The sequence below is a fragment of the Choloepus didactylus genome, chromosome 4, assembly GCF_015220235.1.
Source record: "Choloepus didactylus isolate mChoDid1 chromosome 4, mChoDid1.pri, whole genome shotgun sequence".
Taxonomy (NCBI): Eukaryota; Metazoa; Chordata; class Mammalia; order Pilosa; family Megalonychidae; genus Choloepus; species Choloepus didactylus.
The window spans coordinates 142,796,729-142,868,817 of NC_051310.1; the positions used below are offsets into that span (position 1 = coordinate 142,796,729).

Genomic DNA, 72,089 nt, shown 5'->3' on the forward strand with positions numbered 1-72,089 from the left:
GAGACCCACTCACAAAAAGGTTACATAGAGGCAGAGCAAGAAACAGAAAAAAAAGGAGGGGAAAAATTCTGATCAACTAAACAGAACCTAAGTTAGAGGTCTAGAATAAGTTGAACTGAATAACAGAGGCCAGAAAACAAAGCCAACCAACAAGAAAACCACTAGGTAAAAGACAGAAAACAAGCTCCAAAATAAACTAATCAAGAAAATCAGATGCCTAGACAACTTAAGATAACAAGCCGTACCAGGAAACACGAAAACATGGACCAGCCAAAGGAACAAACTAATAGCTCAGCTGAGACACAGGAGTGGAGGCAACTAATGCTAAATAAATTTGATGAAATGAAGGAAGACATAGCAAAAGAGCTGAAGGATATAAAGAAGACACTGGCTGACCATAAAGAAGAATTCATAAACTTAAAAAACAAATGGCAGAACTCATGGGAATGAAGACCACAATGGAGGAAATGAAAAACACAATGGAGGGACACAACAGTAGATTTGAACAGGCAGAAGAAAGGATCAGTGAACTGGAAGACAGGTCATTCGAATTCATACACACAAAAGAACAGATGGTGGAAAAAGATGGAAAAATATGAGCAGGGTCTTAGGGAGCTGAGTGACAACATGAAACGCACAAATATACGTTATGGGAATCCCAGAAGGAGAAGAGAGGGGAAAAGGGGCAGAAAGAGTAATAGATGACATATTCACTGAAAATTTCCCAACTCTTATAAAAGACAGAAAATTAGAGATTCAAGAAGTGCAACGTACCCCAAATAGAATAGATCCCAATAGACCTACTCCAAGACAATTACTGGTCAGATTGTCCAATGTCAAAGACAAAGAGAGGATACTGAAAGCAGCAAGAGAAAAGCAATCCATCACATACAAGCGAAAGTCAATAAGACTATGTACAGATTTCTCTGCACAAACCATGGAGGCAAGAAGACAGTGGCGTGATATATTTAAGATACTGAAAGAGAAAAACTGCCAACCAAGAATTCTATATCCAGAAAAACTTTCCTTCAAAAATGAGGGAGAGACTGAAACATTTTCAGACAAACAGACACTGAGAGAGTTTGTGAATAAGAGACCAGCACTACAAGAAATACTAAAGGGAGTGCTACAGGCTGATAGAAAAAGACAGGAGAGAGAGAGTTGGAGAAGAGTGCAGAAATGAAGATTATCAGGAAAGGTAAAAGGAGAGGAAAACATAAGATATGACATATAAATTCCAAAAAACAAAATGGTAGTAGAAAGTACTGCCCTTACAGTAATAACACTAAATGTAAATGGATTAAACTCCCCAATAAAAAGACACAGACTGGCAGAATGGATTAAAAAACAGGACCCATCTATATGCTATCTACAAGAAACTCACTTTAGACACAAGGACAAACATAGACTGAAAGTGAAAGGTTGGAAAAAGATATTTCATGCAAACAACAACCAGAAAAAAGCGGGAGTAGCTATATTAATATCAGACAAGTTAGACTTCAAAAGGAAAACAATTAAAAGAGACAAAGAAGGAAACTATATATTAATAAAAGGGTCAATTCATCAAGAAAACATAACAGTCATAAATATTTCTGCACCAAACCAGAATGCCCCAAAATTCATGAGGCAAACACTGCAATCATTGAAAGGAGAAATAGATACCTCTACAATAATTGTTGGAGACTTCAATACACCACTCTCATCAATGGATAGAACATCTAGACAGAGGATCACTAAAGAAACAGAGATGTTGAATTGTATGATAAATGCACTAGACTTGACAGACATTTATAGAACACTACATCCAACAACAGCAGGATACACTTTTTCCTCAAGTGCTCATGGAACATTCTCTAGGATAAACCACATGTTGGGTCACAAAGCAAGTCTCAATAAATTTAAAAATATTGATATTATACAAAACACTTTCTCAGACCACAATGGAATGAAGTTGGAAATTAATAAAAGGCAGAAGGTCATAAAATTCACAAACATATGGAGGCTAAACAACACCCTCTTAGAAAACCAGTGGGTAAAGGAAGAAATTACAAGAGAAATTAGTAAATACCTCGAGGCAAATGACAATGAAAACACAGCTTATCAAAACTTATGGGATGCAGCAAAGGCGGTGCTGAGAGGGAAATTTATTGCCCTAAATGCCTATATTAAAAGAGAAGAGAGAGCAAAAATTGAAGAGTTAACTGCTCACCTGGAGGAATTAGAGAAAGAACAGCAAACTAACCCCAAAGCAAGCAGAAGGGAAGAAATAACAAAGATTAGAGCAGAAATAAATGCAATTGAGAACAGGAAAACAATAGAGAGAATCAACAAAACCAGAAGTTGGTTCTTTGAGAAAATCAATAAAATCGATGGACCACTGGCTAAGCTAACAAAAAAAAAGAGAGAGAGCAGATGCAAATAAATACAATCAGAAATGGGAAAGGAAATATAACTACCGACCCTGCAGAAATTAAGGAGATAATGAGAAGATACTATGAGCAACTATATGCTAATAAATTAGACAACTTAGATGAAATGGACAACTTCCTAGAAAAGCATAAACAACCAACATTAACTCAAGAAGAAATAGATGACCTCAACAAACCAATCACAAGTAAAGAGATTGAGTCAGTCATCAAAAAGTTCCCAAAAAGGAAAAGCCCAGGACCAGATGGTTTCACATGTGAATTCTACCAAGCATTCAAGAACGAATTAGTACCAATCCTGCTCAATCTCTTCAAAAAAATTGAAGAGAGAAAGCTACCTAACTCTTTCTATGAAGCCATCATCACCCTAATACCAAAACCAGGCAAAGATACTACAAAAAAAGAAAATTATAGACCAATTTCTTTAATGAATATAGACGCAAAAATCCTCAACAAAATACTCGCAAATCGAATCCAGCAGCACATTAAAAGAATTATACACCACGACCAGGTGGGATTTATTCCAGGTATGCAAGGCTGGTTCAACACAAGAAAATCAGTTAATGTAATACACCACATCAATAAATCAAAGCACAAGAACCACATGATCATCTCGATTGATGGAGAAAAGGCATTTGACAAAATTCAACATCCTTTCCTGATGAAAACACTTCAAAGGATAGGAATAGAAGGGAACTTTTTCAATATGATAAAGGCAATATATGAAAAACCCACAGCTAACATCACACTCAATGGGGAGAGACTGAAAGCTTTTCCTCTAAGATCAGGAACAAGACAGGGATGCCCACTATCACCATTGCTATTCAACATTGTGCTGGAAGTTCTAGCTAGAGCAATTAGGCAAGAAAAAGAAATAAAAGGCATCCAAATTGGAGAGGAAGAAGTAAAACTTTCACTATTTGCAGATGACATGATTCTATATGTAGGAAATCCAGAAAAATCTACAGCAAAGCTACTAGAACTAGTCAATGAATACAGCAAAGTAGCAGGCTACAAGATCAACACGCAAAAATCTGTAGTGTTCCTATACACAAGTAATGTGCAACAAGAGGAGGAAATCAAGAAAAAAATCCCATTTACAATAGCAACCAAAAGAATCAAGTATTTAGGAATAAACTTAACCAAGGACACAAAAGACCTTTACATAGAAAACTATAAGAAACTGCTAAAAGAAATTGAACAAGACCTGAAAAAATGGAAGAACATACCATGTTCATGGATTGGAAGACTAAATATAGTTAAGATGGCAATTTTACCTAAACTGATTTACAGATTCAATGCAATACCAATTCAAATCCCAACAACTTACTTTACAGAAATAGAAAAACCGATAACTAAATTTATTTGGAAGGGTAAGATGCCCCGAATAGCCAAAAATGTCTTGAGAAAGAGGAGTGAAGTGGGAGGTCTCACACTACCTGACTTTGAAGCATATTACAAAGCTACAGTGCTCAAAACAGCATGGTACTGGCATGAGGACAGATATACTGATCAATGGAATCGAATTGAGTGTTCAGAAGTAGACCCTCACATCTATGGACAACTGATCTTTGCTAAGGCAGCGAAGCCAAAGCAACTGGGAAAGAGCAGCCTGTTCAATAAATGGTGTTTGGAGAACTGGATATCCATTTCCAAAAGAATGAAAGAGGATGTCCATCTCACACCTTATACCAAAATTAACTCAAAGTGGATCAAAGACCTAAACATTAGCACCAAGACCATAAAACTCTTAGAAGAAAATGTAGGGCAATATCTTAAAGATCTTGTGAAAGGAGGTGGTTTCTTAGACCTCACACCCAAGGCACGAGCAACCAAAGAACAAATAGACAAATGGGATCTCCTCAAAATTAAACACTTTTGTACATCAAAGGACTTTGTCAGAAAAGTAAAAAGGCAACCTACACAATGGGAGATGATATTTGGAAACCACATATCAGATAAGGATTTAATATCCCGAATATATAAAGGAATCCTGCATCTCAATAACAGAAAGACAAACAATCCAATTAAAAAATGGGAAAAAGACATGAACAGACATTTTTCTGAAGAGGAAATACAAATGGCTCAAAAGCATATGAAAAAATGCTCAACTTCACTGGCTATTAAGGAAATGCAAATCAAAACCACAATGAGATATCATCTCACACCTACCAGAATGGCCATTATCCAAAAAACAGAAAATGACAAGTGCTGGAGAGGATGTGGAGAAAGAGGCACACTTATTCATTGTTGGTGGGAATGTAGAATGGTGCAACCACTCTGGAAGACAGTATGGAGGTTCCTCAGGAAGCTAAATATAGATTTGCCATATGACCCAGCTATTCCATTGCTGGGTATATACTCAGAGGAACTGAAACTTAAGACACAAACAGACATTTGTAAACCAATGTTTATTGCAGCATTATTCACAATTGCCAAGAGATGGAAACAGCCCAAATGTCCATCAAAGGACGAGTGGATAAACAAACTGTGGTATATACACATGATGGAATATTATGCAGCTGTAAGACAGAACAAAGACATGGATCATGTAATAATGTGGATGAACCTTGAGGACATTATGTTGAGTGAAGTTAGCCAGAAACAAAAGGACAGATTCTGTATGGTCTCACTAATATGAACAGACATTAATGAACGAACTTTGGGAGTTAAAAGCTGACAACACAGGCGACCAGGAGATAGAAAGAGGGCAGAGATCAGCCATTTGATGCTGAAGGACTACAGAATGTTTAGGATTGATTGCATAGATCCAGAAATAGATAGCATAATACTGTGTGATGGTAGCACGGTATTGTAAGTACACTGAACAAAGATGTCTGTGAGTAAACCTGAAAGAGGTGGGATAGGAGAATGTATGACACCAGAGGTAAAGATAGATGATAAAGACTGGGACTGTATAACGTGGCAAAAACTGGAGTGGCCAATGACTGTTACTAAATATACAAATATAAAAATGTTTTTGCATGTGGGAAAGCAAATGAATGTCAACCATGTAGAAATTTGAAAAAGGGATGGTATTCAGGGAAAAAACATAATCAAAGCAAACTGGAGTCTATGGTCAACAGTAACATTGTAATATACCTCCATTAAATGTAACAAAGGCAATACGCCAATGCTAAATGTATATGAGAAGGGGATATAGGGGAGTAATATGGGATTCTTGGTAGTGGTGTTATTTGCTGTCCTTAGTAGTATATTGTATTGTATGACATGTTATTTTTCTTTATATCATTTTTTCTTATTGCTAAAAAAAAAAAAAACAATTTTTCTTGTAGTAATCAGTATGTTCAAATGCTGATTGTGGTGATAAATGTACAACTTTATGATGATACCATGAACAACTGATTGTACATTGTGGATAAATGTATGGTATGTGAATATAACTCTATAAAATTGTAGGAAAATATATATATAGGAGTAAAAGTGTTGGAGAAAACATGGTGAGAGGGATGATGCCTCACCAATATGGACTAACTACAATGTGTAAACTCAGAGTTGAATCTTAGAACATAGCCTAACGTGGACACAATAATTGTAATAGTCCCTAGATTGTAAGCTCTTACAGCAGTTAACTCTATCCCTGAATTGTAAGGCCTATCTCTAAACTTTGAGATGCTGATCCCCTAGCGTATGTTGTCACAAACATTGGGACTGGCGGTTTGATGTGCTGAGCCCTCGAGCATGGGACTTGCCCTTATGAAGCTCATTACCACAAAGGAGAGTCTAAAGTTGTATGTAATGGTGCCTAAGAGTCTCCCCCTGAGTACCTCTTTGTTGCTCAGATGTGGCCCTCTCTCTCTCTAACTGAGCCATCTCGACAGGTGAACTCGCTGCCCTCCCCCCTACGTGGGACCCGACTCTCAGGGGTGTAAATCTCCCTGGCAACGCAGAGTATGACTCCCAGAGATGAATGTGGACCCGGCATCGTGGGACTGAGAGTATCTTCTTGACCAAAAGGGGGATGCAAAATGAGACGAAATAGTTTCAGTGGCTGAGAGATTCCAAACGGAGTCGAGAGGTCACTCTGGTGGACATTCTTATGCACTATATAGATAACACCTCTTAGGCTTTAATGCATTGGAATAGCTAGAAGTAAATACCTGAAACTACCAAACTCCAACCCAGCAGTCTGGACTCCTGAAGACAATTATATAATAATGTAGATTACAAGGGGTGACAGTGTGATTGTGAAGACCTTGTGGATCACACCCCGTTTATCTAGTGTATGGATGAGTGGAGGAATGGGGATAAAAACTAAAGGACAAATGGGGTGGGATGGGGGGATGATTTGGGTGTTTTTTTTCACTTTTATTTTTTATTCTTGTTCTCGTTCTTTCTGATATAAGGAAAATGTTCAGAGATAGATTGTGGTGATGAACGCGTAACTATGTTATCATACTGTGGACAGTGGATTGTATATCATGGATGATTGTATGGTGTGTGAATGTATTTCAATAAAACTGAATTTAATAAAAAAAAAAAAAAGAAATAATGGTGAAAACGACGTGCAGGATTATTGTCTGGACCTTCAAAACCCTGGAAGTCTGCAGCCACTTAACAAACAGCATCCTGCTTCTCAGGGAGAATAATATCCATTCCCAGCACTGAGGCTAAGCCATGAGTGTGGTTTAATAAGATGCAAACTGGGGAAAGGACAGAAACCACAGGGTGATGAAATGTGATAGCAGCTGGATAGGCAAGCAGGGACCCCGTAGAGGGTGATGACTTCCATCTGAATTGACCATTTCTTCTCAGTCCCCAGAAAAGGGAATAAAAAACACACTGCTGAAGTCTTCAGATGATACCAAAAATCTGTCTCAAACACCAGGGAAGTCTTAAAAGTGCTACCAGTTTAAAAAAAAAAAAAAGACCTTGGATTATTAGAGAAGACCCACAGGAATGTAGAAAACTTTAAAAAAAAAAAAAAAAAGAAGCAGATTCTTTTTGGTATCCAATGATACTGAGTGGTGTTTACAAGCAGCTGGAGAAAATTCCAAGATCTCTCCAAGCCTTGATCTCCTCTTGATCCATAGTAGGCCAGTAAATATTTTTTTTGAGTGGGTAGTCCATGGTGCTTAGGACCACAGCATCTTCCATGCCTGGAGAAACTTTTCCTTACTTTTACCAAGTTGTGTTTATCTTCCAGACCCAGCTCAAACTCCACCTTCTCTCTGGTCACCTCAATTGACAGCATTCTCTTGACAATGAACTCCAATTATGTATATTGTATGAATGGTACTTTTAAACTTAAATAACTAGCAACACTGGAGCACTGTCAGGATGCAATGGTTGCACGGGGAGGGTGGAGGGTGGCAAGGAGACACCCAGAGCACACATAAAACAGATCTCCACTGCAACACATTAGAAATCGTGTTATCCTCTGAGAACTACATGTAAACTGAAGCTCAAAAAAGCCACACAGCTACTCAATAGATCCAAGACGAAAACAATCAAGTTCTCTCCTCTCCTTTATAATACACTATTTCAGTAAGCTATCATTGGTTCTTGCTTATAGTAAAATATTCAACAAAAACTAGTTGAGTCTTTCTCCACAAGAGTTGCTCAGCTCGTTCCTCAGACTTTCACCTTTCTAGGAGCCAAGCCACCAGGTAGTTGTGATGCTGTGCGGAAGCTGGAGCAGACTTCACACACGGCCCCTCTGGCTAGCCGGGTGCCTCAGATGAGAGCTGCCCCCTGCCAGTTCCAGCAGTGCAGCCTCCAGCTGCAGCCCCACCATCTGCAATTGGCTTACCTGCTGCTGCACCCTGGAGCCAGGTCTTATGGCCCAGATGGCAACTGCTGCAGCTTGCGTGGCTGTGGGCCCTGCTGTTGTGGGTCATGCCATCACTGGTGGCTTCACTGAAGGGAGTAATGCTGACGTCACTTACCAGGAGTCTTAGGGAACCCAGCCAGGATACCAGCAGCAGCAGCAGTAGTTTCACTCTTGCCACTATGAGAAGAAACAGTTTTTGGAGTGTACCCAGAACCAGGACGACCTTACGCTTGTGATGGTTTCAGTGAGGTGCTGAAGCAGTGCAGATTTGCAAATGGATTAACCTAATCAAGAAGTTGAAAATGAAGAAATGGAAAATCTGCTCTCATGGACAAGTTAATTAGCATAAAACTATAGTTGATAGTGAAAGTATTAAATGTCAAACCACTGTTTAAACCTCTCCTCTATCATTAATAGCTTCCTTGCTTCAAAATCACAATGGAAGAAGTCCACTGAGATGGTGTAGAGTTTGGGACTGAATGAATGTTTGTGTGACCTGCTTAAATGAGCTGCTGTGATATTATTATCTGTGAACTAATTAGAATAAAGTGATTTCTTGAAAAAAAAAAAAATCAGCCCTAGTTGATAGGAAATTGATTAGTGCCTTCTCTGATCCTATTAATCCTTTCCAAATCAGAGTTTTGGGGATTGTAACAGAAAAATCACAGGAAAATGAAGTCACCACTCAATAACAATGGGGAAATATAATTTGGGGACTGTTACATTAACAATTAGAACGACAACAACAAAACCTGATGGTTATCAAGTGCTTAATATGTACCAGGGACCATTCTAAGGATTTGCATGTGTCAACTCAGCCACTCCTCACAACTCCATGGGTGGGTAATATCATCTCCATTTTATGGGGGTGGAAACTGAGGTTTAGTGAAGTTGTTGTGCCTGAGATCACACAGATAGCCAGTGGCAGGAAGGTTTTTCTGATCCTGAGTGTTCAACAGCGAGCAGGTCTGGGCTCCTGTCCACTTGTTGCATGGCTCCCAGAGGGCAGATTATGATCCCCTTCTGGTCATTTCCTGGGCTGGACATTCCCTTATGGCACTCAAGCCTCCCTTTTCCTCACCTAATTGTCACCACACATACTCCCAGCTTGCCTTCAGGTATGAAAGAAACTGAAAGGAAATCTTTGGGAAAGAGGTTTTGTCAATACGTTAGAGATGCTTCCTATAGCTAGGACTCAACATTCCCAAAACAATTAGGTCTTTATGGTAGATTGAATTATGTACCCCCTCAAAAGAAAAGTTCATTTCATAATCCATGTTCCTGTGAGTGTGAGCCCATTTGGAGATAAGACCCAATGAAGATGTATTATCAGTAAAGACGTGGATTCACTGGTGAATAGGGTCTACTAAGATCCTATTTAGGTGTGGTCACACTGAATCTAGGTGGGCCTTAATCCCTATTACTGGAGACTTCATAAAGAGAAGTCATAGAAAGTCATAGAAAGAATCCAGAAGTCAGCAGGAAACAGAAGCGCAGACAGAAGGAGAGGGAGATCGCCATGTGATGGGAGGCAGAGATGCAAGCCAAGGAACCCCAAGGGTGGCAGTGAGCCAACACCAGAACACTACAGACTTTGGGGAGAAAGCAGGACATCGTCAACACCTTGATTTCAGACTTTAGGCCTCTGAAACCGTGAGCCAATAAATTCTTCCTGAATACGCCAACCCATTGTATTTGTCATGGCAGCCTGGCAAACTAAGATGATCTACTCATTTTTGTTCCTCTGCCTGAGCTGTTCCCTCTGCCTGGAGTGTCCTTCTTGAGTCTCTCTACCTGACAAGACCCCACTCACTTTTAGACACCACTCAAACATCACCTCCTCTCTGTAGCTCTTCTTGACTCACCCAAGAAACAAGCCACCTCCTTCTCTACTGTCACGTGCTGACCATGTGTCTCTATGATGAACATGTCCTCTTATATATCCTGATAAGAGGGTGATAGCCTCCAGAGCAGGGGCCAGCTCTCCTGTTTCTAATTGGTGTTTGTCTCCAGCCCCATCACAGCACCTGGCACATAGGAAGTGCTCAATAAATTCTTGTTGAGTGAGTGGACAAGTGAATGAAAGTTAGAACAATACTAACATTATCCACTTGTTTGATAGGAGGATGCACAACTTGATTGCAGAATGTTTTCCAATTCAGCCTCTTGCTACTTAGAGGCTACACCAATATGGAAATCCTGGGAAGGAAACTGGTGGTCTTTAAGAGGGGGTCAAAAGAAACAGTCCATGTAAGAATCCTCACCATCATCCCTTAGATTGTTATGTCTGGTAAGCCAAAGGAAGAAGGAAGAAAGAATAAATGTAAGTTAAGCCATGTAACTACAAAGACACTAAAATCAAATTATTTTGGTCACTCTCTCTCAGTCTTAACCATAGGAGTCCAGAAAGACAATAACCTGACCTGTGTCAAACAGAAAAATTCTGGTGCGTGTATTTCTCCTTAACTGTCTGCCTGAGTAACTCATTAACCATCTCACATTTAATCGTTGTGTTTTGTTTTGTTTTCCCTGACCTTTCCACTCAAACATCTGGAGTCAGATGCCTCCCATACTTGCACAATGCAATTCTACCTAATCTTTATAGAGCATGCTCAATAATGAGTTTTAACTTTTCATACCCAGAAGAGTATGAACTGTCACCATCTCCAATACACGTCAGAGGCTTATGGGCTTTCCGGGAGATCGAAACAGAAATAACAGAACCATAAATTGCATTCCTAGATGACTCTGGGAAATAATGTCCTAATCCCTCATCCCAATAATGGGAAATCTTACTGGGAAGGTCAGTTGTCTTTCTAGGGCCACACAGCTCATCAGGAGTATTGGTGGCATACCCCTTAGAGAAGTTCATTCTTGTATTTATAACAAGAGTGTCTTTTTGGTAAGAACCATCCAAAACCATTGCATTCATTTGACATGATATCTGCAAAATAACCTCTAAGGTTGCCAGACTTTCTAATATGAGTCAAATTGGAAAGGATGGGGTGACTTTTCATTTATGACACTCTCTGAGATGCCATATTTCTAGCCTCTTAGAGAACCTGAAGAATCAAAGATTTGCTAAAAAACATGAAGTTCAGGAGATATAAGTTGTAGGATCATAAAAGAAGAACAATCAACTTGGAGGGTAAGAAAAGTTCCTGAACAGAGAGACAGAAGTAGGGATAGATTAGAAAGATGAGTCCAGCTACCAAGAGATTGCAGCAAAGTATTACTGTTTACCAGGCTGGCTATTTAAACCTGGGAGAAGAGTACACTTGCACCTTCAGCATTAGGTTTGGCCATGTGACATGCTAAAGCCAAAGGCATATAAGTGGGAGTGATGTGTGTTATCTTCAGGAGGAGCTTTAAGAGCAGGAGTAGTTTACCATTCTCTTTCATTGACTTTGTGACCATGGAAGCCTGTGTTTTGTTTAGTTTCTATCAGCTGGATCCCAAGTGGCTACAATGAGCATTCCTCTTGCCAGTCCATGGTCGTGTACTAGGAGCAAGAAATACAGCTCGCTATTTTAAGCTTCTGAGATTTAGGGGTTGAGATCTGGACTCACCTCGCATATCCAGTCCAAAAGAGAGAGACTAAGGAGTCAGACAAAAGATGAAGCCTGTTAGTCTGTTAGCACTACTTATGGATGAAGTTGGATTCCAATGGGGTTATGTACCTGTAATTTGACTACATGTATACCTCTTATATTCTGAATTTCCTAAGACAATAAAGGATGCTGTAAGGTCAATGCAGTGCCTCAAGTTGAATGATGATGCACAACAGAGAAGAGGGACCAGAAAGGGCAATGGAGTAAAGCTGTGCACCTGTCCAGACAAAGCCCCTTGACTCCAAAAGTAGAGAAGACTAGTGCCAGTGCAAGAGTCCATTCATCCCATTTCTATTTTTCCATTGGTATTCCCATCATGTCTTCAATACCATTTTATATCCCACTGGCCTTCTCACCACATCTCCAGCATGTCTGATGAGCCTGGGCAGGCAAGTCTGCTCATAGGATTGTATATGCATGAGAGTATGTGCAGGCCCTGTGTGTGCACATACACATACTCAAATATACATGAACTACATGCTAGATATGGAGAATAACACTATAAAATCTCTCTATATATAAATGCTCTCTTCTCTCTGAATGATCCAGCTCCTACCTAGTAGCATTATCGTAGATCTAATGCTCAATAGTGGAATCCTGTTAGACTTGAGACCATGGTTACAGATGCTACCAGTGGTCCAAACCAGACTATATCTCACATCAGGTGCCAATGTCATGCAGGAAGAAGGTAGAGGCCTTAACTCATATATCACTTCAGACCACACCTTCCTCCAATTTAGTATACAAGTTAATCAGCCCTGGATATTTCTAAATCAAATGTTTTAAATATGGATAGAAAAGCACTAGCTGATTAATAGAACCCAGAAGCCAAAACTGAAATTCACCTCCTCATGAATTCATTCTATATACTTTTATTCTCATCTTCACTTTCTTGCATATAGGGTTTACCTGGGCATGAGAGTCCCACACAGTTAGTTTTGAAAGGTATATTGGTCCAATCCCCTATTTTTTACTGATGAAGAAGCTGAAGTCCAGGAAGGCTCTTTGATATGCCAATACCTCCAGGTTGCTACATCCACCTGGGTTTGGGAGAAGTCCTGGCACCACTCTAGACACTGGCTGCTTTGCATATAAGGAAACAAACATTTGAAGCTCAATCCTGATTGGGATGAATGTGCTCCTCTCTCTCTGGCCTTTTCATCAGCACAGCCACCATCAGCATTTCATTATGGGCCTGTTTACTGTTTCACTAAATGCTCTTTACAGCACTCAGAAATAGAGCCTATTTTGATGATTTCCTGCACACAGAAAATGTTTTGCTTAGGCACTACTTTGTGTGTACAGGGAGCCTGGGGATGGTTGAATTTTATTAAATTTGGGAGAGAAAAGAGACAACAAGTCAGACAAACAGAAAGAGATAGTTTTAAATCTGTCTTCCAGTCTCCCTTCCCCTCCCCTGACCCTTCCCCCTTCTCTCCCTCTCTCTCTCTCTCTCTCTCTGGGTCCCTCTCCTATCCCCCACTCTTCTACAAGTAGAATTATGTAGAAGCCATTGAAAATAATTCTGGACACAAAATTAGAGAAAGAAGACTGTGAGACTTGGAAGTGAAGCTCACATACTACAGAGTTGCTGTGATATCAGAATTCCATCCATTATTGCAGTCTTAAATCAGAGAGCCCTTGGGAAACATCTCTGTCTACCACAAATTATAAAATAGCTATAAAATCTTTTCTGTAATAAGTAATTTCCATGAGAACAACACTTCTCAGTCTTCTAGGATATAGCTGAAACATGATTTAGAATGCAGTTGTTTTTTTACATGCATTTTTTTTAATGGAAAGAAGACTTCAAATTCCCTACACATGGTGCATTTTTAATCTTGCACTGTTTGGTTTCTCAGTAGAAAATCCATCTTAAGGAATGGAGCTATTCCCAGAGGAGATTTTCTGGTTTTACCCTCCCGAAGGCTAAGGGTTGATTTATGAGTTGTTCACACATTTAGGAAGGGTCTTTGGACAGAGGAAAAGAGCCAACCATTCTCCACTTCTGGAAACAAGACAAGACACATTTGGGTCCAAACTGGAACTGAAAAATTATGATCAAATTTTATGAAGTCTACTCTTACAGCAGATATACACTGAAATGGATCACCTGTGATGGAGGATATTAGAAAAAATTTTCTTATACTACATATACTTTAGAAATTTTTAATCTGAACTGGCTTAGAGGGAGTCCTGCCTAAGTACAAGGGTATACATTAGAAATCCCATACCAAAAAGTTCCATCCAGTCTGAGCCGAGAGTCCAGATTTTTAAGAAGACCTCAAGTAAGAAGAAGAAAGCCTCACTGAAGTTGAACCAAAAAGACCAGTCCTCATCCAGCCAGCAAGAAACGTGGATTCCTCTAAAGAACCCACAATCCACTCTGAGTTTGTGGATTTCTTAACTCAATACAGACACCAAGTGGCAGATGACAAGGGTTCAAGCCTTCACATTTTGGTGATCTTCAGAGATAGACTTTTTAAGACAAAGAATTTGAAGATGGCTAAAACACAGCTTACTCTTTGAAAGTGAAGGTTAGAAAACATCTTTGTTCCATTTGAGCACGGTATGAGCCAGGCATTGAGGATTGAGCAACAGACAGACATGGTTCCTGCCTCACGGTGCTCGCAACCAGGCACTTCGAAGATCTTTAATCCATATATGATGAATGTCTCAAAAGCAGAAAGTTGATTGAAATTAAGGTGCCTAATGGAAGGCCATAACCTAACCTAAGGCTTGGGGAGACCCTGCCTGGGGAAATTACTTTTAGGGTGAGACTGTTAGAATGAGGCTTGATGGATGGGCAGGAGTTAGGTGGCAAAGAGAGCACAAGGTGAGAAAGTGACCTAAGCAGAGAAAACAGCACATTAATGGTCTAGGAAGGGAGAACATAGCATGTCTCTGGGACTGAAAGACAGGGGTGAAGAAAATGAGGGGGGAGCTGGTGAGGCATTAGAATGGAGAGAGCAGAATTTGATTGAGAAGGGCATTGCAGGCCAGGAATTTGGACTTAAAGAATAATTAGAAACCAATGACAAGTTTTAAACTGGGAATAACATGACTAAATATATATTTTTAAGAGCTTTTCTTAATCATAATGTGGAGAAAGGTTTGCAGGGGTGTAGGGGTAGTCCTGGGATATAAGTTATGAGACTATGATATAGTCCAGGTGAGAGATGCTGGTACAGAGACTGAGAAGGTAGGATGGAAATGGATAGAAGTGAGTGGATTCATGCGCTATTTAGAAAGGAGAATGGAGAAAATGTGCTGACAGACTGAGTATGGGAAGCAAGGAAGATTAGGGTGATTTATGTGTTGGGTTTTATTTGTTGCTGTTAATTCAAGCAATAGGTTGTATCATGTTTTCGTGTGCTGAGAAAGAATAAAAGCTAGATGACAACCAGTTTTCAAAAAGCATGAGGTAAAGATATTGAGTCCAGTCATAAATAAATGGTAGTTAAAGCCACGACAATGGCTGAGATCTTCCAGAGACAGAGTGACCATAAGTCCTACTTTGCTCAGGACAGTTCTGGTTTACATATGTTGTCCCAACATCCAGTTCAGCATTTGTATCAGATGTTTTGTTTTTTAATAAGTTATTATTTTAATTGGGATGAACTTGATAGACTTCCGTTTCATATGCCTAGCTTCTGCCATGGTCTCATCAGGGAATGAGTAGGCAGAATTCTCACTTTGACACAAGATATAGTCTAAATGATGACCAGTAGGGGATACTGCATCTCTCTTTTTCTGACTGTTTCCATATTCAGAGTACTTAGTACCTCCCTTTCAAGAATAGCTTGGAGGATGCCTGCTGATAAAACAAAATGCATTCAGACACAAGCAGCTAGGGATAGCTGATTTCCTTTAATCTTCTAGAAATATTCCATGCTACCTCTGGTAACCAATCAGTTGTACCCTGGATAGTGCTAAGGCATTTAAGATGCACAAGACATTTCAGACCACCATCCAGTGGTTCAGTAGGAAATGTGGAAAACTATAAATTAGGTATATGAGAAACATGTGTAGGAAACAGAGGTCAAGCATCGCCAGCATAGAACATACAGGGTAGGCTAAACACTTGCTAAAGTGATTTCTGTCATTTACAGTGTAAGTCTAAAGCTATTTATTTTATTTTTTGATAAAATATATTTTTCAATAAAGACTTTCAGCAGAAATGAGCTAAAGGTAAAAATGCATGTTTAATAAAATTTAAGTACTGAACATCTATTTCTTAAGAAAGTTGCTGATGAATGGGTAACTTACGTGAAAGCTTTGTCAACATGTACCATCCAAAGCTCCACCGGGGGTCATAATGATATCGGTGGCCACATGAAGACAGAAAATATGTATCTGCTGAAGAGTTTATAGTTATTTTTAAACTGTGTCCCGAAAGTTGATTTAACATGTGCAGCTGCAAGGGTGCCTTTGACATCACTCCATGAAACATGAATTTTCATTTACACCAAATGACTATTTTTAAAAGTAAGTTCATTCAGTTTCAGTTTCAAGTTTTCTTGGGTACATATGGAAAGTTGTGGTAATTGGTTCCTTTAGAAGATTTGCAAACTATTAAATTTTAATAATTTTATAATAGGAGTGGATGCTTCAAACTGAAGTGCAGTTAGTTTAAATAATGTTAGATTGTTTTCATCCAATTCATCGAAGTTCATTCAACCAAAGTTCAAACATCTGACATGTATAATGTAAAGGCTATTATAAATTCAGTTAAAAATTCAACACTAAAGAAAAAATCATTTGTTTTTGAGATGTTAATATGTATACAAATGTTATTGGGGCACAACATCATGGTAAAACAATGTTCTTAATAAAATAAAAAGCCTAAGGAGCAAAATTCTACATAGAATTAATTGGTACATACATACTTCACGGTTGGGTCCAAAACAAGCTGCAATATTAAAAATATGAATATTTGTATATGTCCATGGCTAGAGTAACAAGTCTAAAAAATATTTTATAACAAAACCAATAATGAATATGAAAAATTTAGCATAGTAGAATGTAATTTTTACTTCCTAACACCAATCAGATTTTATAAATGTTTGAGCCTTTGGAAAACTACCTTCTAAATCACCTTTGTGTCTTGCAGTGATATTAAATTTTTCTAGCTGATCCCTCTAAATTTCAGTTCCATTTTGTTCAAACTTATTTGGAAATCCTTAACAGAAATCAGGAGACCCAAAACTTCACACACAAAAGCAAAACTTTAATTTAAAGATTTACTGAAAATAAAGCTTGCTAACAAGGATTCATCTTTCCTCCAAATAGAAGAAGGAATTTTAAAAATTCTATATGAGACCTCAAATGATGTACAGATTCTATCACTGAAATTTCATAGTGCCTTTTGTAATACTTCAACTCATGAAAAGATATCTGGATGGAGTTCTCATTTTTAAATGAATAAATTTGCATTCAGTAATGGAATGAAATGAAATTAAAATAGCCTGCAATTTTGCAGCATATAAATTTAGCTCAAAAGAATTATAACTGGAGAAGACATATTTGACAAGTCTTTTAATATAAAATATTTGTAAAAGAAAGGTATTCTGAGTATTGGGTTAAAGTATTTACAGATTTCAATATAAAAAGTTAAAGTTAAGTATATATTCTATTTAGCAGAATTTTCTCTGAGCTTATGATAACCTGAGCACCTAGGACAAGAGTAATTTTTTCAATTAAACTTCTTATAATCTTCCGAGGAAAGTCTATTGTAGGCATCAATAATTTCAATTTGGAGCTTTTTACTCATAAAATACAGCTTTGAAGATTATAGATGATCTTATTTTAAAAAATAATAAGATCATATTGCAAAAAATACATTATTAAAAAAACTATCAGTAACAAAGCTTTAGAGGTATGGTTGAGAAACATATTACAGAATGTAATTGTGAAACAAGACTGCTTATCGTGCTCATGCCATTTTTTTTATTTTCAGATAATCTAAATAAGAATTTGTTATTTAGAGCTTTTATTTTTGAAAATAGTTTTTTAATAAAATTATAAGTCCCTAAGAAAACTAATTTATCAGTCAATAAATAAATATTCAAAAGCATCATATAATATCAATATTTTAGTGCCCCTTTTATTCTCAAAAGCATCCCCATTTGGGCTACAAATTAAAATTTCAAGCCACCCAGGTTTAAAGTGTATAGTGAAAGTGCAAGAGGCTCTAGATAGGGCCCTAAATAGCTCTGATATTTAATGATCAGATAAAGATGAAGAATGGAGAGAAAGAGGGAGTGTGGAGAGAGAAAGACAAGCAAAGAAATAATTTTGAAAAAGGAGTGATCAGTGGTGTCAAATATTACCAAAAAGCCAAAGAAACTGAAGACTGAAAAGTATCCATTAACTTTAGCAGCAGTGGGGGTCATTTGTAACTGACCTGAGCATTTTGGTAGAATGGTACGGGGAAACAGTTCAAACTGACATGTGTTTCAGAGGTTGTGAGATTGCCTCCAGAACTGTAAACTCAAGCCGTTTCATGGTGAAGGGGAACTGGGACATACCTAGAGAGAGATTTAATGTAAAAGACGCAGTGTGGAGAAGGGACTTTTTAAGCTGGAAGAGTCCTGAGCATGTTTATACTCTGAAGGAGAGAGGTCAATAGGACAGAAGTTACAAAACAGGAAAGAGAGATAACAATTCATAGTGCAATGAGTGAAGATGACAGTGGCTGGAGACAGGTTCAGATGGAGGGATTAGACTTAGCTAGGGCGACTTTTTCACTGCAACAGGAGAAAAGGAGGGTGTGGTACTTGCAACAAAGAGCAAAAGAAATCTGATGGAGTTTCCTTCTGATTGTTTCCTGAAGTAGGTAAGGTCATCTGTTGACAGGACAGGATCAGGACCAGGAAGTCCGAGATTTAAAGTGAGTGGGGAAAGGCCGCATTGGCTGTAAGGAAAGGAAGAGGAAGCTACCTAAGGAAACATGACAGCCCTGTCAATAGAGTTAAGTCATAAGTTCATTGATATTGGTAACCATATATTTATAAAGATGCCAAAAATAACAGCATGGTTTTATAAAGCAGGGATCAGTGTCTGGTATAAGCAGACAGAAGAATCTATTCAGAGTCCTGTGGGAATCAGTCATTCCTTAAAGCAGGGTTTTTTCATACTAGAGTTTCTAACCGTATTCTCTAATGTTTGACAGTTCTCTCCATCAATCATGTGTGTATGTGTTTTATGTGTATGTGTGTGTTTATTTCAAAAATAATAATAACAAAATAAAGGGAAGGCAACAAGCTTCATCTCAGCATTTTGGCAGACTGATATCTAAAAACCGTTCCACAACAAATGCCAAAAACTGCTGGATAAAATTCTGCAAACACTCTTTTAAATACATACCTGAGATCTTAAGAAAGAAAAGAAAATCCCAGAGACCAGAAATGAAGAAAGAATAGAAAACCAGAAAAGCTTTAGTGCTAGGTGTCTGGTGTCCATCTCAGTGACCCTGAGCTGAGCTTTAAAATCCACTTGTGGATGGGAATGAAACTTCGGTTGCTGAGAGGTGCAGAATTGTAATTGAGACATCCCCAAAATTTATATTCTCTGTGAAAGGATGGACTTTCATCTACACAAGGACACACACACACAAAAAAGAAAACTAAACAGGTTTTGCTTGGATTTTGAGTGGAAAAGTCTCCTCTAGAAAATTCAGAAAACTAGTTTGAACAAGTTTCAGTGCTCAAATTTATATTACTCCTGAAACCTAAGAACTCCACAAAAAGAAATAAACATAAAAATTGTTCCTTGATTAGAATTACTTCTGAGCACAAAACTGTTCAAGGGTTTCTTTATGTCTGTCTATGTCTATAGTTAGATAGTTGATAGATAACACACATATATATCTCACAATCAAAAAAACAAAATGCATGAGACAAATATTACCCATGATAAGATTGACAGAGCAACTGTAAGTTGATTTGAAACCCAAGAGTTTGAAACAAATGTTACAGGATTATGAAAAAAAACGCATATAAGAAAAATTTGAAATCTATTATAAACAGCCTCTAAAATAGCCTCCAAAGGATCCCTAACTTCTTGTGTAATCGTTTCCCACTGAACCTGGTTTGAACCTAGTGACTCGCTTCTAATGAATAGAATATGGTTCTATTAGGTTATGAAAAGTATTAGGTTATGAAAAGACTCTGGCCTCTGTCTTGCACACCCTCTCTTGTGGTGTAGAAAATGACAAGATCTGATCAATGGCTATTTAGAGTTGAGAGGGAGCAACTGATGCCAGTGGGGGAGTGGCAATATTCAATGGCTGAGAATTTTCCAGAACTGACTAACCTCTCAGATTTGAGAAAATATGTATTATGAACAGGATAAATAAAACTTTATCCACTACCATAGGCCACCTTATAGCTAAACTGCAAGACACCTAAGACAGAGATATATCTTAGAAGCAAAAGTAGAAGAAAGATTAAATTTACAAAAGAATAACATGAAACTCCCCCACAATAACTTAGAAGCGAGTCTTGATATCTGGTAGGACTAAGCATTCTTTATTACTCTCCTTCATTAAAATTATCTTAATTCTTGACCATTTTCTTTTACCATATGAATTCAGGATTAGTTTGTCAAATTCATTGAAAACTTTTATCAAGATTTTGGTTGCAACTGCATTGAATTATTTTAATAAATGAAGAAGAATTATAATTTTATGCTATTAGAACCTTCCCATCCATTAATATGATATATCTTTCCAATTAATTAATCACCTATTATGCCTTTCAATAATTTTGTAACTTCTCCTTATAGATTTTGTTGCCATTATAAGACATTCAGATTATGCTTTAAAATTATTTGTGGCTGATATACAGGAATATTATTTATTTTTTGCTTATTGAACTTGAATTGGAACTTTGTTGAAGTCTAATATTAATTCTAATATTTATAAATTTTCCTCATTTTTCAATGAAGATAATCATATTACTTACAAATAAAAACAATTTTGTTTCTTCATTTCCAATTCTTGTAATTATTGTTTTGTTTTGTTTTTACCTTAATAGTCTGACTATGCTCTGTAGTGCAAGGTCTTTGGCTTGTCCAGACTTTAAAGGAAATTTTTCTAATACTTAACAATTAGTTACGGTTCTCCCTTTGGGTATTGGTAAATAATCTATCAAAGAAAGGAAATTTTCTTTTTTCCTAAAGGAAGCATTTGTTGTTGGTGTAGTTTTAATTACTAATAGCTGGTGGATTTTATAGAGTGCTTTCTTCTGCATCTATTAGGATGATTATATTTTTATAAATTGTTAATATAGTGAATTACATTAATAGATTTTTTTCTAATATTAAATACCCTTGCCTTCCTGAGATAAATCCTAGTTAGTCATGATTTTCAGTTGCAAATTTCATGGATGTGATTTGTGTGTCTGTGTGTGTGTGTGTGTGTGTGTGTGTGTACTAAATCCAAATAATCATATTTAGAAATCAGTTAAAAATTATCAAGAAGAGAATAATGCTTTTAGAAGCAAGGGAAATATTACAAAAAATGCAAGTAAATCCTTCTGTTCATTCATAACCAAAATTTGAATAAAAAACTATAAAGTTCATACTGATTAAGGGAAACTATATATCACATGGGTTCTACCAGAAGTATCATTGGTGACCTTTTGTAGGCAAGTGAGGCCCACAGTGATGAGGGTAGAGCACAAGGGTCTTATTTGCATGAGCCTATAAGGGAGGCTTCCTCTGACACTACACCTTCAAGACTGAGATTTTGATGAGATAGACTTTTTAACCCATTAGCTTTCTTCTGGATGTAAGCAGTTCTCCTTCCAGTGATCTCAATTTAGCATTATCCATGTTCCAAATGAATAGGTCATAACTTTATTTCAAAAGGTAAAGAAGGAAAAAAGGAAGGGAGGGAGAGAGGGAGGGAAGGGGAAGGAAGAGGAGAAAAGGGGAGGAGAGGAGGAAGGAAAGAAGACACATTTCTGACTAGGTACGTATGGAAACCTTCAGATCTGGGCAAATTCTACCTGGAGGCAGTCCTGAGACAAACCACTGTGTCTTCAGACCATCTAGAGTGGGGGAGTAGGCCACAACAGTAGTGAGAAGTCCCTCACCCACCTGATCCACTTTCAAGTCTTCTTGAAGAGTGACTCTGCCCATGGACAGTCTCTCGGCTCCTGTGGCCATCACCCACGCACTGTGGAGGTCAGCAGCAAGTCCTTAATCCTCAGACCACGCTGGCATGAGGTCCAGAGAGACCAGACTTTGTGCAACACTCCCTCAGTCTTCAACTGGACATAAAATCATGTTGCCATCCACATGGCAGGGATAAAAATCTCAGTATTTCCCATGACATATAATGCAAGAAAGACTAAGCAGATATTCTAGAATTTTTATCTTCTATATCTGTATTCAAAAGAAAGATTGGTACAGATTTCTTTTCTTCTGCTGTCCTTGCCTGGTTTGGTATCAAAGTTATTTTGACCTTGTTAACCAAGTTGGGGAGATTTCAATGTTTTTCTATTTTCTGGAACACTTTTCGCAAGGTAGGAATTATGTGTTATTTAGAGGTTTGGTAGAACTTGACTGTAAAAACCATCCTAGTAGGGTTTTTTGAGAGTATATGTAGTATATACCATTTTAAGAGATGCTTTCAAAAAGGCTGTAACACTTCTTCAGATTACCATCAGCAATGTGTTTGAGAACTTTCTCCCCCAAATCCTTGACAGCAGAAGATCTTTGTATTAGTCAGGGTTTTCCAGAGAAACAGCACTGGCAGGAGATATATATATATATATATGAGAGTTTTTATGGATTTGGCTCATGCAGCTGTGTGGATTGACAAATCTGAATTTCCAAATTCTGTAGGACGGACCACAATTGGAAACTTGATAAAAGTGATGTTGAATTCCCCAGAAGGCTGAGCTGAAGTAGAGACAGAAAAATCTTCTGTCTGGCTGATTAAATGATTGAGGAGACTCCCTTCATTTTTTAAAGCAATTTCCTTTGCTGATTGCCGATGCAATCAGCCATAGATGCAATCAACTGACTTATATCCATCAATGAACAACAATCAGGCCAGGACTTCCTTGACCAAACAACTGGACACCATGACCTAGCTGAGTTGACACATGAAATTAACCATCACAGACCTTAATACTGTTTTGCCTTTCTCTAGTCCACTCACTCTCCCACTCTTGTATATCACCATTGTGTATCTTCTCTCTCCTCAAATCTACCACACTCCCTCCTCAATTTTACTATCAGTCATTAACCTTGCTCCTTATTTTACTGAGAAAGTGAAATCTATAAGCTTCCATGATCTCGTCTAACCATCTGTGCCTTTTCTCTGCTTTCTCCTCAGCAATAATAGATGAACTGTCCATGATCCTCTGAGAGGCCCAGTTCTCCTCTTGTGCACTAGATCCATCCTTTCTCACCTGCTCAGGTTCAACACTCCAAACTTCTCTCACTACTTTTTCACCATTAATTTCTTCCCTCTCTGATGGATCTTTTCTGTCGGCAGACAATTGTTGTAAAGCAAGTTACTATACCAGTGCATCATGGGAACACAGGTTCAGGGCACAACCGAAACTTTCAGCCAATGATCCCTTTATTTTTCAGAATCAAGAGTCCAGAAAGGGCAAATCGCCTTGTCACTTACGTGGTCCAAAAGAGCAGAGGGAAAAGTTCCATCAGGGCTGGTCTCTCGGGGTGGCCGGAAACCGCTCCAGGTTAGGGTCAATAGAAGGCAGCTCTGCTCACCGCACTTCCCACAGGAGAAGGAAGACAAATCCATACTATTTGAGTGTAGCTTTATCCACCTGGGGGGAATATGGGAAGTCTGTCACTAAGAATTGCTGCTCTATTAAGCATCAGGGGCTGCTGGCTCCAAGTTTTGGGGTTTAAGGTCTGGCAGGGCTTTTTCACTAGACTTAACATCTCCCCCAGATTGTGGAATGACACACTATAGAAAAGGTTGTGGGGGCAGTGGAAAGCCAGAGGATGGCCCTTAGCCTGTGTTTGTGACTTCCCAAGAGAAGGAGGTGGGGGTAGGTGAAGTCTGTGCGATGGCCACTTCACAGATGCCTGTGGCCTCCCTGATGGTTATGCTTCCATTCATTGCTTCCATTAAAAAAATAAAACTCTCTTCATCCTACTTCTTTCTAGTGAGGACTCCTTTTCTCTACTTCCCATTAAAAACAGAACTCCTCAGAAGAATTGTCTATACCTACTGCCTGCAATTTCTCTTCCTCCATTCTTTCCTTAATTCATCCCAATTAATTGTCATCCTCTCTGCTCCGTGTAAATGGCTTTTATTAAAATCACTAATGGCCTGCCAATTGCTAAAAACAGGGTTCCTTTCCTAGACCTCATCTTACTTAATCTCTCAGCAGCATTTAACAAAGTTGATAACCCTTTTCTCTTTGAAGCCTTTTCTTATACTTGTCTCCCAGGACACAATACTACTCTCCTGGTGTCCTTCTACCATACTGACTAGTCCTTTTCAGAATACCTTGCTCGTTCCTTTTTATGTTAAATTTCCTCAGAGCCCAGTCTCTGGACCTCATTTCTTTTCTATCTACGCTTACTTCCTTGAAGATTTTATCCAGACTCGTGCCTGTAAATACTATAGACTGATAACTCCCTAATTTCTGTCTCTAACCAAGAACTGAATTCCAGATTCTTATATCCAGCCACCTACTCCACATCTTAACATCTTAAGACATTCAAGACTGACTTCCTGATCTTCCCCCCAAGTCCTGCTCCTCTCATGGTCTCTACATCTCAGTAAATTCCAGTTCCTTTCTTCTAGTTGGTCAGCCCCCAAATCTTGGATTCATCCTGACTTCCCTTATCCATTCTCATCCCATATCTAATTGGTTAGCAAAGAAATCCATAACTTCTCACCACCCTCACTGCTACCTGGCCTATGCCTCCACTATTTTTGCCTGTATTATTTCAATAGCCTTCTAGTAGGTCTCCTTTCTTCCATCCTTGCCTTCCTACAGTCCACATTAGCATAGCAGCTCAAGTGATCCTATCAAAATAATGATCATATCATGATGCTTCTCTGCTCAAAACCATCAATGACTTCCCTTCTCAGACAGATGCAGTAAACTAAAAGACCTCACACAGTCTACTCCTGGCCCCCAGTGGTGTGTTGGAGTCAGTTCATACCAGCTCACAAGAGCTGATTTTCAGAAATTTTGTAAGCCAATTGTTAAACACGGCCATCATTAAAACTAAATTATATAAATTTATAACTAAATAAAATATATTTTAAAAATATAATAAATACTTACAACTCATCACTAATTACTTTAGTAGATTTGCCATTATTTATGTTCTCAAGGTTATTTATGGCTATTATATCTGTATGCTATGTAACTATGCTACCGTGCATTTTTTTCCAACACTGTGTTCAATGACATGAGTTTGGTGGCTTGAAACTGGGTATGGTGGGAGTAATTACACCGCAGAAATTGGAAAATGCTACAAATCAGGGCTTTTTTTCCTCCAAGAAGCCAGTTCTTAAACATTTAGCATTATACCACTGCTACACATATGCTTCGCGTGTGCATGTGTGCACACACACAAACAAACACACATATCAACAATGACTCTTCTGAGCTTATCTCCTACTAATCAATCCATCCATAAAGGCCTTTTTCATCTGCTTCTCAAACCCACCAGGAATGCTCCCACCTCAGAGCCTTAGCATTTGCTGTTCCCACTGCCTGAATTGCTCTTTCTACTACTTCATTCTCCTTCAGGTTTTTATTCAAATGCCACATTCTAAGTGAAGCCTTCTCTGGACAAGAACAAAAACAAGAAATCATACTCCCTATCTTCTTTCCCTTCTTTATTTTTCTCCTTAGCAGTTATTATCAGGTAATGTGATAAATACTATATTTACTTGGTTTATTATCTATCTCCCCCAATAGAATATAAGCATGACATCTTATTACTTCCCATGGGGGTTCTAAGTGTTTTTTTCCCCTCATTGCTATTTTGTAGGGATTGGAAATCAACTTATTTCAATCTACTTTGCAAATTAATAATGCTGTTTCTAGCAATGTTTTCATTCTTACAAAAAACAGAGGGTAAAAAGGTAAATAAACCTTACAATAGACAGTTTGAATATTCTATGGAATTCTGCGTGATGAGTTTTACCTAAAGTTTCTGAATATTTTTCTAAGTTCTCAAATGCTACTTTTTCAACTAGAGAAGAAAGTCAGTTTCTCCATCAGGGCCCTCTCATTTTATATCCCACCTTAAAGGGGAAAAATAGCATCTGGGTAGAGGCTCAGGACAAGAAATCTATTGCTCCAATAACTGGGTTCACAGGTCTCTCTAGCTAGCTTTTCAAACCTCTGTCATCAGTTTGGCTGCAGTTCTAGTGTATTTTGGCCCATTCCACTGGCTTCAGCTCAGCTCAGGCTGACACATCTGGAGGGGGCTGAATTCAATATCAGGGTAGACAATTTATGAGCACTTATAATAGCACACCACCCACATGCAATTAAACCTGAAAAGAAACTATGGATATCCTCTACTGCCATGTGAAAATCCCCATCCTCCCCACACCTCACTTTTTCCAGATTACCTTTTCCAAGGCGTGAGTGCTTACAGTCTGGAGCCAGGGAACGGGAAGCTGTTTTTCACAGCCTAAACCATTCCTTTGATTTCAGCTCTACAGTGAGCAAAATTTTTCCCCTTTGGGTCTCTCGCCTCTCACCCCGTCATGGTGAGTTTTCACACAAAACTACAAAGACCTGAAAAGCCCTGATGAGACACCAGCCCCTCAATAATGAGAAGGCATAATTGTGAGTTGCAGCATGTACATTTTTTTATTTGACCTTGAGCTGAAAAAAACAGTATAAAGAGGAAATGCCATAGCAGAGACCTATCGGGAATGAGCTGTATCTGGAATAAATGACTTTGGTTTCCATCCTTACTCTGCTGTTTTAGGTTTCTTCCATTTTCCGCTAAACAAAATTGACCTGTTGACACACTACCTATCTGTCCGTCAACAGAATTCCCAGTAGACTGATGATGTCAGTATGGTGGGGTAGGCTGATTGAGATACAAAAAGACAATAATCTATGAAGTGGAGGAGAGGAACTGAGGTAAAAAAAAGTAAGAGATGTGCGAGAGGAAAGCATAAAGTGAATCTAGTGGGGAGCCTCAGAGGATAGGAGTCCTGCTGAACAGACATTGAAATAAGTTGAGAAGGGACTGAGAAGTGGAAGGCTCGGAAGCAGTGGTCTCAACAGAACTTGCCACAGCAGAGGTATTTAGATCCATGGAGCAAGAGATTTGCGATTTTTTTCCTTAAAAGGCCATGAAGCAGATTCTGGAGCAACATGCAATTAGATTGGATTCACATATTTGACCTGAAATTGAATACCCACAGTCAAACCCTTGATGCTTTGGGGAAGACATAGGCCAGTGTTGCAAAGACCACACATAGGGATCAAACTGCATTGAGCTAATTGTAGGGAAATGCTATATACCTGTAGTTTGCCTATATTTTTATAATTTCTCCAACACTTGCCTTTATTCATAATAATTATTCATTTAATAATTATTTATTGATCTCCTACCAAAAAGTGTTCCCAATACTACAGAGAAGGCAAATGTGGTCCCTGGCTGCAAAGACTTGTTCCAACAGGTTTAAGAAGGGGCTTTGTTTTGTTCACTTCCATATTTTCAGATCCTAGAATGGTGTCCTGCACATAGTAAGTGTTTACTAAGTATTTGTTGAATAAGTGAATGAAGCAAGTTTATAGCCTAGTAATGCAGTATTTTCTTTATCACTACTGAATACTATGGTAAATTGACGTCACTCACTATAATGCTAACAGAATGAGAAACACACCCATGTCCAAGTTCAAAGGATTTGACCAATGGATGAGGCAGGGTTGAAAATTTCCTAACCTAAAAGAGAAAAAAATTCTGATTCCCTCCCATAGTGGTTGTGATGGAAGTGACCAGAGTCTAGAGAAGCTGTCTTTGGATCTGTCCTTCCCTCAACATATGCACACAGAACCATGGATAACCAATTCTTGATATATGAGCAAATGAGCAACTATTGGGGAGAGGTGGAAGGGGAGGGATTCTTTATGCTAAACAGAAGAGTATGGCCTTGGTTTTGTACCAGTCAGAATCTCAGCAAGATAGATATGGCTCATTCAAATGGGTAACTAAAGAGAATTTCATGAAAGGGCCCATGAGGGCAGAAGGAAACCAACAAGGGTTGATGTTAGGAGCTTTTAACTTAAAGACTGAAAGCCTACGGGGGGAAGATGAATTATTAGGACTTGGTAAGAATTTTAGGTATAGGAGAGGGCCACCCAAGAGGAGCCACGGCCCTGGAAAAAGGACAGCAGCCACTGCCAAACTGTGGCCCAGCAAGGAAGGAGCCAGGGAATGTATAGCCTGTTCTTTTTTATCCTCCACCACTCTGATCTCCTGTCATTGCCATTCAACCAAAAGCCAATGGACCCAGCAGTTTGGTTAAATCAGTTCATGGAGGTCAACTTCTCAGTTCCCAGAGCTGGGTGGAGAAGAGTGGAAAACAGATCTGGAAGAGCAGAAAATATCTAGTACAGTCATAATTGCCCCCTCACATCTTCTTTTTTCCTTTATCTAGTTGAAAAGCAAGTGTCCTCAATATAGGAAGCACATAGTTCCATTCAGCTGCTATATCATGGTGAGCTGCTGTCATATTCCCACATGAAACATAAAATGCTAGCCCACATTAGTGTTCTCCATATCACAATGGAAGAAAAGAGAGGGGAAGACAACACAAAGCATAACTCCTACAATCCTTGCTTTTGTGCCTGTTGACATGTTGGGTGTTGAGCAGTGGTAGTAGCCAGATCAGCCTTGATGAGGGGAAATTCATATTGGTGAGCTTCAATCCATGCTGCATGGAACTTTGTGTGATGCCCAATGAGCAAGCACCTGTTTGGCTGTGAAATATTCTGATTGACAACCACAGGGTGATTTCATCTTGTCCACCTAATGAGCAAGCACCTCTCCACAATGAAATGCTCTCTGGTGGGTATTTATATGGTAAAAAATATTCTGTGCCCATTATGAGAAACCTATCCTCATACATTTCCTCTGTTACCAATCTTTAAATCATTTTCTTTTCAAGACCCTGACCAGCTGGTTAAGTTGTTAGCCACTACCCATGTAGATGTAAATTCGCTATTTTCCAGTGGCCCAAATAACCAAACGTAACACTTAAAATTCTAGCCTCTGGGGCTCAGTCTCTGCTCACCCCTCATGCTCAACAGAGCCTGTTCGGGTTGTCTGACCAGAGTCTGCAAGTTCTCTTCTCTGCCTTTGAAAAAGCAGAGAATAATTTCTCTTCTTGACTTTTTACTAAAGTCAATCACCTGTCATGCTTGGAACAGGAACATACCCAGATTGTCCTTAGCCCCAGTAACCACAAATCCACATCTGTAAGAAGAATGGAAGCCAGTGGGTGAAAGCTCATGAACTCAAGTACAATGGACACATCACAGGTATTGACTGGGCTCCCAAGAGCTACAGCATTGTCACTTGCCAGGCAGATCGCAATGCCTATGCCTGGAGTCAGAGGACGGTATCCAAAAGCCAATCTGGCTGAGCCTGAGAATTAATCATGCAGCCACTTTTGTGAAGTCGTCCCCACTAGAGAACAAATTTGCTGAGGGGAGTGGAGCACAACTCATTTGTTTGTTACTTTGAGTCTGAAAACGGCTGGTGGGTAGGCAAGCACATTAAAAAGCCTATTCGTTCCTCAGTCCTCAGCTTGGATCGACTTCTCAACAATGTTTTGCTGGCAGAGGGATCCTGTGACTTCAAATGCAGAGTGTTTTCTGCCTACCTTAAAGAAGTAGATGAAAAGCCAGCCACGATGGCTTGGGAAAGCTTGATGCCTTTTGGCCAGCTGATGTCAGTGTTTGGTGGCAGTGGCACTGGTGGCTGGGTCCAAACTCAGCTTCTCTGTCAGAGTGAGCCGCTTTGCCTGGTCAGCCATGACAGCACCATGTCTGCTGCTGATGCCTCAAAAAGTGTGCAGGATTCAACTCTGAAAACAGAGTCCCTGCCACTCTTAAGTGTATAGTTTATCTCCAAGAATTGCGTCATAACTGCCGGCCACGACTGTTGCCCAGCGCTCTTTATCTTACAATGACTATGGCTGCTTGACCTTTGTCTCCAAGCTAGACCTTCCAAAACAGAGCATCCAGCGCAACATGTCGGCCATGGAATGCTTCCACAACATGGACAAGACGGCTGCAACCGAGGACCACAATACAGCCTTGGAGACACTGTAATAGGATAGCGTCACTCGAGTATTTATTTATGAGGTGGACAAGCAAGACTGTCGCAAATTTTGCACTACTGGGATCAATGGAGCCATGACAATTTGGGATTTCAAGACTTTACAGTCTTCTCTCCAGGGTCTTTGAATAATGTGAAGCTGAGCGAACCTCCAGGATCTAGCATGACAAACTGCAACTAACCCCAGCTCTGCCATTGCATGATGGGGAGGAAAGCCAGCCACCAGGAAACACTGACCACAGAGTGTCCAAATATCGTTTGTGCATTTTTGTTTGAATGTAATTGGCAAACTTGTTGGTTTATCAAAGGCAGCAGTAATTTTTTTTCTGTTTCATTCCATTCTTGACAAAAGTATCTTTTAAGTAGTTTATTATGGAAAACTGTCAAACCAACTTAAAAGAAGGGATGGGGAGATATGTAAATTGTCTGCTAGAAAATTAAATAAAAATATTGAGTGTGTAAAAAAAGAAAAGCTCTATCCATTAGATTCATTTCCCTTCACAACGTCTTTACAGAGCCACCCCAACTAGGACTATAATGCAATGGACACCCACTTCTGGCTTGTGCCAGTATGTCATAGAGACCTATACATAAATCAAGCCTAAAATTTTTCCCCAGTCACATGGTTTCAAGAAATTCCACGTAAGTCCATAAAAGTGAATTGAGATAGAGAAGGCAATGCACCTGGAGTGGGTGTTGAAATAATCTGAGCCTCTTGGCTTGTATTGAACCCAATCCTTTATATAACATTTCCCCTTGACATATTGCTGTTGCACATACCCAACTTTATGGATAGTGGGTGAAAGATACCATGTTCACTATTTGCAGATCAGACCACACGGTCACTTGATTTCCCATAGTCAGGCATCTGGTCTCTACTAGGGCCCAGTAATAAGGCAGAAGCTATTCAATGGGAGAATAGTTACCTACAGAAGAGGGCATGGTTATTCTCTAAAACACTAGAGGTCCAAACTATGATTCTCCTAATGGGGCTTGCCAAAGGCTTCATTCATTAGAGAGCCCTATCTGCCACAGATACTTCAGATATCACTGGATGCCCTATCATAAGTCACAAGTGACAGAGCAACTTGCACAGCAGCCTGGACCCATGGCATAGAAGTCTTTTGCTCTGGATCCAACTCAAAACTGACTTGTTACTCAGTAGAGGTTTGAAGTCCCTCGGATCTATATTATGATACGAAGGAAGAGAGTTGACGTAGCCTCAAGGTAAAATGGTATAGGTATACTGCTGCCCTTGCCACATGGACGCAAACTGTTTCTGAGAATATTTGTTGATGGGAAATGAAAAGAAAGAGATTTCTAGGTCAATAAATATATGTCAGGGCCCAGGAGCTATGTTAATTGAATCTAGTGACGATAACACATCTGGAACTGCAGCTGAGAAGTGTTACAATCTAACTTGGTTCGTAGTAATCCAGTCATTTTTTATGAGGCATCTGGCTTTTTTGCCAACCAAATGTGGAAGTTAAATGAGAATGTGGTAAGAATCAACACCTACATCCTTTTCAAGTCCTTATTGGTTGCTTTAATCCTTGCAATTCCCTAAGGGATGTGGCTTTGCTTTAGGGTTGTTACCTCAGTAGTGGGTAGAGAGATTTCTCAATTCCATGGACTTTTGCTTTGTCCTTTCTTCTATGATATCACTTACTCTATAAATAAGGAAACCAATGTGGGGATTCTGCCAGTTATGATATATGTAGCTATACTTTTTGGACTAAAGAAGTAAACAGATGGACCATGGTCTCACTGGACTCACTCTTAAATGAAGTCAGGTCAAGAAACCATCTACCACCTAACTTCCATAACCCCACATTCTGAATGATAAACCATGGTGGTGGTGGTGGTGGTGGTGGTGGCGGTGGCAGCATTTCAGGTTTACAGAAGTACATCGGACTAAAGCTAGTGTCTAATAACTTCTAGAAAATCTGGAGATTTTCCCTTTCCCCAGCTCACAGTCAATCTGGTAAATGGCCACAGATGCCACTGGGAAAGCCTTGAGGGAAGAATCAGATTATACACTTGTCAGCAAGTTGCAAGGTCTTTCATCATAAAAACCTGGCCAGGAGTAAGTCTGCTCCAGCCGGAGGATGGGCTGCACCCGACATCACCCTGGGACCTGTGGCCTCCTGCAGATGAGGCCGGGAAGATGGTGGAGGCCTGGTATATGGACGAGTCCCCGGAGGACCAAAGGAAGCCCCATGGACTGGAGCCTGGCCTCCCCATCGACCTGCAGCTGATGCGTCAACTTGGGGTCTCTTACTGGAAACTGGATGCTGACAGATATGAGAATGATCTAGAATTAGAAAAGATGCAAAAAGAGAGAAACCATTCCTGGATGGACATAATAACCATATGATAACCATATGCAAAGATAAACTACCAAATTATGAAGAAAAGAATAAAATGTTTTATGAAGAACATTTACACTTGGATGATGAACTTCAATATATCTTGGATGGAAGTGGGTATTTTGATGTGCAGGATAAAGAGGACAACTGGATCCGGATTTTCATGGAGAAGGGAGACATAATAACACTTCCTGCAGGCATCTAATGCTACTTCGCACTGGATGAAAAGAACTGTGTGAAGGCAATGCAGCTATTTGTTGGAGAACCAGTGCGGCCAGCCTACCACCGGCCAGCTGACAATTCTGAGGCTCGAGAACAATATGGGAAGTTCTTGACACAGACAGCATAGTGATGCTCTCTGGAAACTAACACTTTACTTGTAACAGTCCTAAATATGGTAATTGGGCAGAAAATCAGTTGTTTTCTTTTTGCCTTTATAATAAAGTGTTGTCTTTCGTATGCAAACTTATTTTGTCAGAATATTTTTTAATGAAAGTAAAAATAAAACTGATTTTTACATTCATTTTCTCTAACTGAATAAAAAATAGTGGTTCGGTAACCCTGTGTTAGCACATGCATTCAACTTTAACCCAAATGAAAGTTGAATTTCTCAAAATGTACCTACTTAGCATATTCTATCTGGATATGATTCTTCTTAGACTTTAAACCAGATATCAGTCAGTGTCTTGCCTGCTTTATAAGAAGGCATAATAATAGATAATAGAACTAATCAAATATAAGATACTTTTTTCTCCCTAAATTTATACTTAGGTCAGGCAGCGGAATAGGGAAGAGCCTCTCCTATGATGGCTACACTTCTCAGTAGCTTACACCACTTTCTTGTTCAAAGTAAAGGAATTGTCTTAACTGAATGCTTTTGGCTTGCAGTTACCTAATATTCAGGTATATATGGTATTTTTGTCTGGTGTGTTAAAATCACTCTTGTTTAGCTTCTTTGTATGATAGTGCATACATATAATTAATTTATATAATTTATACAAGAAATATATCTGTTACTTTTATGTATGTATAACATACATAATATACATGTATGCAGAACATTTGTAATGCATACAAATAGTAGTAGTTTTCCAGTTTAGGATTTCTAGGTTAAACCTGCTTTACTATATATCTCTTTCACATTCAAGCCTTTGAATTTTAACAAGAAAACTAGTGCATTGTTTCTCTACTTAACAATTCCATGATACAATTATGCCTAACTTGTTGTAATCATAGGAAAAAAAAAAAACACAAATCAGCCTAATGTTTTAGAAGGGCAGATTGTTTTTAAATATTATTTAAAATGGGTTTTAAAATTTTCATTTAAAAAATTAATCTTTCATCACCTCCATGTTGGTCTTGGGGATTAGTTTCCCACCAAACTGAGAAAACTCAAGTTTTAGACACTGAAGTAACCTTAGGAATAAAATTGTACATAGGCAGCATGATAATTATATAAATATCCCAGGACTTTCTTCTGTCAAATATTACTTTATCTCAGCAATTAAATTAAGTACATATCTACTGATTTTTGTTTTTTATGGCTTCATGTATAAATGGTTATTATAAATGGAACTTTATTCATTTTTAAGAATTAAACAGTAAAAAGAGGGAGAAAAAGAAAAACAAAAAAAAACCTGGCCACCCTTCACTCAGTAGGCTTAAGACCTATAAGCTGGTTTAGATCTGGCAACCAGGCAAGAGGCCAAGACTCCTTACCAAAGTAAATTTGAGTCAGTTGTCAGATCTAGAATTTTTTTTATTTATATATGTCAAGGTAACCAATACTCCTCCCACTGTGTTTCAGTCATTTATATAATGCCACCTGGCCTCATCAACTCCAAGATGCCACTATTCCTTTTGTTATCAGGCATCTCAATTCCATTAAGTAACAACTCCACCTCCCCCGTCTTCATCTCCAGACTACAAAGATCAGCCAATTCAGAGCTTTTCAAGAATTCTGGTGCTCCCCTCACCAATGCACTATTCTTAATGCCTTAATAAAGATCTGACCCCAAGGCCCATATGAGACTATGATTAAGGAGAAGCAAGAAGTGTGTCCACAATACACCCATTTCAACATTCCTACCACCCCAAATCTTCAGACTTCCTCCTTTACAATACACCAGGGAATGATTGACGTTTCTATCTAAAATACAATTGCATGCAGGCTTTAATAAACCCACCTAGCTAAATTTTAATGTGAATTCCAAAGAGATGGAACAGACACATTAAATCCCAAATCCCAGGTGCATGGACTCATTGATAAATTCAGCCTAATCTGATATAATATTTTGCTCTTTGAGCTAATGCTCTCAAAACCCACTCCCATGTATTCTTCCCTGGTTTTTGCTACTACAAATTTAGAAAGATCCTTTGGTGTATAGACTATGCCAGGCTATGATGAGTTATGCTGGGATCTAACTCTCTTTTTTCGGCCTGGAAGGAATGAGGGGGGTTGGGAGTGGGTCTTAAGGAGAACTGGCATCCCTTTCATGAGGCAACTGGCAGAGTGAAATCATGGAAAGATTTAGATATGCAGAGAGAAGTTTAGTGACCTTAGAAGTGGCTGGAAGAAGAAGGAGTTTCTTCCACAAGCAATGAAGGACCAGGGATTTTGGAGATTCAAAGTTTCAGTCTTCTCTGTGTCTGCCCAAAAGTCCCATCCTGTACCTCAGGGACCCAACCCTTTCCCACTTACGCCTTTATCTCATCATAAGAGACCAAGTAGTGTTTCACATTTATACATACAATGACTTGTCTTTCAGAGTGATTAAGAAATTTGCACAATGCCATATTGATGTTAAGTGTCAGAGCTGAGAGTCAGTCCCAGGTAAGTTTGAATCCTTGGCAAGTGTACCTTCTATTTTACTCAGTTACATGACCCTAAAAATTTGCATGACCCTAGAAATCTATATAACAGTGGAAATGTGAATGGATATGCATGTATTTAGCCTCTACATGCATTTAGCCTCAGAATTTGATCTTTATTCATATTTTCCCTGCAGTTACAGAAGATAAAAGACCCTTAAAAGCTGCCAAAGAGCCTATTTAATTTTTCACCTATGCCCAGAGTTGAGCATTCAAGGCTGATAATTTGTCCTTTTCTGTGTTTATGCTCTCCATGGTTTAATAAGTAGCCACCTCATGGCACAATATATGTAATCACAATCTATATAATCTAAGTCACCTATCACCATAATGACTACTGCCACAGTCACATTATCTCTCAATGCCTTGCCCTTCGCCTGTACTCATCCCCTGCAACAGATGTTGATAATTTGAGTAATTGTTATCTAACACATGCCATGGATTTCCTGCAAGCCATTTCACCAAGGAAAGAGGATTATCTATGCCCATCGAATATATGAACAACCCAATCACAGAATCCCATTTTGAGGGATTTTGTGGATATGTTTTCTTTAAGCAATCCTGGCTTCATTTATGGATAAACTGGGATCCCAGTAGGAAACAGATGGCACACTCCAAGGGATGGCAAAAGAAAGTTTAATGAATGAAGCAACATTCCAAGGGTGTGGAAAAGCTTGTACTAAACCAACAAGAAATGGTAAAGCACCTAGCTAGTGATAGTATAACACTGTTATCATCTCTAGGCTTGAAGATACAAGGAAATTAGTAATTGCTGGAACTTAGGGAGAGCTGAAGATGTAGGAGAGGGCCATCCAGCAGGAGCTGTGGCTTTTGGTGAAGGAATAATACAGCCACTGCTAAATAACTGACAGGGAAGGGGCCAGAGACTAAATGCCCTGACATTTATTCCCTCACCTCTTCCAATCTCTTTCTGGTCCCTCCCATTGGACAAACCCAAGCAGAAGCAGTTGATGGAGCCCAAGGAGGTCAGTATCACAAGGTGCAGAGCAGCATAGAAAAGTCTGGAGAGTGGGTAAGGAGGGAAACAGAATTCCCGGCAAGGCATGTTTATCAACTAGATTTGGGAGCTAGAAAACAAAAATACCTATACAGCAACAGCCAAAATGTTGATCTTCTATTTTGGCATAGTCATCTTGTTGGGGTATGAATAAGGTATGGTGAAACCAGAGCTTCTAGCCCTCCAGTTCCTGATCTTTCCCTCTAAGATTGCTTGAGGAGGAGGCAAACAGCATGCCTAAGGCTGAAAACATGTCTATGTGTGCACCTTTCTTCTATTAAGCAGACTTCTAGGGACTATAATCCTGGTAAAAATGGAAGGTGCGTGTGTTTACGAATCAAACATTCCTGGATTTAACTTGCAGCTTTGACATTTATTTTCATGACACTGGGCAAGGTCATGAAATCACTATGAACTTCAATTGCTCCATCTATGTAATTTGGAATAAAAACTGCCCTAACAAAACTGTTGCAAAGATTAAATGTAATAATGGAAATTTCTTGACAGGGTTTTTCACACATCATAGATACTCTTCAAATGTTCATCTTCCTTTGAAGTTTTTCTTGTAATGCTAAAGCTATCACTTAAAGCATATCTGTAACCCCACTGTAGGAAAATGCATCCCAAGTTCCAAACAATGAACTTATAACTTGTTTTTAAGTTAAGGAGGGCCTGTATTTGGGTAAAACTGTCAAAGTCTGGATACTAAAGACAGGTTGATAATCATATTTTTCAGAAATGATAGGATCATTCTAATTTGGTGTCTTATTCTATCAGGGTTGCTATGACAACTACCACACACTAGTTGGCTTAAACAACAGGAATTTATAGGCTCACAGTTTGGGAGGCTAGGAGTCCAAAATTGAGGTGTTGGGCAAGGCTGTGCTTTCTCCAAAGTCTGCAGCATTCTCGTGATGCCTTTCCAGCAATCCTCTGTCACATGGCAGTCTGCCTCTCCTTGGGCCTCCTCCTCTGGTTCCTACGGACTGCTGGCTTCTACTGCCTTCTGCTCCTCTTGCTCAGTCATCTCTTTCTAAGGACTGTGCTGGTTTGAAACTGCTTTGTACCCCAGGAAAGACTATGTTCTTTTAATCCACTCTTATGGGGGCAGGCCTATTGTGGGTGGGACCTTTTGATTAGACTGTTTCCATGGAGATGTGACCCTGCCCATTCAAGGTGGGTCTTAATTAGTTTACTAGAGTCCTCTGTGAGAGGATAAAAGGCAGAGACATTTTGACGAGAGCAGAGAGACACTTAGAGAAAAAACACCCAGAGATATTTTGGAGAAAATCATTTTGAAACCGGGACCTGGGAGAGAAGGACCAGCAGACATCACCATGTGCCTTCCCATGTGACAGAGGAACCCCAGATGCCATCAGCCTTTCTTCAGTGAAGGTATCGTCCTATTGATGCCTTAGTTTGGATGCTTTTATGGCCTTAGAACTGTAAATTTGTAACCTAATAAACCCCCTTTATAAAGGCCAATTCATTTATGGGATTTTGCCTTTTGGCAGCTTTAGCAAACCAGAACAAGGACTTCAGCCATACTGGATAAAGGCCCACCCTCACAGTCTGGCCACACCTTAACTCATGATATATTCAAAGATACTATTTACTGATGGGCTCACACCTACAAGAATAAGGGTTAGGACTTGAACATGTCTTTTGTGGGGGACATGATTCAATCCTTAACATTTGGATAAAGTGAGTTCACTCTATAAGAACTGAACTTTCTTGTTTAAGACGTTAAGAGTATTCCTTTATATGGAATCCTGGGTGAGGGGGTGGGGGTGGGTTGGACAGAGGCTCAAGTTAACGTGTCATTCATGAATAAGGGCCTATATGTATATGCCCTAAGAGCTATGACTATGACAATGACCAGCACAGCTCTCATGGAGCTTACAGATTATTTGGGAAGAAAAAAAAAAAAGAACAAAATGGATAACTATATAAGAAAAGCTACATCACAAAGACCAATAACCCCAAATCTATGCATATACACAAAGGAAAATGCTCTGGAACAATGTACACAAACCTATCAACAATGGTTAACTCCAAGGACCAGAGTGGGATTGGAGGATGTTAACAGTGAAAGTGGACTCTTATATATTTATTTTTTTATATATTTTATATATTTCTTATTTATATTTAAATATTACTTATTTATTTCTTTATATATTCAAATATTATTGTTTACAATGAGCATGCATGCATATTTTGCCTACATTTTAAAATATTTAAAATTCTTGCATGGTTCAAGGACAAAGCAAGATGTCAGTTATGGACCCAGCAAAATGTCTACTCTAAAGAACAACAGCAATGCGCTATAGATAAAGAAATGGTGATGTGTTATAACTAAGATGGTGGAAGGCTCATTTATTTACCAAACGGGAAAAAATAATTTAATAGTTTAGCATATGGTACATAAATTAAAACCGCTGGTCATTTATTTTATACTGTGAGCCCCAGGAGACACATCTATTTATTTTTATTTATCCCTAACACTCTAATAAATATTGTATACCCAGTAAGTATTGTATGAGTAATAAGTATATTTTTAAAATTGAGAGGCAGGGTGGTATGTTGGAGAGAACACAGACTAAGTTGACTGTCCTGAACACTTCATAATTTTCCTGAGTCTCAGTTCCCTCATCTATAAAATGGGGGTATGACAACATTAATAGCTCTAATACTATGATTTTGGTAAACCAGTAAATATCTTAAGTAAATAGCTTTTTTTAAAAAGGTTTTTTTAAAAAGGAAAGGACTTATAAACTGTTTATCAGTTTGCAAAGTAGAGAGCTAGATATGTAGTAATATGAACTGAATCAAATGCCAATAATACTTAGAGAAAATATTTACTGGCCCCAATTGAAGAGAGTGGCTCTTTGCCACTCATTCATTATAGTTGGGCATGAGGCTTGAGTTTGAATGTTTTCTTGATATCCGTAGGTAATTCATTCCTTTGCTCTGCTCATAAGATACCAAGAATGGCTGCCAAAGGAGAAGATAAGAAGTTGGGAGGGTCCAGAGGACAGGACAAAGCTGAATAATTGGAACAGAACTGAAATGAGTCAGCCAAGTCATCTGCCAAAGCTAACCAGAAATCCAAGGGGCAAGAAACCAGGGCTTCAGAGTAGGACAGTGGGCCCCCGTAATGAGAGCCAGATATCCATGGCTGTGTTGGCAGGAGAGGCTCAGGGAGGGAGGTTTGGACAACCTTAGTGACTGGAAGAAACCTTTGTCTCTGGAAGCACACATCATGTACTAATTCTCTAAAAGCACATGTCGGAACTGGAAAGCACCTGGAAATAAGGTCCACGAGGCCTCTGGAAGCCTGGATCAGTGGCTCCCAAATGTCAGCAACATGTCAGACAAAATGTGAAAGCAACTTATTAAAGTTTTTGAACCACTGAGTTAATGCTTCAGTTTTGGTTACAAACACTAGCTGTGTTTGCATGGACAAATAAAGGCAAGGAAAAGTGGAAGCAATTAACTTCTCTTATTCACAAAGAAGGGGCATGAATGATACCTATTAGTGCTCACCGTTTATTCAAATCTAGCAAATTACTGCATACTTTAATTGAGTGGTGACAAACTTGAAGTATATGTCCAGAACTTTAAATATCAAGATACTGTTCATGCTCATTAAATGAGAAAGAGAAAAGGGACCAGTCACTCAGTCACTTGCCATGTGATTTGGGGCTGGTATATATCTCTTTGAAAATAATTTCCTCATCTACTTAAGGAATGGCAAATACCCTGCTTCTGTGACACTCTGCCACCGTCTTATCTTCTGGTAGTCATCATTAGGAGTTCTGCTGAGTCAGGAAACAGCCTCAGTATCCTTTTCAAACCAGTGCTCCAGGCAGGATTAGCACCACACATGAAACCCAATTGCCAAATTTGGACTCTATCATCTCTATGATCCCTCCTAGATCTAATCTATTGCTATTCGCTAAGATGAAAAATAATATCCTAGAATAAAAAGTGTCTATATCAATGTTTAATAACAGATCATGACCAACAGAGAAGGGAAGTGGATTTTGCCTTCTCATTCCTAGTTATGGTTGACCATGGAAGTCCTCTCTTTCTTGTCTTCTGCCTTGCATTCCAAGTGAATTCCACATACAGTTCAAATCCTTTCCTCCCATTCTTCATTTCAGGTGATCTATGATCTCCCCAAATATGCTTATAATCACCAAAAAATGTTCCTGATCTTTGGGTTTTGAGGCCAGGAAGTGACAGACCCCTAAAAGGGGTGATGTAGACTTCATTAGCCAAAGCATCCCAGGAGAATGGGGTGGGAGACACGCATCAAAAACACCACCATGGGAATAACGAAGGCCCCTTGTAAACTGTAGAGCAGCGAGCAGCATTTCCCTCCATGTATTCCTTGAACCTGGAATCTTAATTGTTTCCTCAGTCAAACAAGTATGGGCACATGCAATCTGTGGTAAACAACATTAAGAAGATTTTTTGGCTAAATTATTATACAAAGCCTTTAACACTAATATGCATTATGAATCGCTAAGAGGAGGGCTAGATTGTTTCTCATTTCTCAACTGTATTTAATCTCAGAGCCTTTTTTATCAAGGTACATTTTGTGGGACTAGTGTTTACGTAACACACTTTAGGAAACAGAGTCCTAGCATTATAAAGGCAGTTTCCTCATTTCACCTATGAAAACTTTAAAAATCAGTCTCCCCCAGTTTATAGACAGAATTGGAATAATTCCAGGTAGTACAAAAGTAGGTTTTGGTCTTATTTTAATGCCAAGGGTCTTTAACATAGTACCTAAAGACTGGGCAACAGGTTAATTCAAGCTTAGATGTGAAAAACTCTCCTCTTTTCTGTGGGGCTTGCTCTATGATGTCTATGGGTGATTCTTAATGCTACCAGTGGATATTAGAGCTGGAAATAAACTTGAAGGACACCTGTTGTGACGCCATCATTTTTTTAATTAAATTCAGTTTTGTTGAAATGTATTCACATACCATACAATCATCCATGGTGTACAATCACCTGTTCACAGAACCATCATATAGTTGTGCATTCATCACCCTAATATATTTTTGAACATTTTCCTTACATCAGAAAGAATCAGAATAAGAATAAAAAATAAAAGTAAGAAAGAACAGCCAAATCATCCCCCCCATCCCACCCTATTTTTCATTTAGTTTTTGTCTGCTTTTTTCTACTCATCCATCCATACACTAGATAAAGGGAGTGCGATCACACTGTGCGACTCCATCATTTTACAGGTAAGGATACTGGGTCTCGGGGAGACTATATGGCTTACCCTGAAATCCTATAACAGAGTTAGTACAAGACCTAAGTCTGCTGACACCCCAGTTTCAAGAAAGGGACCCAATATACTGCAACCATTAACTCCTGAATTGTACAAGAGTACAAGAAAGAAAGGATGATTAATTGAATCAAGATAAACCTCTAATATTTAAAACATAAAAATTATATGTGTTTATATATTTATTTATGTGTATAAAAATTGGTTTATAAATTTCTTGTATATATAAATATGTGTGTATGTATCCCTATTATAACTCCTGAAGCAACTACCTAAGAGGGATAGAAAGTTATGGAAATGATGAAGGAAGGCACATGTTATAAACAGCTAAAATATACCCCCATCCTCCCAAAAAAAATCTTCAATGGAAGTAAAAGAAAAAAATTCAGTCAAGGTGTTCAAAAGAAAGCCTTTTTAGCTACCAACAGTCAGTGGTTCTCCCATCCTGGCTGCATGTCAGAAGCCCCTTGGGATCTTTTCACAAAAGGCCAATGACTCACTCAAGAGATTCTGACTCAACAGGTCTGGGGTGGGGCCTGGACATAGGCAAGTTCTAACAGCTTCCCAGGTATTTCAGTGTGCAGCCAGGGTTCAGAACCACTCGCTGAACCAAGAGAATCCAAGGTAGATTCTTTTCACTCCTGCATCATCCAGCCTCTGTGTCTATGGGCAAAATGTCCAGCTGAGAGGTTTTCCAGATGCTGTTTCACGGCTGCCTGCTCACAGCCTCATCCTGAGCATGGAGCCAGAGCCAACATTTCTCAGCTTCCTTCTGGGCTTCTGAGCTGGGCTGCCTTCTTGGCTTCCACCTCCCTCTTAGCACTTGTTTTGAATCCAAAAAAACTGGGGAAGCTAAAATGAAATCATTCTTTGTTTTTGTGGCAACAAGCTCAGAGTCCCTGCCGAAAAAATGTCCTTGGCCTTTGACAAAGCCACCTTGGAGATGCCTCCGTCTGTTTTAAATAGGCCACAAACCAGCCAGGAAACCAGTGCCCTCCACCAAGAGCCAATCTGTGGAATAAAACTATATTAGCAGGGAGAGACATTGTGGTGATTCAAGTGCAGGGGTGTTTTTTACATTTTTTGTCTCATTTAGCTTCAGAGGAACGCAGAACTTTTAAAGGGAGGAGTTTTGAGTTAGGATTTGACTGTGGCGAATAGGTCAAATGGAGATTGATTTGTGAGATTGGTATTTTCAATTTTCTAGAATCCCTGAAACAATGATGGGGAAGTATGGAAAGAAGTTAAGGATTTATGGGCATTCTTTTTTAAAGAAAAGTTCTCATCAATAAAGGCTAGTTATTATTTACATTTAAAAGCCTTAGAAGAGAGTTTGGAGCTGGATAGTTGAGACCTCAGAAAAGTATCTAGAAGGCAAGAAAAAGGAAAACATGGTGTTCTAGTTTGCTAATGCTGCAGAATGCAAAACACCAGAGATGGACAGGCTTTTATAAAACGGGGGTTTATTTCACTACACAGTTACAGTCTTAAGGCCACAAAGCGTCCAAGGTAACACCTCAGCAATCGGGTACCTTCACCGGAGGACGGCCAGTGGTGTCCGGAAAACCTCTGTTAGCTAGGAAGGCAGCTGGCGTCTGCTCCAAAGCTCCGGCCTCAAAACGGCTTTCTCCCAGGACATTCCTTTCTAGCAAGCTTGCTTCTCTTCAAAACATCACTCCCAGCTGCACTCTCTTTCTTCCCCCCCGAGTCAGCTCATTTATATAGCTCCACCGATAAAGGCCCACCCTGAATGGGTGGGGCCACACCTCCATGAGAACATCTCATCAGAATCATCTCCCACAGCTGGGTGGGGCACATTCCAAGCAAATCCAACCATCACCAAAACGCCTGCCCCACACAAGACCACAAAGATAATGGCATTTGGGGGACACAATACACTCAAACCAGCACACATGGTCTCATTTTTTTTTAGGTAAAAAGAAGAATAGAAAAATAATGTATCTAAATTAATTTAGCTCTGGAAGCCTCATCCACTCTATGATGAAAAGAAGCAGAATAGCCAACTGTGAAGAAAATTAGATATTAATTAAGGGTGGTATGAAAGAAGACTAGGTGCTAACTTGGGGACAGGTGAAGAGTATAAAATTATTTTTTTTACCGAGTTCCCTGCCCATGTGTTGGAATGCTTGCTATGTATAGGGTGTAGTAGGAAACAGGAGCTCCCTGCCTTCAAGAAAACTGTCATCTAAATGAAGGGACAAATGGCAAGAGAAAGATGCAACATTAAATAGTGGGAAAGGACATGTAAGTACCAATAACAAACTGAAAAATAACAGATATTCACCAGGCGAGTGAAAGGTAAACTCAGAGAGTAAATGTGAGAGGGCTTTGGACATGGGTGTGGTTTCTGTTGGCTGATGTAACCAGTGAGGAGTGCCCAGAGGTGGGGGCCAAGAAGCCAGATCCCAAAGGAGGGAATGCCCTCCAGTGTTTGTAGGTGGGGTGGGAGAGAGGGGCCCGGCTTGTGCCAGTCTGGAGTGTCCTCCCACCTCTCACCTACACAGCTTCAAGAAAAGTGGTGAACGCACAGGACTTCTCTGCATTGGCATCGCTCTGCTCTGGGGAGCATCTGTGGTATTCTACCTTTGACCTTCATTGACAACTACTCAGGACATCCAGCCCAGAGCAAGTGCTTCAGGAAAAGATGCACTGGGAAGCAAATTGGGGAAGGAAGGGGAAAGTGGAGGAAATTCACATTTATTGAGCAGCTCCATGAGTTTGCCCTATGCTAAGTGCTTTAAATGTAAAACCATTTAGTCCTCAAATTTGAAATACCCAAATTGGCAACCATTTATGGATGGTTTTACGGAAGAGGAAACAGAGTTCTAGAGACTTTGCCTAAGGTCACAGAGTAAATAAGTAGAAATAGTAAGAAGCGGTGGAGGTGATGAGTGAAATGAAGAAGGCAAAAATGAAGAAAGACCTGGGCATTCCTAAGATCCGTACTGCCACTTGCTGCCCTCCAGCTTTCCCCTTGCAGGAGCTTTTCTCTCCCCCATCCCAAAATTTTAGTCGCATCATAAAATCTTAGAGCTAGAAGTGTCTTTAGATAAGTGCCCGACCCCTCCTCTGACCTTTGAAGAAACAACAGGGACTGGGAGAGAGGAGTCAGTGCAGGTACCAGGCCTCCCACAGCTGGCGAGGGACAGAATTCAGAATCCAGCCAGGTGCTAGCTCTGTTGAGTGACTGGGTAAGGAGGAGAAGAAGAGATATGTGTTGTCTCTCCAGGCAGTTTTCAGAGTTCAGCTTTCTGTCAATTGTCTGTGTCACATCTTGTCTGAGACCCAGGAGTGTCTGCCAATCCCAACTCCTAGCAAATTCCTACCTCCTTTGGCTTGGGAAGGCCTAGTTTGAGTTAGTGCATGCTGTTTCCCATGTGGCCCCTCTTCTTTACCCCAAGCCAGCTGGAGAAATGGGCCATAGGCCAGATGGAGGAGGGTCAGAGCAGAGATCTTGGCTTTACTCTCACTGGTGTTTCTGGTCATGGATTAGGGAGTAGACAAAACAGCTCTCATTATGGAGAGAAGAGACCCCGATCCTATTGGTTTTGAAGGCAAACTACTGATGGCTCTTGAAGCCAGCAAATTAAGAAACAGTACATGAGTTAATTTTCTTCCACCCAAAGGCCAGTCACCACCAAATCTTACTCCCAGGGGTTTGGCCAGCAATGCTGCCATAGTTGGCAGAAACTTACTCTACATGGCCATCAGTTCCCTTGATACACACACACATATCACGAGGAAAGGTTGTGTATGCTGCATTAAAACAATTAAAGCCTTACTTGCTCTTATTATCCCAAACTACTAAATACCCTAGAATCCCTGTTAAATAAGAATGACAATGTAGATAACTTAATTTCAGCCAAGACTCAAATTTTTTTCAATGCAGTGTTTGCTTTTCCCTTGGTACCTTATTCTTTTGACTCCCAGGCAGTTTTACAAGCCTCCTACCAGCTAAGTGAAGATGGTTTAATCGATCTGCTAACCACCACCACTAGCAGTAGGTATAGAAATAGAACATTTAAAAAAAAAAAAACCAAGAGCTTTTCCTCCCCTTTTCTAAATTTAAAAATGATTCTAGGTTAGCAAAAAAATAAGCATCTACTAGTCAAATGCATGACTTCCAGCTCTTTTACAACAGGGGTGCTTACACTCTGTAGTAATTATCCAGTAAATCTGAGCAGTGTAGACAGAGTCTGGATCAGGGTCTCCTAACTGATAATTGAAGTCAACTGATGAATGGAAAAGCCTACCAAGCCACTGTGACACATGATCCAGAAGATATAGAAGATATTTTCAGTGGTGATGAATGTGTAGTTCAATGGCATTGACCCAAAGGCCCCATCCTGTTGCATGCTGTCTCTGGAGTATGAGTGAGAATGACCAAAGCTAATGAGAATAGAGAAGAGCAACTCCCTAGAAAATGGAGATAGCTTCCTTAGCCTCTGTCACTCAGATAAAAACACATTCTCAACTTCCCCAATATTTAATTTTCAAAAAATAATTTTTAAGTCTGGCCCAAAATGATCCAGATCATTACTTTTAATTTTCACTTCTTACTATCTCAGAAGATAAAGCCTTCCTAGAATTTTCTGCAAATCTCAGTCCCCTTGGATTTCAGTTTCAGCTTCATTCAATGAAGAATCATTATACCAAACTGTCTTAGTACTAAGATGGACACCCTATAATACAATACTGTGGTTTTCTCAAGACTATACTTCTCAAGGCAAGATGTGTGATGGTGAAATCAGTAGTACTTAAACATCAACAATAAACAGCATCCAAGGCCATCAATTTTACTCAAAGATTTGAGGAAAATACATCTTTATATGAAAATAATCACAAATATATATTATTTTGTAGAAGAAAAATATCTATGACTGTTAAGATGAAAATGAAGATTTCAAAGAAGTATGGGGGAGGGAGACTGCCCGAGGGACATGTGCCGTCCCCTCTGCCATGGAGAGGATCCTGGTGGGGACATAGGATACATAGTGGCAATGTGTTTACTAAGGGTGCTTTAGGTTAAGGAGATGGTGGCTTCATAAAAGGCCTAGAACAAAATTTCCTAGAGTGGCCCACTCACCTCTAGTCATACAGAGATGACTTTAGGAAATACTTGGATAAGCATTTCATATTTTAATGTGTTTTCATATTTTTCTTCTATTTATGGCACGTGATATACATGTTCCTCATTTTCTATATATGGCAGTGCTTAAAAGTTTTCTGATAAATTAATTTAACTTATTTGAAATTTAAAAGTTTAAAGGAAAAAAATTAGGTAAATAATAGTACCTGTGGTAACAGATTTGACAAAATAGTGTATGAAGGTGGTAAATGAATGACTTTATACAACCTAAATTCATCTCTACCTTTATACAATTTCTCTGCTTAAGAACATTAAGAAATGCCATCCTGGGTGTGCCAGTTTGAATGTATTATATCCCCCAAAACGCCATTATTTTTTATGTAATCTTGTGTGGGCAGATGTATAGGTGTTGATTACATTGTAATTCTTTGATTGAGTGTTTCCATGGAGATGCTCCCCATCCAACTGTAGGTGATAACTCTGACTGGATAATTTCCATGGAGGTGTGGCCCCGCCCATTCAGCGTGGCCTTGATTAGTTTACTAGAGCACTATATAAGCTCAGACAGGAGTGAGCTTGCTACAGCCAAGAAGGACACTTTGAAGAACACACAGGAGCTGAGAGAGGAGCTGCAGCTTACAGCGACATTTTGGAGGCAGCCTTTGAAAGCAGTCTTTTGTTTCTGAGAAGCTAAGAGAGGACAAACACCCCAAGAGCAATTGAGAATTCACATTTTTGAGGCACTGCATACTAGAGAGGAACATCCTGGGAGAAAGCCATTCTGAAACCAGAACTCCAGAGCAGACACCAGCCACATGCCTTCCCAGCTAACAGAGGTTTTCCTGACACCATTGCCATCCTCCAGTGAAGGTACCCCCTTACCTTGGACATTTCATGGCTTTAAGACTGTATCTTTGTAACCAAATAAACCTCCTTTATAAAAGCCAATCCATTTCTGGTATTTTGCTTAATGGCAGCATTAGCAAACTGGAACACTGGGTCAGCCCCATGACCCATTTATTAGATCTAAATTTGTCCCCAAAGCATGTTTTTCCTCATAAATTTATTAAACACCTACTATATACTATGGACAGCCTTACATAAAGGTACTACAGGTCCAGCGAGAGGACAAAATCATAGCAAACCATTGTGACACAAGTCATCATTGTCATGATGGTGTACCCAAAAGGTTCAAAGAGAGAGCTAAGCAGCAACAAATAAATATGCTAGACTTTGGGCCAGTGAAGTCTTTACAAAGAAGGTGACATTTTAGTTGACGCTTAAGGAAGAGTAGAAGTTTACAAAGAGCAATGTATGAGAGGGCATAGTTGCCTTCCATAAAAGCAATGACAAAAGTTACTGGAAAAAACTTAAACACATATAAATTATTTTTAAAGTCCCTGGCTTTTAGTTTCAAAATATATTATCATGTCTCTATTTATCTTTTCCCAACCCAAATCATGGTAATCTCTGTCCTTTTCAAGGATGGTCTCCTAATTCAAGACACACCCAGTATCTTCAGACGTGCCTTCTGTTGAATGTGACTCAAGTTTAGTCTGAACACGGCAGGCATCATCAACACCAAGCCTTGAGTTCCACCCCCAGGCCCCTCATGAAAAGCTGTCCCCTCGGTTCTCCACAAATGCTATTCATTTTTTTAAGGTAATGTCTGCGTCCCAATTTAAAAATGATTTCAACTTTTCTAGTCCTATTGATCATCCTCTTCCCTGGACAACTGAAGTATCTTCCTGCACAAGGATGTTAGACTTGTTTTCTCTACCAGATTAAAAGCCGATGGAAGTCAAGGGTCATCATACAACATTTTGTGCAGTGCCGAATCCCATTTGTTTTGGAGTCTGAGATGCTGTAATTGAACAAAGAAAGATGGCCAAAGAAGATGATGTGACTGAGTAGCTGACACTTCGAAATATAGACCTAAGCTTTCATACCTATGGTCAACCCACAAAGGTCATCCTATCTCTATTACTAGAGTAAAGGTGTGGGACATGTGCCTTCTACTCCTATTAACCTCCCTTTAGTGTGTTTGTCATCTTAATTTCCTCCCTTCTACTCCTTCAATGCTACCTTGATACTTTCACAAAAGAGAAAATCAGCATTCAGTATGTCAAGACTGTAGAAAAGAAATAGAAATAAACCTTCATATAGCTTATCATTTATTAGTGGGAACAGGAATGTACATAACTATAATAGAAAGCAGGGTAAAAGAAGACCTAAACAAGATGGCCATGGGCATATGGACAATAGAAACCATTAATTCTGAATGAACAGCCATCAGAATGCTGAGGAAGTTAGCCATGGGTACCTTCATATGGACTGAATCCGAAGAGAGACTCTTGGGCAGCAGTGCCCAAACACAGACCTGGGCAGAGCAGTAAATGCCACTTACAGAATATTAAATACTGATTGACCTGATGTAATTTCCTATTGTGTGATGGTGGCACATTCACCGAAACACATCAGGTTGGCATACTTATGGGTCTAGAGTATCTTTTCTGTGCCCCTACAGATAAGCCTATTGGCAAGGGGTTCTAGCAGAGACCGCCAAACCTAGTGTTAACAAGATGGTTATCCTTTAGTCACATTCTGTAGTAACTCCTCTGCCCAAACAAAACAGCATCCAGAAAGTGCATTCTTGTTTGTCACTAAGGATTTGGTGGGTACCAAAAAGGTTAAGGAACTGAAGATTCCTTGATGACTTCCTCCTTACAAACAACTAAGGATAGAATGAATTCTGTTTCCAAGGACTCTTGAAGAAAACATTTCCCTGAGTGAAGCCCAAGAACTGGAACGATCAAATGGGTTTGAATACCATCCTCACCACTTTCAGGGGCTCTAAGTTACCTCCTTCTCTTTTGTTATCCAAGAGTCAGGCACCAGCATTTCATTCTGAAGCACCAGAAATAGCAACCCTGAAAACATGGTAGCAAAGGGGCTTCTGGTGACTTAGCCCACTTTCCTTATAATTCTCCTGGTACAGATCTCCTTTCCAGGAATGATCCTTAAGGAAATTTCAAATATGTGGGCATATAAATCCAAGTTATTAACCTGGCACCATACTCCATTTGCCACCTAATCGAACTCGATGCCAAGCAGTTCACAAATTGAAAACTCATTTGGGCGTCTCCAGACATCTTTGTTCTCTGCATGTAAAAGGTAGCAGAGACTGTTCTAAATTGGCAGCCCTTATGCCCAACACGACCCCACCCACCGTAACGATACACAATGAATACCTCTGTAAAACTGTGAGCCAGACAGCTGCTAGCAATACCTTTTTGAGCAGCTATCTGAATCTGCCTTACTGCCTCATCCACTAGATTGTCAGCTCGTCACTGTCCTCAGTGTCCACACCCAGCACCTAGCATAGTGCCTGACACATAGTAGGTGCACAAGAAACGTAAATGATGGGGGAATGATTCCATTCTACAGATTCTTTTATCTGCTGTGTTCCCCAAATTCAATTCAGTTCAAACCCTGTTTTATGAACATGTGACAGTTATGTAAGTTTATGTGGTCTACATCAGATCACAAATAGGGGACAAAGATAAAGACAATGCCAATTCATAATCAATAGCAAAACAACAGGTCAAAGTCAGTAAAAAGATTAGAGTCACTAGAGTTTGCTTCTGTAGTATTGTATTATCCATCCAATACAATACATTGATCAACACCATTTGTGTGTATACAAATATTAGCTGACCTTTGCAATAAGAATTCTTATTTTAGGTTTTAAGAAAATTAGTATTCATCTTGATTTCCCTTGAAAATTTCCTTATGCACCCATTTCAAGGATTGTATACCATAGCTGGGGGTTGTGTGTCGAAAAAGCTCTGGTAGATGTGAAGGATGGGAGAATAAAATGATAGAAGGTAGCTCTGCTCATAAAAGAGGATTACAGGATTCAGATCTAGGCAGTGGAGACATTTCTAATAATGGTTATGCATATTTGGCGATGTAGTGGAATGAAAATAAGTAATTAAGGGATAAAACATCATAGTAGTTCCTTATAATGCCAGGGTATTGGGAGGTCAACATGGTTGCTGCACTCCCCAAGAATGGCAGTGGATGGGGTAGAAGGAAGGACTGAATCACAGCCTCAAAATCAAAGTAGAAGAATTATCTGAGAATTGGACAGAGGGTGACATATTAAGATATGAGCTCCCAAAGTAGAAACCAGTTTATGGTTAGAACAAAAGTTTAAAAGCAGTAATGGAGATTATTTTAATGTTCTTTTAATATAAAATGTTACATTATAATGCCAAGTCCTCTTTCTTATCTAGAAAATTCCTTAATAATAGGAAGAAAAATGGGGGGGGGATGAACATTTATTGCATGCCTACTATGTGCCAGACCCTGGACCAGTTGTTTTCCTTTTGTTTTATTTAAAGAAAGTTGGCATAATTTGTCTTTGATAATCAAATGAGAATAGGATTTTTTTAATTTAGCACAGTTATTTTTCTCTGAAATTAAGTGAGCAAATGTGCCAAAGGGAAAAAACACCAGCAATACCAACACCTTCCAAAACAATTATTATGTTTCTAACACTGACTGTGTGGTTAATTGCATTTACTTACAAAAACTCTCAACAGTCTTTTAAGGTAGGAGGTATTGTGTCCATTTTATAGACTAGGAAATTGAGGCTGAGAGATGAAGAAATTTGCCGAAAGACACAGAATCATTAACAGCCAAGGGATTCAAAGGGACTTCTGTTTGATTCCTACCCAAGGTCGGTCCATTATGTCACACTACGTTTCTGCTGGAGAGACTTTCAAAGGTTATGATAAGGGCATCATTTTGCACTACACAGAGGAGGTCGGAATGACTTTCAAAGGAAAAAACGAAACTGTAACTCTTCTTCCCGGTGAAACTGGAATGGCATTAGTAGCAGCAGGAGGGGAGAGGCTGAGATGAATATACATCCTTATTTTCAAAACCAGAAAAAAAAGGCTGAGATTGAGAGGTGTTCTGAAGATATTTATGTATAATTTGTTATAGATCAAGAAAGAGGGTTAATTGCCAGCATTGCTTATTCCATCCTGTCTACACTTCTCTAATACCTCTGAACATAGAGATGTTTTCTCCAGTCCTTTCACCTATGGTTCAAACAAGAAATTACTTTGTTGTCAGCACATGTAATTGGTAGTTACCTCTGCTAACAAGATACACAAAGCACACATTCTCCAGGTCCTTGAATCTGTCCATCTTATATTTCAAGACTATTTATAGTCCTTTATCACTTTCCTCAGAGCCATTGCCAGAAAAACTTCCTGTTTCCAGCCCTGGTCTGGTTCAACCCCCCCGATGCACATAAGAATGACCTAAAGAATTTTTTTTAGAATAATATTCCCTGAGACTCTGATTCAATTGGTCTTGTAGGGTATGTCTTGGGCACTAGAATTTTTTTTGAAAGCTCTCCAGGTTATTTGAAGATGCAGCCAGGATGGAGAATCACTGGTCCACGCCCACTGGTCTCTCCCAGCCATAGACACACACACTCCCACCGTCTAATGTTCAACCTGCTGGGAAATGCTAGAAATTAATGAGGCATCAATTACCCCTCTGGGTGAATATTCCCCTTTTCCCTCTCTTTTATTCCCCATGTCTCTAAACACTTCACTCAAAAACTCTTATGGGCAACTAGTTCAGAGAAGCAAGAAATACCTTGTTTACCTGCCTCTGCATATGTTCCCGCTCTTGTCTATTTGAATAATACTTTCCTGGTAGCTAACACAAAGATAAACTCCTGAGAATCTTTGGGGCAAATATCCAAATAGTTTGGAAACTTGTTTGATTTCCGTGGACTTAATTTCCTGAGTGGAGAGGTTGTAGTTGCGAACTTCCATTTGGGGAAGATGGACAGGCCACTAGGCATAATCAAAAGGAGAGAAAGAGACATGATAATTATCAAAATCAAGTCACCCCCACCATCTACACGTTCTCTGTGGCAGTCACTGTGCTATATAAGATCCGTAGAGTCTGCAGGAGATAGAGTTGCCACCTAGAGAAACATCAGGATCTTGGTGGAAATTCAATACAGAAACATTAAAAGATAATGCCAGTATATGCTATAACCCTAATAAATGAAGAAGTGAGAGAAGGGAATATTAATTGAACACATATTTTGAAGCCAGCACTTTAGATTCTTTTTCCCGTTGAACTATCCCAATTACACAATTATCTCCATCTCAAAGATAAAGAACTAAGGCTCAGAGAAATGAGCCTGGAGTCAACACAATGGGTAGGAGATCCAGAGTCAAATCCTGTCAGCATTATTACCTACAAGCCATGTGATCCCAAGCAAGTTGTTTTTCCTGAATTTCTGTTCCCTTACCCATAAAATATAAAAGTAATACTAGCCCATTTAGGGTTCCAGTGAGAATTAAATAAAAAATATAAATGTTCTATAGCAGTCACCAATTATTTAGTAATCCCTGTCTAAATGGTTATGGTAACTGGAATTTATGCCAGATAATGTGGCAAGAGTCTCAGCCAAAGAAATTAACTCTGGTCTGTGAAATGGTGATTTCCTTTTCCACAACTCAAGAGGCAGAGATTAAAAGAGTTTACAGGAAAGACAGATGAGGTAGCTTGAGAAATTCAGGGAAGACTCCAAGGTAAGAATTTAATTAAGCATAGGACCTCTATGTTCTTCCCTTGGGGGCTGGGCTAATGCCAGAAATATCACTTTTTGGCATCCAATCTCAGAAATATTTTAATTACTCTTTGATATACAGCTACAAACTTAAGCTTGATGTTAAGCAGCAAAGAGAAAGGGCAGAAAACAAAAATTAGTATGGCACAATCACCAACCCCAATCCCAAAACCCTCTGCTAGATGCGTTAACACACCAGCCCTTTGTTCTCCAAGTTCAGATCACTCTGAGCCAGGCCAAAGCAGAGGCCGAGCCTGGCCAAGCTAGAGACCAGAGCCCTGGAAACTCTTGACATCTGTGAAGTCTTTGAATGAAAGGGCACGTCTTGGAGTATGACTGCACTCTCTGCTACCTTCCAGGTGCCGGAACCACTCCTTTCACTTAATGAACTCCACATGCTGCTGCAGCTATTTATAGTATCATCCCTGTGTGTGTTTTGTTAACGCGTCTAGAACATATTTCTTAGCTTTGCAAGTTTATTGCTTACAATTGGTCCATTGAGTTTCACCTCCCTTTCCTCCTCCACCACATTCTTGGAAATCCACGGTCAACTCTACAAACAAATGTACGCAATTATCAAAATATTTTTGAACCATTATTTGCCCTCCTTGTTTTCCTCATACTTCCATAAGTGTGAATTTCTATAGCATCACTCTTTCTGGAAAACTTACATCTGATAGAGTGGTTTGACAGATGCCAAGTAGAATGACAATTCAGCTGAAGGGGCAGAAAAGGAAGAGCCCAAGGAGATGGACAAGGTTACTAGCTAAACCTGCTCTTGCAAAAGTACAACTAAGCCAAAAAAAAAAAAAAAAAAAGCAGCAGGAAAAGATAAATCTTCTGACCAAATTAAGCATGTGGGCATGCTTGCGTGTGGGTGTGTGTGGCAAGGGAGGCAGAAGCAGTAAACAAAAGAGGAACAAAGGGAAAACAGGCCAAAGTGGCTAACAAGAAAATAAGATTTACCTGCAGAAAACAGAGAAACTGAAAATGAAGAGAGGCCAGCCTCTGATGAATCAGGAGAGAAAAAAGCCAAGTCTGATTAAAATCGTATACCATGTCTTATCAGTGATCCCTGCATTTCCTCTCTTGTACAAATTTTAAGCTGAAAAATCACTGGAATAACCATTTAGAAAAGAATTATAACTGCATGGCATTTTAGATTTTGGTACTGACATTACAATATACAAATTGTTCATGATATCCATATATTGATCCTCAAATAAAAAGCAATAAAATCTCAATTATAAAAAAGTTCCATGTACACATGAGGATCACTTTTGTCAGTTTCTTATCTTAATAAGAAATGAATAGGATTTCCCAGAAGAAAATGAATTCTTAGCCCAATGACCTGTAAGCTTTTATTTCTGTTCAGTTGTAGTTTTCAGCTAACACTGAGAATTCACTTTGTCCTAGGCATTAGTGCCTTTTCTCATTTAATCCATATAACAATCCTGAGTTGGATATTATGTCATTTTACAGAGAAAAAAATGAGGCTTAGGGAGATAGAGGAACTTAGCCAGGGCCACACAACTACTGGGTGGCTGTGAAGGACCCCTGTCCACATGCGCCTGACTCTCGAGTCTGGGCATACAACCCCCTCACACGTGACACTAGATTTACATTTCTGCTGGATTTCTGCATATCTAGTCAGCTTGTAACCCTGACAACATAAAACTAAACTAATCCTCCTCTCCAAAGACCCCGGTCACAGTGCTGTGTTTAGCAGCAACTCCCCATGCTGGTGGTCCCTTGAAATCTGCTGCTGTCCATCATCCAATGCCACCATCAGCACATCCTCACAGTCCAGTCCCACAATGAGCTTCTGCACAAAGTTTCCTCCAACCATCCCTTCCTGACATCTTTTCCCCTTGCCCCTCAGCAGGACCCCCCGAGTCCTCTCCCAGGCCATTGCAATTCTCTAAGTTTCAAGGGACACAAACACACCTCAAGTAGCTTAGGCAAAAGAGATCTTGGTTGGGAAGGCCATTGGGGTATCCATGGACTAGAAGGAAAGGATGCTCAAGAGAAGGCTGAAGGCAACTTTTGAGCCTTGGGAAGAACTGGATATAGGCCTCCTCACCCCCCCCCTCAGCCTCTCTGCCTATCACCTTCATTATCTCAGGGTGGGCTTGACCACCCCCCCATGTCAGAAAAGACCACAACCTAAGGCTCTCAGGAGCACCAGCCACAGCTTCTGCAATCAAAAGACACTGACTCTCCTTTTCAGAATCTGTTTGAGGGGAAAAAAAAAAAATCCCGAGGTGGTATACCTCTAAATCAATCAGACGTGGAGGGTCATGGAGGGTCGGGCGAGGACATGGAAGCACATGCCTGCAGTCGGAGGAGGGACGGTTCCCATAACAGGCCAAAGTCTTCTCCAACCTCTGATCCCTCCCTTAAAACCAGCCCCAAACTCACTCCCCTCAGCCTTCATATGCAAAACCCTGCCCAGGTCCAAGGCCTTCTTAAAGAACACCTGACCAGGAAGCTTTTTTCCATCTCCTCCAAGAGACCTCAGTTCTTTGAACCTCTCACCCCTCGCTCCACCCCAGTATGCTTTTACCTCCCTTAGGGAACTTTTCATTCTTGGCCTTTCATTAGAGACAGTGTTTGCAGGTTTCCTGGCAGAATTAAATTCCCTGAAGAGAGGGGTCAAATCTTAATCAAAATTATGATCCCAAAAATGCCAAGCAAACTTCTTGCCTATCATGGGTACTCAATAATTGTTTGCTGAATGGTTGAGTAAGTGAACTGTCAACAGTTTCCCTGGGTGTTACATTCTTCATCAAACAGTGCAACCTCTTCGTAGTGTTGCTGGAATAATGTCCTTTGTTGGAGAGAGGTGGCACCATGACTTTTCTCTGGAGGGATTCAGCCATATCAGCGTATTAGTTTACTAATCTAAGCTGGATGAATGCATGGTTCAACAGTCCTACTCACACTCTCATCAATACCAGAGAGATCCAATTGATTCAATTAAAATGCACCATGGCTCAAATGCTTTAACAGGGCTTGATGCAAGCTACTTAAAATCTGACAGCCTTTGTTTGCCTGTGGACTGGCTTCATGGGCATGCAATTTGTACAGTCACACAGGGCATGAAACTCAAAAGGATCCCCACAATTGGGGTTCAATAATTTTGATAATTTTATCTTTGAATTTGTATCTTGTACATGACACCCAAAAGGACAACGGGGCATGGCCTGGCGCCTTGGAATGTCCATTCAACCAAGTTCTTGACCAACAGCTTCCCAACTATCTGGTGCCTTGGGCCCTGCCTTAGTCTGTCCTCCCTTGCTTGGGAGAGAAAGTTGCTGAACACAAACGCAGAGAAGGTCAGAGTCAGGCTTGTGCGTGCCAGGGTGGGTATAGTGATGCCAGTGCAGCTCTTGGCTGGCAGGCCTACAGTGTGTTTAGGGGGCCACTCATCAGGGGTGAGCCTCTTGCCTACTCACCTCCATTCAGGTACCTAGTGGGTCCAGCATGAGCAGGGGTGGCCTGTTTGTCGTGGGAAGGGAAAGGGGAGATGCTGTGCTCCACCTTCCCACCCTGGCCAGGACATGGCACATCAGTCTGGCAGCTGGCGGGCCATGTGCACACCAGGTTGCAGGGCAGAGTCCCGGGAACATATGAGGGTCTGCACTCACCCTGTGATGTCACCATGCCCAAAGGAGTACAACATTAAATAGCAAATAAAAAACTACTGTGACAGAGAGAGAGGGATAGAGAGTCAGAGGAAGAAAGGAAAATGCTTTACATTTAATGCCTTTTTTAATAGTTTTTTTTTATTGTGGTAACATATATGCAACACACAGTTCTCCACTCTAAACCACTTTCATGTGTGCTTTCAATGACATTAATCATATTCTAATATTGTGCTCCATCACCACCATCCATTACCAAAATATTTTATCTCCCTAAACAGAAACTACCCATTAAGCAGTAACTCCCCATTCCATCCCCAACCCTCACCCCCACTTCTAGTCTACTTTCTGTCTCTACAAATTTGCTTACTCTAGGTATTTCATTAAGTGCAATCCCTTTAACTGAACTTTTCCCTTGCTTTCTGAACAAGGAGACCCACAATTTTATTTTGCTTTGGGCCCCACAAATTATATAGCCAGTTCCGTTTATCACCTAGCACTGTGCCAGGCACCTGTTAAGTGCTTAGCAATTGATAACTGTTGTTTTCTTATTACTAGTAAATGCTCACACAAAATCCAATGGCTTCATAAAGTAAGGGGTTTCCAAAAATATTTTGACATCTCCATTCTCATTTGATTCCCTGAAGTAGGTAGGATATGGATATCATGACCATTTTTTAAATGAGGAAGTCGAGAGACCTAAAACTCATATGGTCAATTGATGGCAAGGCAGGGCCTAGAACCGGACGTCCTGACTTGCAGTCCTGTGTTTTCCCCAGAGTGCCTGCCCGCCGGTGACCACAGAGCCACCCTTGGCTCACTCCTCTGGAGGGAGGAGCCAGCAGCTCTGCAGCGAGCTGTTCTGGAAAAGCTGCCGGCTGCCATGGCACACCAGCATTGGCCCTGGTCACTGCAAGAAGGTGTCCCGCCCTTGCCCTGAATTTATTTTCTTTCCCAGTCCTCACAAAACCATAAAAATCAGAGATGACTCCTGAGAAGCCAGCCATCCAACTCTTTTTAAAAAAATACAGCCCAAGGCAGCGGGTGGCAGGGCCACAAGAGTTGTTTCTCTGTTCCCGTTGACTCAGGTCTGTTTACCTGGCTCCATATTTCCGATTTCCTTGCCTTGGGACTTTTGCAGCCCTCAGATTTATGCTCTGGACCGACAGGGGATTTATGTGCCTTCATCACCCATCCCACCCTGGGCACTGCACCTCTCCCTGCAGCTGTCAAAACCACCCACTTGTACCAAGCGGAGTGTCAAGAAGTTCACCAGGGAAACTCCTCAGAAAGAGTGCCCAGTTCTGGCCAAAAGGTTTTGTTTGCCCAGTTGCCCAAGCCCTGGTGATAAAAATGCCAAATATAATGTGGAGTGAAAAACAGAGGTCGGACTAGCCCAGAGGTCAAGGAGGGGCAGCAGTCAGGGACCAGGATTAGGGGACAGAAGAGGTTTGCAGATTCCAGGCTCCTGAATATGCCTTGATTTGCCCTGGCCTTGGAGATGCTCAGGGTAGATGGAGTCACATTCCCCAGAGTAACCATGCATAAAGCAGAGGTGTTTTTGGAATTGGATCTAATCCAGTAGTTGGATTCCCAGAGTCCTAGGAAAATGCTTTTTTTTTTTTTAATGACTTCAACTTTCATTTTGGGAATGTTAAATTAGATGGAATGTGGATTCAACGGCTAGAATGGGGGGGGGGGGGGACTCAGGCAGCCATCCCCCTTGGTTTTTCAGCTAAAAGATATTCAGGTTAATAATAATAGCTACATATACTGAATGTCAGCCATTTACCGTCCATTGTATTTTACACATATTATTTGCATATACTATTTCTAAGTGTCACAACAGCTCTGCAATCACATTTATTATTAAGCCCATTTTATAGATGTGAAAATGAGGTAGTATCATTTGCCCTAGTTGACATAGTAAGTCGCACTGCCACTATTTGAACTCTGGCAAAATACTTCTCTACAAAACAAGTTCAACTCATGCTCTGTCCCATTGGGCCTCTGTTGCTCTATCCCATGGAAAAGAGGAACAATGTTGGTCATTCCTGACATCATGAGGATTTATCCAGCCAGCTTTGCAGGAAGATAGCGAGTTTAAAATGGCTGGTCATCCTGGCCACTGTTTTCCAGCGTCCCAGAGATGCGTCTCTACGGATGAAAGACATGCAGGGTAAGCCTCTCCATTACTGGAGGAGAGTGGATGCAAAGGTTGCCGGGTTGCCATTTGCCACTTTCTTCTAATATTTATTTCTTCTCCTTCTCTTCACTTTTAACCACTTTCACTACTAATATTAGTGCCTTTTCCAGTGACACACAAATTGAAGCTAAAGAGAAAAACTGAAGTGCCATAATTCTGTAACTACGTCTGCTAGTATTGACCAACAGGGAAGGAGAATGAAGATCCCCTACACCGCCACTACCATCAGGAAAGAATTTCAATCTATTGAAACAAAAAAACCCAGTTTTAAAGTTAGCTGGAGTTTATTAACCCCTTCTCTTTCTCCCTTTATCAGCTTGGACAACTGAGAAGAGATTTTGATAAGTACGTAGACAGTCAATAAGCTAGATCCCTCCAGAAGAAGGGCCTTTTTACAAAATATTTAAAAGCCCCATAGTTTATGAGGAAAACATATCTTCCTTTTTCATTTAATTTAATTTTCATTTTCATTTTCATTAACTTTCTAGAATTTGGTTTCTCCATCTATAAAAGAGGAGTGTGATTCAACAAATATTTACTAAGAGGTTACCATGTAAAAGATATGATACTAGACATCACAGAGGATAAACAATGAATAAAATATGGGCTTTGCCCTCCAGAGGATCACAGGCTCACAGGTAAGGCTGATGCCTACATGAGTGATTGCAACACTGGCCTGACTCTGGCCAGGCAGGAATAGAAGCCCATGGCCATCCAGAAATGATGGCACCTGCCCTCATCACCCTGATCACAAGGGGCAGGTCTTTAGGAAGTGATTGTGCTATTTGTGAAAGTGCAGATATGGATATAGGGATTTTTTTTGGGGGGGGGGTCATTTTTCTTATCATAGAGGATAGTAGCAAGGAGTGTGGCCTCTGTAATCAACCTGCCTGGATTGGTTTCCCTGCTCTATCACTTACTCCGTATGTAACTTCAGGCAAGTGGCTTAAACTCTTTAAGCTTCAGTTTCCTCAACTATAAAAAGGGGGTAATAGGATCATCTACATATGGAGGTTATGAGAATTAAATGAAACAATATATGTAAAGGGATTTGCACATTGCCGAGCACAACTGAAGGCCACAAAAATGGACTGGTTTCATTATTATTATTAATCCATCTTTACCAGCCTCCTCAGCCTAGAGGTGATGCAAAACACAGATTATCATCACTTGGCCCTTTGTAAGGACTTTATGCAAAACTTTAAAGTCACTCTATCCAAGTGAATATTTTCTCAACAAACATTCTTTGAGCAGCCATTCTATTCATTGGGTATGCTTACATTCATGGTGGACCAATGGGCTTTGCACCAAGCAAGTTGTACCTTCTGGTTGGAATAAACAGCTTAAAATGCACATATATTATAGTCTTTTCAGAAAAGAGTGAGAAAAATGCTTTGAAGAATAGACTGAATTAGAGTTGCATGAATGTTCAATTAATTCAATCAATATGGAAAAATCATCAGGACAATTCAGAACAAAATGAATTACTTGGATAAATCAGCAGCTTCTCCCTCACTTTGCCAGTATCATAGAAGTGGCTTGGGGTACTCAATTTGAGGCCTTTGTCTATGGTCTTCAATTTCACCAGGCGATTGCTCAACTCTCCTCTTGAGTAGGTAGACCCTGTCTAAGTACTCCCTGCTCTGTTCCTCTATGGGCATGCCTAATGTCTCCCCAGAAAACAGGCCCATACCTGGCACTGCCCCCCAAACAGGCCCATACCTGTTCAATGTGCTTGGAACAGTGGCCAACTTACCAGATTTGAGCTTTAGAGTAATTGCTCTTGAGTGTGTGGAGGACACATTTAGCATTTTAGAAAGATAGTTTGCAATATGGAGAAAAGATTTAATGAGAGAAAGCCTGGATAAGCAGAGACTGGTTAGAAGGGATTGATGTAAAATATGACAAGGACATAAAGTAAGGGAATTGATAGGAGACAAATTTGAAAGATCCATAATTAACAGGTGTTGGTGAGTCATGAACAAGGGAGATGGCAGGGAAGTTGGGGGTGGGGATCTGCAGGGCTCATATTTAATAGTAAGTTCCTCTCTTGGAAGAATCCACAGGTAATGGGGTCATCAACAAGAACAGGAAATATAAGAGGAGAAGCATGGCACAGAAAAACAATAAAGAAATCTTTATAGAATATGCTAAGTTGGAGGTGTAATATTCATATGAAAACATCCAGTAAACAGTTTGGGGCTAGGAGACCAGAGGAGAAGAGTGGGCTGGAAATATAGGTCCCAGAGGTAAAGATGTTTGCCTATTACTACCATACGTAAAGACTGGATGAAGAAAGGGAAAGGGGATTGAGAAATGGCCTGAGACCTAGAAGGGAAAACAAAGACAGAAAAGTGACTGAAGCCACAGGAAGAGGAGTTATTTTGTGCTTAATGAGGTTCTTTCTGGACATAATCCTTTTGGCTTAAAGATTTTCTGCAGAAATTTCAGTTAAGTATCCCTGTGATGGTTAGGTTCATGTGTCAACTTGACCAGGTGATGGTGCGCAAGTGTCTGGTCAAGCAAACACTGACCTGTTACTGCAAGGACATTTGTGGCTGGTTAATAAACCAGAAGGCTGGTTTATTAAATTATCAGTCAATTGATTACATCTGTGGCTGATTACCTCAATGACAGACTGTCTTCCACAATGAGAGAATTTGATCAGCCAGATTTAACCTAATTAGTTGAAGACTTTTGAGGGAGAAGAGAGAACTTTCACTGCTTCTTCAGCCAGCCAGCCTCTCCTGCAGAATTCATTGAAGACTTTCATCGAAATTGCCAGCTCACTGTCTGCCCTATGGGATTTGAACTCGTGCAGCCTGCCCTATAGAATTTGATCTCATGCACCCCCAACAGTTGCGTGAAACACTTTTATAAAATCTCATATCTACAGATATCTCTTTTTGGTTCTGTTTCCCTAGAGAAACCTAATTAATACAGCCCTCTGCAATCTGGGAAGGACAATAAACTGACCCCTGTTTGCCACATAAGCATGGATGAGTTCATGAGAATACCTAGAAGTTAAGGGGTAAAGCACAGAGTGGAACACAAGACATGAAGTTTCCATGTGAGAGGAGCAGGGTTCAAGCTTGAGAAACAACCTGAAGAAAAAGGCTCAGCCTGTAGGAAGCAAACCTGAGCTGTCAAAATAGCATCATACGAGTCTTTCAAATAATTTATGTAGATACTTCACCCTCAAAGAAGTGGATATAACTCCCCACTCCTCAAGCGTAGGCCTGTGTGTAGTGACTTCCAAAGAGTTGAGTATGAAAGTGGGAGAAAAGGATACCTCCCAGTGGATAAAACTGACAAACACTGCCTCGGCAGTGATCAAGGTCAACATCAGCAGAGATACATCATGTTAATAATGTGTACCCTAGATATGAAATGATGAGAAAGGTGCCTTGTCTCTGTGGTCTTCCTCCCCAAAACCCATAATCCCAATCTAATCATGAGAAAAATATCAGAAAAATCCTAATAGAGATGCATTTTGTTAAACAAAACACCTGAGCAGTATGCCTCAAAACTGTCAGCATATTCACAAGCAAGAAAAATCTGAAAACTGTCCAGTTTTTCAGCCAAGAGAAGCTAAGGAGATATTTTTTATCAAATGTAGTGTGGCATCCCACAGATGATATCCTGGAACAGATAAAGGACATTAGGTAAAAGCCAAGGAAATCTGAAAGAAGTATGGACTTTAGCTAATAACAATTTATCAATATTGGTTCATTCATTGTGACAAATGTGCTGTACTAATGTATGATGTTAATAACAGAGGAAACTGGGTTCACAGCATATGGGAATTCTCTGTACTATCTTTGCAACTTTTCTGTAAATCTGAAACCATTCTAAAATTAAAGTTTATTTTTTTAAATGGCATTATGAGGATGCAATCATATCAGGAGACCCGAGGAACTGCAAAAGAAAGTCAAGGTCAACTTTGCCTGCATCAACATTTTTTCAAGCAATCAACCCTGTCCAAGACAATTTTCATTAGGAAAAACAAAAAGGCTAAATCAAATGGCCTGTATTCACCTCCTTCTGGGGAAAGAAAAATAAAAGCCATATTGAGTAATTTGATTCAGAGCCAAGGTCAAGTCTAGTATCACAACATGTTACCAGTAGGTATACGATGGCCGATAATACTGAGAATAATTGTAAGTATTTTCCTCTAGCATATGAATAAACCCACTATCTAAGAGGTTAGGGGCTGACAGAAACTAAAAATTTACCCCCAAATGGAGAGAACTATTGATTACATCTTTCAGTTTGTTTTGCAGGGGACGATGAGTCTCTTCTGTCACGAGGATCAGAAACAGCCCAAACACTTACCTCTCATCCTTCTTTGTTTTTGCCCCTAGAATGGGACTGTCAAAACATGACAATTTTAACTGCATTGTTAAAGTTTGTGTCATCTTTTTTCCCGTAACTGCCTCCAGCTGGCGCTTCGGCTGGCTCATTGAGAAAGACAACTGGACACCTCATGGAAAAGTCAGAGAAACAACCTTAGAAGCAATTCTGCTTGGAGATGCTGAACCAGGGCTTTACCCTTTTTGCTCTTGACTTTCTTTGTCATTGGCAAATCAGAGATTCACAGAGAGGTTTTTGTATTTCCAGATGGGATTATAAGTGCTCAGAGTTCATAGAATGTTAGCTCGGGGAGGTATCTTATAGATTCTCAATCCAGCTCAGCTCCATATCCTACAGCAAGGAAATAGAAATCCAGAAAGTCACGCAGCTGGATGTAATCAGGTTGGAAACTAGAACCCTGTTTCCTGGCTTCCAGAGGAACAAGGTTGGCTCAAAGAATAGATTTTTTTCCCCCGTGCCCTTGAGCTAATAACTGGGGGAGTGTGTTCTCTATGGAAATTTCAGTGAAAAGAGTTTTTTTCTGATGACTGATTACTGAAGACACATTCCTGCATTATCTAAAATGTTAGAGACAAAGATTGTACAAGAGGGAGATCAATTACAAAGGATGGGGGAATCTGGCTGGGGAACAACCATGCCATAAGCAGCTGAAGTATGAATTGGGCAAGCTACTGGAAAACCAGAATCCAGTCCCTGACTTCTGAAGTGCCCAGTGACTCTACCGAATGGCATTGCAGCCACAGTCATCTCCTCCTGCTCCTCAGTTCAACACAGCAGTTCTTACCATAAATCCTTCCAGCACTTTGAAAAAGTCAGAGAGAGGAGGTCAGAGGAAAAGATAGGTCATTTGGACAGTTTAAAAGCCATACTAAGGTCTCAAATTCCAAACACTAAGTCATTTGCAGCTTTGCAGATGGAGTGTGACATGAATTAGCTATCATGAGTCACCAATTTCCGTAAGCCCAGGACACACTTTACTCCTGTTGATTCTTCAGTTGCTATCGTCACTGGACATTCAGGTAAACATGTATTGTCAATATTTTTTTAAACTGCACTAATATGAAGAACTCTTGCAATGTTGAGATTTTAGGTAGCAAATGTATCTTTCTAGCTCCCCTTTTAAATTGTTTCTGAATGCACCTATAATCCCACCAGCTTTGTTTTTCTGTCATACCCTCTGTTTCTATAAATACACAAGCATATGCTCTAATTAAGTTCTTATGTGGATTAAGTCTGTGGGTTTTGGTGACTGCTAAAGTGCTCTGTGGTTTTATTCTTTTATTTCAGGAAATACTTTTTTCCAAGCCATCCTCTCTATGGATATATGCCTGTACATCAGGAAGCTTGTTTTGTTGCCTGCTGCTCTCATTTATTTTCCTCTTAACTGGAGAAGATGCATTGAGTATCCAGTTGTCAGATATGAAAGAGGGAGGCTTCCACCTTCTGCAATAACGAATGTAGAAAAGAACATACAATACCAATATGGTGTCAGTTATCAACTTCCCAGTGGATTGCTGTTATCACTCATAGTTGGGGAGTTATCAACTACTTCATCTGGAAATGTACAAAAATCACAACTTTCAATTACAGGCTGGGCAGTCTCAAAAGATTGGCCAAAGCTTTAGGACAGTTCTTTTTAAAGCTTCTAGATTTTGATCTATTTCACCTAATCCTAAATTTATGAGTTCACATATACAGATTATCAATTTGGGGTTGCTGAATTCTAATACCATGAGACTAAGGATGAAGTTATGTTCACTATTCCAATCCAGTGCATAGCCCAGTCCCTGACATATAATAGATATGGGGGGGGGGACATTTGAGGAAAGAATGAATTACTGAAGACTTATCATTAAGCAAACTCAAACTCTTCCATACTCAGTCCTTCGTTTCTACTTCTACCTGGCCTTGATAACTCTTGATGCTTTTCTAAATGCTTTTCTATTACTGGGGGTTCAGGAAAATCCATTTTTTATCAAATTGAAGCCTCTAAAGTCTCCCTTAATCCATGTCTTTGATCAACAATTGATAGAAGCTGTAACCCTTACCAATTTTGCCAGCCTTGCTTCTATTGTCTCTTTATGTTTGGTGGCCAGAACATTAAACAGGCTCTCAGATCTTTAAAGGGGTGGTACAAATAATAGTGCAGAAAGTGGGCAAGATGCTAGAAGAGAGAACACATCATCATTATGGGAATAGTAGAATTAAAGGGATGTCCTTCCCTTCCCTTTACTTCCCAGTAAGTGTTAAAGAACCCAACCATTTCCCCATGAAGAAAAAGAATTAGGCAGGGAGATTTCTATCCAAATAGGAAGGCTTCAGAAGTAGAGATTTGAAATACTGGTTTATAGCTTGAATCTTCTTCCCATTATCACCCAAAGTACAGCTTCTCAAATAAGTTGTGGGTTGGTAACAGAAGCAAGAGCATTCTGCTCTCTGTTTCGTTTCTGTTGGGTTACTTGTAGGGTGGCCAACCTTCCTGGTTTGCCCAGGACTACCCTTTAGGTCTAAAAGTCCTGCTTCCCAGAGACTCATCAGTCCTGGGCAAACCAGAAGGGTTGGTCACCCTAAGAGAGAGAGAGAAAAAGAGTGTTGATAATTTTTAGACAACATGATCCTCACTAGCAAGAAAATACAGCAGCTCTGTCTTTGGATTCTGCCCACCATAATGTTTCTAGTTGATTCATGTAATGGAGCAGGGCACAGAAGAAAATGAACATGGGGATCTCTATGTGGAGAGGTGGGGAAGAATACAAGCACCTTTCCTTTCAAGAGCGCCAGGTATTTGGTAGATCCTCTCACTTGTACTCATTCCTGGAAAGGAGAGAGAGGGAAATGGAAATGGAGACAGCACAGCTTGTTTGAGGATTCACACAGGTTGCAGCAGAGCCCAAATGATATGCAGTTTTCCTGAATCCTAAATCACCATGCCTCCAAATGAGCACCATGAAGTGGTATGGATTTTTAATGCCCAAATTAGGAATGAAGTGAGGCTGAAAATCCTACCTCTAACCCCTTAAGCCCAGTCTTGGGAGGTGAGATTTGGCTATGCAGACAGCACATGCAACCCCCAACCCCAATCCTGCTAAAACAGGCTCTGACTCTGACTCATGTTTTAAGTAATTTATTGGCACATCATGTGAGCTGGTCATCATCCTATCTGAGGCCTTAAATCTGTAGGTTGTGTCACAGGAGCAGTGGCTTCTAGGAATTGATAACCTGTGGAGATGTCCACCTCAGTGCACAGGCATCTACCTTCTTCTGCTCCCACCCGAGTCTGAACCCTGGATGCACCAACACACACAGAGCCAGGGGCCAGCTCTCCAAGCCAGAGATGGCTTTCCTGCTGAGCACCACACCGGGGTCCAAGCCGCAGAGCGACAGCCAGTCAAGCTGTGTAGGGTAAGCGTGAGCGTCTCAGATGACTTCTGCCAAAACCTCCCAGCTGGCCTGCAGATTGTTTTGCCTTAATTTTCCACTGGCACATTATCTTCCCTTATCCATGTTTTTGAGCAACTGATGCTGACGAGAGCACAGTGTACTTCCACAGGGGTTGAGCAGAGGTTTTCTACCTCTGGAATTCACTTCCAGAAGTTGGAATCTGCCAGCTCACAGGGCCCAGCACAAAGTGTCTGTACATAAAGCCTAAGGTGACAGCCCTGACACTGAGAAGCCTAAAGGGGTTAGGAGTCAGAGCACACTTGGCTCCTGGAGGGAAAGAGGGCTTCCTTGTGAAGGCAGACAATACTCAATAAGTGAATCAAATGTTTTAAAAACTTCCTGTGTGTAGAGCCACAAAACCTTGCACTGTGAGCTAAATGAAAGAAAAAGAATTAGACAAAGAATACCCTACCTTCAAGGAGTTTTAGTCAAACTTTGGGGAAATCAAGGAATAGCATAATAAGGACTTGGGAGTGGTGACAAGATGAGAAGTAATGTAGGTTGACTTCAAGGATTGTGATGTCAAACAACATAGGACAATAATAACAAATTGAACCTATCTCAGATGTGGACTGCCTGGCTCCTTGGGCCCCCAGGGAACTCAGTCTAAAACTGGGAGATGCTGTGGATTCCTCTGAGCATTCATGGCTCTACCAGATCCTTCAGGCTGTAAGCTACTTTTCCCAGAGGACTCTTGAAACTAAATGGAGGCTAGAATTCTCTGGTATCTTGCACCTCAGACAGAAGAGGACTTTTTCTCAGAGAAAAACCTGCTTATCAGTCCTTCCCCACATGTGCAAATTGAAACAGGGTCATTTTACTTTGCACACAACTCTTACATAAGCACCTCCTTCATTTGCTAGACACTAATATAGGTGTATACCCTGTGCCAGATTCTGCACTGTGCTAGGAATATGGAAGTGAAAAGACTAAATCTCTGCTTTTCATGAGCTTACATGTAATTCTCTGACCCCAGGTTTTCCCTGGACCAAGATCACAAGACCTTAAAACTTACTGGGCTGGGTAGCACATTGTAAGAATAACTAACAGTGCTGAATGGTGTATGAAGGTGGTGGAAAGGGTAGGCTCAGACTTATGTATATCAACAGAAGGAAAGCTGGAGGTTAAAAGATGGGAATGTATAAAATAGTGAATCTTGTGGGGGACAATGTCCATGACTAACTGTACAAATATTAGAAATCTCTCTCATGAACTAGAACAAATATATGACACTATAACTAGAAGTTAATAATAGAGGGGCATATAGGAAAAAAATATACCTATTGCAAACTATATACTACAGTTAGTATTTTAGCATTCTTTCATCAACAGTAATAAATGTACCATACCAATACTATGAATCATTAATGGAGGGGAGTGGTTAGGGGTATGGGAGGATTTGATTTCCTTTTTCTTGTCTTTATTTCTTTTCTGGAAAATGAAAATGTTCTAAAAATTGAAAAAAAATTAATTGTGGTGATGGATACACAGCTGTATGATGATACTTGGGCAATTGATTGTACACTTTTGATCTTAGGATAATTGTATGGTATGTGAACAATCTCAATTAAAAAAAAAACTTACTGGACTGGAGGGTAAAGTGAGAGTAAGGTGAGGGTGAATGAGGGCCTCTGAGGAGACAGAAACTACTCTAAGCTCTAGATGCGCTACATCACACCGAGAGTTTCAAGCTATTGCAAAGTTAAGTCTTCTTACCAATATGAATATGTAGACATCTCTGTAGGTACAGACACTACATTGTAATGTAAGACAAGGGGCCAGAATTTCATCCATGATTCTATCATTTGCTCCTTCAGGGAAGAATTTTCAGTGGGGATTGCTCCCCAGTTTAATTAAGAAAATTTGGGTTCCAATACATCTCCTGGTACAGATAAGCACTTTGTATATGCTAACATTTATAATGATGACAATGATGGTGGTCACCTCTGTCACATTAATTAAAGGCAAAAACTAAGTACTGAACCCTCCTGACCTGGTCATCTATGACTCTGAGCTGTAGCAAAACTGTCACTGCCCACCTGTGGAGACTATGAAGAAAGGAATCCTCACTATACACCCTGGACACCAGGCCTTCCTTTCAAGCTGCAGTTTAACTGTGTGATGCCTGCTTGCCTATGATCCTCCATGGGGCTGCTGGGATTCTAGCCATCACATCAACTGTCCTCATGATATTGCTTGCTTCCTTCAGGGCACTTTTCCTAGTTTTTAACCCAGTTCTGTTAGAGCAGGGCCATGTCTGTTTTTATTCTCCATTGTATTTCCAAAGCCCTGCACAGTGCCTCAGGAAGAGCATACTCAAAATAGGTGCTTAATAAATATGTACTGGATAAATGAATGAATGGATGAACAAAAGAATGAATGATTGGTCAAATGAACTTCCCTAGAGAGGTACTTCTGCAAGAAATGTAAAGGAGTGATCCAGGAAAAAACTCAGCGGATAGGCTCTGTTCTTCACAGAATCTGACTTGGTAAATGTGTTGCTCAGCGAAGAAAACACCCAAACATGTGCTAGTGAAAAGGAGTGGTGAGCTTAAAAGATATTTTTTAAAAATCAGTCAAGCCAAGGTATTCTGAGGAGTCCCCAGCTCTTGTGATGAAGCCACAAAGTAACTGCAAGAATAGCAGATGGGCGTGGGATGGAGAACATCTTCTTGACCAAAAGGGGGATGTGAAAGGAAATGAAATAAGCTTCAGTGGCAGAGAGATTCCAAAACGAGCCGAGAGATCACTCTGGTGGGCATTCTTACGCACACTTTAGACAACCTTTTTTAGGTTCTAAAGAATTGGGGTAGCTGGTGGTGGATACCTGAAACTATTAAACTACAACCCAGAACCCATGAATCTCGAAGACAGTTGTATAAAAATGTAGCTTATGAGGGGTGACAATGGGATTGGGAATGCCATAAGGACCAAACTCCACTTTGTCTAGTTTATGGATGGATGTGTAGAAAAGTAGGGGAAGGAAACAAACAGACAAAGGTACCCAGTGTTCTTTTTTACTTCAATTGCTCTTTTTCACTCTAATTATTATTCTTGTTACTTTTGTGTGTGTGCTAATGAAGGTGTCAGGGATTGATTTAGGTGATGAATGTACGACTATGTAATGGTACTGTAAACAATAGAAAGTACAATTTGTTTTGTATGACTGCGTGGTATGTGAATATATCTCAATAAAATGATGATTAAAAAAAAAAAAAGAATAGCAGATGGGGTGGGTTTAGTCCCACAGAGGCCCCAATCCAACCCACCAACAAACAGCACACGCCATACCCAGTGCTAATCACTGTTTTTTGCCATAGGCATTGGCCAGACCAATTCAGGGATAAGAAAAACAAAGCAGCATTTCTGCCAGAGTCCTTGGATTTCCAAGCCTTGCGGTTTCCATTCAGGTCATTCATAAAGGATTGCAGGCTTTCATTACCTTCGTTGTTTCAATCTGTGGTGAGTCCAACATACAGAGAAACCTCAAACCTTCACCGGCTGAAACTAGTGAAGGAATTCCTGTGCCTGGGCATATGGGCTGGAGGGAAAGGGGCGCTCTGCTGTAACCCTCTTGCTTCCACTGTAGCCTGGGTGGCCTTTGCTGCTCACTTCCTCTGCCTGTTGGTCTGGAAAAAGGAAAGTGAGTTTTACCATGAAGACTCTCTCCAAGGGAAGTGGCATGATTTAATGAACCTTTGGAAAAGCATTAGCTTTTGACACCTGCAAATGGTCCGTTAGTATTTGCTTTGTGCCCCAGGACTCCCCACATTTCTTGTAATAGCAAATACTCTCTACCAGAGCCTCCCTCATGGGAATCTTAGGGGCAAAGGGTCTTTTCCATTACGGTCCTTTGTCCTCGGGACATCTGTCCTGCTTATCAGATAGAACTAAGGGTGGAGCACTCTGCTAGACCATGCTTTCTCCCCAGTATATAGAAAATGGAGAGCTTCTTTGAAAATTCTCATTTTATTTCTATCGTGGATAATTTTTGCCAACACCATCATATAAGAGAGGAAAGAAAAAGCATTTTAGTCTGTGCTCCAGGTCATTGCTTCCCAACAAGAACTTTGGTCCATAATGATGTGTGCCTGAGGTCCTAGATGTCTTTCTTTCCCTTTGCCCATATTAGACGCATGGTGGCCACATCTCCAGAAGTCTCTAATCTCACAAATGTGCTGAGAGTCTCATTCAGAAACAAAAAGACTTTGTGGACATTGCTTTAACCAAATCTGAGACTAATGAGGAGTGGTTAAGTAAGTGATGGGGACTACACATGATTCTCTTTTAAGAAAGATTTTAATGACACAGTTAAATATTTATGACATGTTAAGTAAAAGAAAATCAGGATAAAAATTGTATATATGGTATGACCTCAACCATATCTATAATTAATAATTAATTTCCTAAAATAATATGCCAACAGTGAGTCTCAAATACAGTAAAATTTGTATCCAATAGAACTTGAATAGGAATTTAGGCAGTCTTAAAAAGAAATACAAGAATATATGAACAGATGCTTATTATAAATTCAGAAATAAACATTTTAAAAAAGCACATTCTCTCAACATCTGTGTGCCGGTTTGAATGTATTGTGTCCCCCAAATGCCATTATCTTTGTAGTCTTGTGGGGCAGACGTTTTGATGCTGGTTAGATTTGCTTGGAATGTGCCCCACCCAGCTGTGGGTGATGATTTGGATGAGATGTTCCCATGGAGGCGTGGCCCCACCCATTCAGGGTGGGCCTTGATCAGTGGAGCCATATAAATGAGCTGACTCAGAGAGAGGGAATGGAGTGCAGCTGTGAGTGATGTTTTGAAGAGGAGCAAGCTTGCTAGAGAAGAACGTCCTGGGAGAAAGCCATTTTGAGGCCAGAGCTTTGGAGCAGACGCCAGCTGCCTTCCTAGCTAGCAG

At 40.0% G+C, this 72,089-nt stretch overlaps 3 pseudogenes; all 3 read left to right on the plus strand.

Annotated features, from left to right (window-relative positions):
- Positions 1-7,118: 7,118 nt before the first annotated feature.
- Positions 7,119-8,564, plus strand: LOC119532825 (annotated as a pseudogene).
- Positions 8,565-29,117: 20,553 nt separating this feature from the next.
- LOC119532826 lies at positions 29,118-30,298 on the plus strand (annotated as a pseudogene).
- A 2,030-nt stretch (positions 30,299-32,328) lies between these two features.
- Positions 32,329-32,879, plus strand: LOC119533389 (annotated as a pseudogene).
- Positions 32,880-72,089: the final 39,210 nt, after the last annotated feature.